Source organism: Nicotiana tomentosiformis, chromosome 3 (genome assembly GCF_000390325.3).
Source record: "Nicotiana tomentosiformis chromosome 3, ASM39032v3, whole genome shotgun sequence".
Taxonomy (NCBI): Eukaryota; Viridiplantae; Streptophyta; class Magnoliopsida; order Solanales; family Solanaceae; genus Nicotiana; species Nicotiana tomentosiformis.
Genome location: NC_090814.1, coordinates 110,931,963 through 111,004,051, shown reverse-complemented (window position 1 = coordinate 111,004,051; position 72,089 = coordinate 110,931,963). Strand labels below are relative to the sequence as shown.

The following is a 72,089-nucleotide window of genomic DNA, read 5'->3' as shown; positions in this document are numbered from 1 at the left end:
TTGAATTGGCGAAAGTTAGAAATTTGGCGATTTTGGTCAGCAGTAGAAAATTAGGTATCGGGGTCGGAATGGAATTTTGGAAGTTGGATTAGGTTCGTAGTGTCATTTTTGATGTGTGTGCAAAATTTGAGGTCATTCGGACATGGTTTGATAGGTTTCGGCTTCGTTGGCGAATTTTGGAAGTTTAGAAGTTCTTAGGCTTGAATCCGAGGTTGATTTGGTGTTATGGTATTGTTTTGGGTGTTCCGAAGGTTCGACTAAGTTCAGGTAGTGATATGTGACTTGTTGGAATTATGGGTTGAGGTCCCGAGGGGCTCGGGATGATTTCGGATGGGTATCGGGGAGTTTGGAAGTTGGAAAATGCAGCTGAAGCTGTTGCTACTGCTATTTTCGTCGCTGGTGCGCAAGGGGGTTCGCAGGTGTGGGCAGTGCTGGGATAGGCAGGATGCGCAGGTGCGAGAAGGATATCGCATCTGCGAGCCCGCAGGTGCGAGACCTGGGGCGCAGATGCGTAAGGAAGGAAGAAGGATGGCTTCGCAGATGCGGCGTGTCACGCGCAGGTGCGCAAGCGCAGGTGTGACAGGTTGGTCGCAGATGCAGAACCTGGGCTCATAAGTGAGTTCCGCACCTGCAATGGAGTTTTTCGCAGATGCGGTTGCGCAGAAGTGAGAAAGGGTCCACAGGTGCGGAACCCCTGGGGCAGAACCTATAAAAGTAACCCTTCGCGAATGTTTGCCCTTTTTCCACCATTGTTGAACGGTTTTTGAGCTTAGGGCAGTGTTTTCCAAGGGAGAAACAAGAGATATCACTGAGGTAAGTTACTTGGGTTTATTTACGCGTGTTTTTAATGATTTTCCGCTGATTAGCCATGAAATTAGTAGGGGTTTAGGGTGAAATTGAGGGAGTTAGGTTTTGAGTTTTGGAGAGTTTTAAGTAAGGATTTGAGGGACCAAACGGAGTCCAATTTTGATGAATTTTATATGGTTAGACTCGGGAGAGGACGAGGATTGTTATTCTGCCATTTTTGACTAGTTTCGAGATGTGGTCCTGGGGGTCTGGCTTTAGCCGATTTCGGAATTTTGGTCTATTTATGTAGTTTTTATTGTGTAATTCGATTCGTTAGCCTATGTTGATAGTAGTATTCTGATTTTGGTTAGATTCAGAGCTTTTGGAGACCGAGTCCAGAGACGAGGGCATCCCGGAGTAGGATTTTACGCTGTTAAGGTAAGTAACCGTTTTAACTCTGGCTTTGAGGGTATAAACCCGGAGATTTGACATCATGTGATTGTTTGGAAGTGATGCCCATGCTAGGTTAGGACGTGTGGGTGTGCACCGCGAGGTGATTCAGACTTGGTCCGTCCCATGAGGCTGTGAGACCTAATGGCTATTATTTGTGGTTATGTGTTTATTTATTGTTGAACTTGTTTGCCTTCATGTTAGAGATCAAACTTAGGCTTTATTCATACTCATATTATTTGCACTCAGTCATAGATATTATTGTACATGTTTACGTCAATCCCTATTATTTTGCTGATATGATGTGATACTTGACGTGGGCTGTATTTCCCTTATTTGTTTATGATGGTGAGGCTAGAGAGGTACATGACTGAGTGAGGCCGAGGGCCTGTTGTGAGTATTTGATTGAGACACGTGAGGTGTCTGTGCAGCATGTGAGTTGTCCGTGCGGATTCGGGTATTGATACCATAGCGCGTGAGTTGTCCGCGTAGAACGTGAGTTGACCGTGCGGATCCAGGGATTTGATATTATGGCACGTGAGTTATTCGTGCTTAGCGCTTGGGCTTTGGGATCCCCTCCGGAGTCTGTACATACCCCCAGTGAGCGCAGGTACGTATTGAGTGTTGAGTGCGATTGCCGAGAACCGAGTGCTGAGTGATGGAGTGACATTGCTGTGAGGATTCATTGCTTTTGTTGTTGCTGCATTTTACCCGTTAATTTCTTTGTAGCATTTATTGAGTTGATGGAATTTACCTGTTTATTTTTGTTTATTTTAAATTGTGATAAAGAAGTAATTTAATTATTTTACTTAGCTCATCACTACTACTCAGTTCCTTAGTTATTTCTTTTACTACTGAGTCGATTGTACTCACACTACACCCCTGCACTTTATGTGCAGATTCAGGTAAGTTAGAGCACGGCAATCGTTGAGTTCAGGCCGGCTATCGTTAGAGACTGCAAGGTAGCTGTTTGCGTCTGCAGGACCTTGTTACTCCTTTTATCATTTCTTATTTTGGACTGTATTGACAGTTAGACAGTTTTATTTCTTAGTTCATAGATTTAGACGCTCATGACTTAGTAACACCCCGATGTTTGGGGCTCGTTTTCATATTTTCTATAATTATATTTAGAGTTGATTTAGTTTATGAAAAATTCAAATGTTGAAAATATTTTATTAAATTCTTGTAATCGATTTAGTAGTAATATTTTGGGAAATAGGCTTGCTTTGTAACACGATAGGCGCCATCACGACCATGGTTAGATTTTTGGGTCGTGACAGCAAGTCTTCATATATGAGAGTTTTAAGTAGCCGTTGCAGATTGACCCTTGAATGATGCACAAAATATTCTAAGAGTTTTAACCCAAGGGGTGCCTCCGAATCCTGCTCAAGAGATGGGCTGGATTCATTTACGTCCTTCCTTTTCGTATTCATAATCAGGGGAGTGATTTGTGGCTTGACTTGATTGATCAATCTTCTGAATCTCCAGATTCCAAATCAATCCTTGAAGTAGGGACTGTCTTTCTATAGCGATTGCGCTTGATCTTGTTTCCTTTTTTATGGCCTTGACATCCTTTGATTTAGCATTGTCCTTGCTGCATTTGATCTTGTTTCCTTTATGATATCTTTAACATATTGACTACCTTTGATTTAGTACTGCTTTCCTAATTTCCTGCAATTAAATAGATACAGTTAGATTTATATTATTGTCATCATTGAAACTTAGGTATAACAAAGTCTATATATATAAAATGTCAAATTCGTTCAAGTAGTACGACGATGATTCATTCTGATAATATTTTTCACGTTAATGGAATAAAGACTTGCTCCTTGAGTCCTCTCTCAAACATGGACCAAGAGCAAATAGATTGACACATAAAACATTTCTATTTTGTAGTAGTTGTACACTGTTGTATGTTATGCAAAAAGATTCTGCTTCAAAAGCCCTGGGCTCAGTTTATCCTTTTCTTCATTTTCTTACAACTGTGGTATTCTGCAAATTTGCGTGCATTGGTACCTATTATCTTCTATCTGTAAAAGTATCAGATAAACTTAAAGTATAAATATCGTACATCGTTTTATTATAACATTCATTTAGAGCTTTTTTTCTTCATCTCTAGCAAGTATTTAACATGGGTGAATATTTCAGAAAAGGCTACTAACTAGAGTAAGGAGTGGCCACTGCTAGCAAAGGTGATTTCCTACGAACAGTGATGCCAGTGCCTTCAGTCATATCCAAATCCCCACCTTTTATCCCTTGTGGTAATGCAAAATTGAACTTGTGCACAAGCCTTGCTAATGCTAGCTCATTTACAATAATACCAAAAGCAATTCCTGGACAGCCCCTCCTGCCTGCACCAAAGGGAATCAACTCAAAGTTTAGTCCTTTGACATCAATATCACTACTTAAAAAAAATCTCTCTGGCCGGTACTTCTCTGGATTTTCCCACGACAATGGGTCTCTTCCGATTGCCCAAGCATTAACAATGACTTGAGTTTTAGCAGGGATATGATAGCCTAGTAATTTTACGTCTTCCAATGATTCTCGAGGGATTAGCAGTGGAACCGGTGGATGAAGTCTGAGAGTTTCTTTGATCACTGCTTTCAGATACTGCATATTTCCTAAGTCGTCCTCTGTTATCTCTGATTTCCCTTGGGCTAATTGTCGCACTTCATTCTGTAATTTTTCCATGGCACTCGGATGCGTCAAAAGCTCTGTCATTATCCACTCCAGAGTTGTATAAGTTGTATCCGTACCAGCAGCAAATGTATCCTATGCATTAAAAAGAAACACAGAGCAATTAAATAGCTGAAGCTCCATTTTACATCCAGAGTTTTCCAATATTTGAATTACAGTCACTATCCATGGGTGGATGAAGCAGTAAAACACTTGGTGCAGTTTCACCATTGCTTTTCTTCTTGAATTAATTAGTATTATTTCACATTCATTGATTTAATTTTTTTGAAGAATTAGCCCAAATAGCCGCCCACCCAACTACTTAAACTAAAAATAGCATGCGGAAGTATGATATATGCATAATTTATGTATTATATGTGTATAATCAATATATAATTTATGTATATGATAGAAAAACTAAACAATGAATATGACCGGCCATTTGTGTATAGAAAATATCAAAGACACACACCATAAGAAATACCTTAAGACACCAAATTTTTATTATGGGGACAATACTAATACAATTCAGGTTTGGAAGTACGAGAGGCTTACCAAGAGAATAGCTTTCAATGAATCCCTTTGAAGAGGATAGCCTGTTTCATCTCCATTCTGAATTTCCAACAAAACGTCCACGAAGTCTTTAGCTTCCCCCGAGCGGTATTCTCCTTTTCTGATATGTTCTTCAATCACACTCTCCAAAAATGTGTCCAACTCTTTTGCTGTTTTCTCCACTTCAGTGTCAAGACCACTAATTTTATTGAGCCATTCAAGCCATGGAATATATTCCCCAACGTTGAATGTACCTAAAAGGTTCACAAATCCATCTAAGGTGGCTTTAGCATTTATTCCACTTTCCCCTTCATTATATTTCCTCCCTAAGGCCACTCTGCTAATAATGTTATTAGTCAGAGAACAGAAAAGATCTCTCAAATCTATCACCGAACTCGAATATTCACACTCTTGTTTGATATTTTCAATCATGTTCGATATTTCTTCTTCTCTGACATAACGAAAAGATCGGACTCTTTTGTTGCTAAGAAGATGAAGCACAGTAACACTTCTTACTTGCCTCCAATATTCACCATAAGGACTGAAGGCTATATCTTTGGAGCCATAAAATAGTCTATCAGCAATGCTGGATTTAGGTCTGCTTGACCAGACGAGATCATGGGTTTTCATGATATTACGAGCAGCAGCAGCACAGGAAGCAACGACCACTGGCTTACTGCCAAAGTGAAGTAGCATTACTGGACCATGTTTTTCTGATAGTTTATGGAGAGAACGATGAGGATGTGACCCAAGTTGGTGCAAATTTCCTATTATTGGAAGCTTTCTTGGAGATAGTGGTAACTTATTTTGGGTGTTTGAAGTAATAAAGAACCGTTGATGGAGGAAGAAAATGAAAACAAGCAGAGAAATTATAAGAGTGTAAAAGGGGAGATCCATTTTTGTTTGAGCAAGGAGTATTAGAAGAATTCAAGAATTGGGTATAATATATTTGGAGACAAATGTATATAGAAAACAAACGTCATACCTAAAGCTGATTTTGTGTGTTGGCACATATTCGGAAAAGCTTCACCACACAAACTAAAGGAGACGTTCGACCGCAATTATCTGCATTGCATGACAAAAAGGAACCAAGATACTTGCCCTGCTTCTAGCTAGCAAATAATTACATTTTCTTTTTCTTTCTTTTTTGTTCTTTTCATCTTGGTTTCCATATATAATTCCTTTCTATGTGATAAGGAAAATGAAAAAATCCCAATGCGTTCATTTCATATTATATTTCTATAAATAGCTAAATTGAAGTCCACAAAAGTAATTAAAAATTGTATACGATAATGTTCTTTCATTGAGGCACATTGTTCTTCGTTTTCAACGATACATAAGGCCATAAGTTTTTGTTTGCTTTTTTCCATTTTAATTTATATTGATTTTTTTTCATCTTCTACTAAATTGACAAAATAATAATACAATTTCGCAACAAATTTTGGGGCAATCTCTCATTATAGTCAAGAGTGTAATAAGTGTATATTACTCCATATTACACACTAAGATAATAAATAGTCCTTCCCGATAGCGGCATCAAAAATTTATTGCGGTCAAACGCACATGCAAGTATACGCGATCGTCAAGTAATAGGTAATTAGAAGTCAGATGTTGAAACTTATATCCAACTATTAACTAAATTAGATTATCCTAATTATTTAGATAATGATCATACTATATTATAAGGATGAAGATCAAAATTTAAATGTGAAAGACCAAAATGACCCTATAATATTATTGAATTTTTATGCCCTTAAAATTTATATTAATAATACCTTCAATATTAATAAATAAAATAAGTAAACTACAAAAGTTATTTTATAATGTTAAATTTGCCTTGAGATTGTTAAAGAATTAATTAAGGTACATGTGTCTAAATTCTTCGCTTTATAAAGTTAAGCTATTTACGGTTCTTATATTTTATCTTCTCCTTTTATCTTTCTTAGCTTAAATATTCAGATTATTATGATTTCTAAGTGCAATTCTTTTCTTATAAATGCAATCATAATTTAAAGCGTCTTACCATCCATGTACAAAACGATATAAATTTTTCAGTTTTATACTAATTATATGGAATATACGTACAACGTGTGTGCCCAACGACTAGTTAAACTCAAAAGTGGTGATACTAAACTAATTAAACTAAAAAGAAAACACTAATAAACTCTAAACAAAAGTAGAATAGGTTTTTATGTTATCAATATGATGAAAACGATCTAGGATTATGAGCTATCTAACAATCCTATAGTATTCTTCACTTAAATTGACTAATTAATTTATCTGATTTATTAGTTGACATGGTTAATATTGCTCATAAGAATCTATCGAGTTCTTACTCGTTTATTCAAGCTAATCTAACGCCGATATGTCTATGGAGTTAGAATCAATAAGAATGCATTCATAATTTCCGAAATAACCAAGCAAGGCAATTAGCATATGTCTATCCTAACAGCGAATTTGTTCCCCGATGCCCAGATTCAAGAACCTGCTCCACTCAATCCTATCTAGAATTCCCGATGCCCAAATTCAAGAACCTGCTCTACTCAATCCTATCTAGAATTCTCACTTTCGAGTTCATAAACTAAAGGAGACGTTCGACCGCAATTATTTGCATTGCATGACAAAAAAGGAAAACGTAATCTAACTTTAACCACAAAATTTGTTTCGTACGATGTACGTTCACTAGATAGTTGATAAGCAACTAATATACTTGCCCTGCTTCTAGCTAGCAAATAATTACATTTTCTTTTTCTTTCTTTTTTGTTCTTTTCATCTTGGTTTTCATATATAATTCCTTTCTATGTGATACGGAAAATGAAAAAATCCAGCATAGTTATGAACATGTTGTTTGTGTTTTGAGTATTTTTGAAGTAAGGCATAAGTTAAGGGAAGTGTAAGTGATTGCATATGCTACAGTTTAATTGTTGCTATCAACCATGGTCATTGGTGTAGTGTGTCTCGAATGTGTAAATATGAAGTGCTCAAGGATAGTGTAAATTGTTGGTTGACTCGAGGATGAGCAACATTTAAGTGTGGGGTAGTGATATTTAGCTATAATTATATATATTTTTAGTGCGTTACCTACCTTATATTTTGGTGCTTTAATACTAAATTGTACTGTATTTAATTGAGTTTATTTTATGTGTAGGTATTTTATGATGAAAATTGTAAGCAAAGCAAATATTTTGAAAGTATATTATATGTATTTAAATGATTGCATGCAATTGTAGACACAAGAATTAAAGAATTGAAGGTTTGGAGATTACCTATTAGCACTCAAAAGCAACGAGCTTCGAGAGAAAAAGTTAGGCAACAATAAATTGGATAAGTAGGTGAAGCGAGACTTTCTGCTGGCGTTTGAGCTAGCGAGGCACGGTTTGACGCGAGAAGCTTCGCGCGTGACGCGTGATCCGAGTCTCAAGCCTATTTTGTCTTCTTTTTTTATTTTGAATTTGGTTATTTTGTCTAGACATTTTTCCTACACCTATAAATACTCTTTAAACACTATTTCTTAGAGAGATTGGACGAAGGGAGAGCACAGAGCCGCCGGGGAAGCTGGAATTCATCAAATTACATTTTTCTTCCATCAAACTTTGTAAACTTTACGTTTCTTTGAATGAATTATTGTTTTGCTACCATGTCTATGTGGAGCTAAACTTCGTATTCTTGGGTTGTGGTTGTCATGAATGTTGAAATTTATTAATTATATTACTGTTAATTCGAGTTATCATCTTTGGTTGTTTCTCTAATTCTGTGCATAATTGCTTAATTGTTTGACCAGCAGTTGAGTTCTATTTACTATTTATGCTATGCTTGGGAGAGTAAAAGTAGAGAGAGCTTGTTTCTGAACCCGTGGCACGGGGAAAGATTTCGCGGTTAGGTTAACAGTCTTACTTAGTTGAATACCGTATTATATTCGTTCTTGATAGATTCAAAACTAGGAATATAAGGTTGATATATTATGGATAGACAGATAGTATTGTGGGAACATGCTATTTATATAAACGATCCGGTCAACTAGCAATCATAGATAATGTGGATTAACATGTGTAATTACGAACCCAATAGGATTGGCAAACCGACCACAGCCCTGGAATCTTCTTCTCCTTTGATTAAAATCTAACCATAATCGCTTACTCCTAATTAATTTAGCTAATTACTTGTTTAATTTTCGCAATAGTAGTTTAGTAGAAAAATAATATTTTTTTATTATCTTGGACAGTAAATTGACTTTAGTTTGCTTAGTTAACGATTAATATAAGTCTCAGTGGGTTCGACATCCGACTTTCGAGTCACTTTATTATTTAATGGCCACGTATATTTGCGTGTACTTGAGAACCAACAAGTTTTTGACTAGTCCGAATTTAGGGAGTGTTACAACTTCATCCTTTATACTTTTAAGAGAATGCAACCCAGCCCTCTGCCAAGAACAAAAGAACACCAACATTTGAAAAATTCTGACCAACATGAAAAGAGAAAAAAACTAGCAAGAATAAAAAAATAAAAATTAAATAGCTTAATTAGCTTCAAGATTAGCTGAAGCCTAAACAGATGGTCAACGAATACACCACATGAATCAAGAAAAATACGAGACAGATCAATTATATTTATTTTTAAAAACAAATTAAGTATTCATGGGGCAGATTAGCAAGTTAGCGTCTACAGTGGGATCAATAATTCAACAAGTAGCTGTATATCTATTTTTTTTAACAGAACAGACGAAAAGTTTTCATCATCCAATGCCTCACGTAAAATATCAGATTTTTCTAAAGATTGCAAGAAATACTCATAACCTTAATAAAGATTTAACACATCCTTGACAGTTATGTATAAAATGAAATCTCCATGACTTAGAACTAATCTCAAACGTTGACACATATCTAGTTTTTCACGTGAAACTAGCCTTAATCCTTTTAGAAAGCCACAACCTCAATGTAAACGAAGCTCTTCCTTGTTTTATTTATCGAAAATGTTGGATTTTCAAGTGTGTAAACTAAGTTTGAAGAAATTTCCTATTTGTTTTTTAAGCTAATCGAGAATCAGAAATTAGTGCTACATACACCCTAAAACTATGTTATTTCATTGACTTAGAATTTGTAAAAGTGTGTTTCTTTTACGTGTGTGGAAGTTTGTCTATTTATTGCAGACGAAACTTTCAAAAGGATAGAGCACAACTGCACAGAGAGATGGTAATCGCGCCATAGGTGATAGGACTGTAGTTGGAAATTATCTCCATCAACTAGAAATTTTGATGTTTCTTCTTGATCCTTTATACTTTGTGAGAATGCATCCCAGCCCTCTTCCAAGAGCAAAAGAACATCAACATTTGTAAAGTTATAACAAGCACGAAAAGAAAAGAAAAACAAGCAAGAATCACTAAAATATTACTAGTGAATAACGTAGCTGAAGAAATGTTAAAGAATTCACCACGTAAATCAAGGAAAATACATGACAGATCCCAATTATAGAATTATTTAAAGAAACCAAAGTATACATGGTGCAAACTTGCAAGTTTGCGTCTAATTCAACTAGTAGCTATTAATTTCTGTAATAGTATGTGTAAACTAATTACTATCTCAAAATCAATTCGAGAAGAAAATGGTGGTGAGAGTACACCAAGTACTTTTTTGCATTCATCATCCTCCCATGGTTAGTACTAACTTACAAGGTCGTTTTTTTTTTAATTGGCTGTTTCTGGCTAATGCATAGGACGCGTTTGCTGCGGGTGCGGATTCAACATATACAGCTCTAGAGTGGACAATGACTGAGCTTTTGAGGCATCCAAGAGCCATGAAAACATTACAAAATGAAGTGCGAGGACTAGCCCAAGGGAAATCAGAGATAACAGAGGATGATTTAGGAAATATGCAGTACCTGAAAGCCGTGATCAAGGAGAGTCTCAGACTTCATCCACCGTTTCCACTACTAATCCCTCGAGAACCAACAGAAGACGTAAAATTACTAGGCTATCACATACCTGCTAAAACTCAAGTCATAATTAATGCTTGGGCAATCGGAAGAGATCCGTTGTCGTTAGGGATGGCAATGGGGCGGGTTTGTGAGTTTACGGTTGGGGGACGGGTTCAATTTTTAACTAAAAACATCACGCGGGGCGAGAATTTTATTTTTTGAACTAACAGACATAAAGGCTAAATATTATATTCTTGAGCGGTCTTAAATAGGAAACATCAATCAAAAACCAAAGACTGTTTTGCTAGCATAAGTTGGAACCAACGACAAACTTTTGGCATAGATTTTAAATTTGCAGATGAAAGTCATTCTAGAACCATTGTAAGTTATAAAAATAATTGTATACGGTAATGCCATTGAAAATACAAATACAGTAGTGAATTAATGACAGAACAATTACATATGAGACAACAATCAGGATTTCCTTCAGCTAATTTTTATTGGCAAAAAAATCACCAAAAAAGAGAGAATTTTTATTAAAAAAATTGTGGGGCGAGGCGGGTGGAGTGTGGAGCGGGTGGACGCAGTGCGGGGCGGGACGGGTTGAAATTGTACGGGTTCAGACAGAACCCGCCCCGCACCTGCACCCGCACCGCCTGCCATTACTAGTTGTCGTGGGATGATCCAGAGGAGTACCGACCAGAGAGGTTCTTGAATAGTAATATTGACGTCAACGGACTAAATTTTGAGTTGATTCCCTTCGGAGCAGGCAGAAGGGGCTGCCCAGGACGTTCCTTTGCTATTGCGGGGATTGAGTTAGCATTGGCAAAGCTTGTGCACAAGTTCAATTTTGCATTACCGGAAGGGTTAAGAGAGGAGGATTTGGATATGACTGAAAATACTAGCCTCACTGTCCGTAGGAAATCACCTTTGCTAGCCGTGGCAACTCCGTCCTCTAGTTAGGACTTCTTTTCTCCAATTTTTACAACTACCAGCTACTACGGTAATAATTTCAGAACCAGTAATAAATGTACTGTTCGACTTCCTTTTTGGGTGCTTTTACATCTGCTTTATTTTCTCATATGTAAGACTTATTAATCAGCCATCCTGCCTTTCCATATCCTACACCTTACTAGAATTTCTTAATGTAAATGGGTGTGTACTCTTGCACTAGATATCGAATGTTCACTGTAATTCTACACACTCATTTCTTCTATGTATGTGGTATCTCAAAGCAGTGACCATAGAGAGCCTATGATATGGCCAAAAAAAACATGTACGTACAAGCTAAGTCCTTATTAATGCTTGGGCACTTGGAAGAGACCCTGCTAGCTGTGGGAAAATTGGAGTAAAAACGAAATTTGTCACACCCAATTTACCCACTTCTTGTGTCGTGCGAGTGTCTGCTTCAACAATTATATTATATTTGTTATAAAATATAGTTCAAAGTAACAATATAGAACAAGGAAAAACAAGCTAAGAGATATAGAGAGAAAGAGAGGAGAGATTCTTATTTTTTCTTCAATTGTGTGTATTTTCCTATCTATTACAAGGCATTTATATAGGCATGAAAAGTGAAGAAAAATATGTCATTGAATATGTCATTAAGCATTTGAGAAGATCATGGAGGAAGAGTAAACATCCACCATAATTTGATTTTTCTTATAACACTCCCCCTTGGATGTCCATAGATAATATGCCTCATTAAAACCTTATTAGGAAAAAACCCTATGGGAAAAAAATCCAGTGAAGAAAAAAGAGTACACATGTTTAGAAATACGTCTTTTGGTTGCCTCGTTAAAACCTTGCAAGGAAAACCCAGTGGGAAAAAACCTTGTAAGGTAAAAAGAGTACAACGTGTATTAACTCCCCCTGATGAGAGCATCAATTCACATCCTTGAGCCTTCGCATCCCAATCTTGTATACTAGTTTCTTGAAGGTTAACGTCGGTAGAGATTTAGTGAACAAATTAGCCATATTATCACTTGAACATATCTATTGCACATTGATATCACCATTCTTTTAAAGATCATGCGTAAAAAGTAACGTTGGTGAAATGTGTTTTGTCTTATCCCCTTTTATAAATCCTCCCTTCAATTGGGCATGCTGCATTGTCTTCATATAAAAATGTGGGTAGTTTGTCACACTTTAAACTATATTTGTCTCGAATAAGGTGTATTATAGACCTCAACCATACACATTCTCGACTTGCTTCATGAATAGCAATTATCTCAGTATGATTAGATGAAGTAGCCACGATTGATTGCTTAGTCGATCGCCAAGATATGGCAGTGCCTCCATATGTAAACACATATCCTGTTTGAGATCGAGCATTGTGTGGGTCAGATAAATACCCATCATCGGCATAACCAACAAGATCGGACTGCAATCATTGCCATAAAATAATCTCATATTGGTAGTCCCTTTTAGATACTGCAATATGTGTTTGATTCCATTCCAATGTCTCCTTGTAGGAGCATAACTATATCTTGTTAAGACACTAACTGAAAAAGTTATGTTAGACCTTGTAATGTTAGAAAGATACATTAGTGCACCAATTGCTCTAAGATATGGTATTTCGGGACCAAGAAGCTCTTCATTATTTTCATGAGGTCGGAATGGATCTTTATTTATATCGAGTGATCTCACAACCATCAGAGTACTCAATGGATGTGCTTTATCTATATAGAATCGCTTTAAAATCTTTTTAGTGTATGCTGATTGATGGACGAAAATTCCATCTTTCATATACTCAATTTATAGACCAAGATAAAATTTTGTCTTTCCAAGATCTTTTATTTCAAATTCTTTCTTTAAATAGTATACTGCTTTAGGAAGCTCCCTAGGAGTTCCAATGATATTTAAATCATCAACGATTATAACAAATTTAGATCCAGATCTTTTTATAACGACACAAGGACAAATTGAATCATTCTTGTACCTTTCTTTTAACAGGTACTCACTCAGGCGATTATACCACATGCGCCATGATTTTTTCAATCCGTATAAGGATTTTTGAAGATTTATTTAATAAATTTCTTGGAAACCTTAATATGCTTCAGAACAATTTAAATCCTTCAATGATTTTCATTATACGCATATCACGTTTTTCTTGTATTGCCAGATTAAAACCTGAAATGGCGACATACACCACTAGAGAATATGTCTCTATATAATCAATGCCAGGATATGTACAAATTTTTTTGTGACACAAGTCGTCTTTTTGTCTATAGACTTGACTTTTTTTTCCGCACAAGAACACATTTATACCTCCACTGGCTTTATACTTTCAGGTGTTGGGACTATCCGTTCAACTTTATATTTTTCAGGTGAAATTAATTTTCATTGCGTATTTTTTATTTGGCCAATCATTTATCTGTCCAAATTTTATGACAGATTTGAGCTCAAGATCCTCGTCAATATTAATAATATTGAGCGCTACATTATATAAACAATATCGTCGACGATCATTTTAAATCGGTTCTACTATTACCCAATAAAGACATAATTTATTGAGATCTCTTTATCTTATTATTTTCAGGTACTTGAGCCTCTCCCATGAGGTCTTATGAAGTGTTATGTCGTGGCTCTCTTCTAGATCACTTGCCTCCTTATTATGACCATCTTGAACATTTGTTCATCTTCTTCTTCAAGGAGTTTTATCTTTGGAATCGAGTAGTCTATTATGCTGCATGCATGCCATAGACTCTATTCATTATGAACTTTATTTTATTTGGAGCATTAGCAGCTGAATATGATATTTAGCTTTGGATCAGCAAATACGCCTGGAAATATTTTGCAAATAAATTATTACTTGAACTTCAAGTTCATTTTTTCTCGTACGAGTATTTATATGTACTCATAATAATTCATTACATGCATTACTTCTTCAACTGCCCATTTTTTTCCTTATTGTTAAGATCACCAACACATATCCCTAGCCTTATTTGGGGACCCATCTTTGTGTATTGTAGTGGAACAATTAAATCATATAACACATTCATATTTCTAGATAAAAAATTATTTGGTTCCTGACCCTGAACCGATTGTGATAGGGAGAACTTATCATAACTTGGTTAGATGTGTACAAGTGTTGTTGTATATTAAATAATACATCACATATCAAATTTTATTTTGGCAGTTTTATTCTCATAACCAATGATTTAGATATAATTGGAAGCATACAATTTCTGCTAAACCGACTTGGATTTAAACTAGTATTATCAAGATAAATCATCATAATTTATATTCTGGAACTGTGCTCTAATAATTTGAGCAATCAATCTTGCAAAAGCCAAAGTGCAAGTTGATAACAAATGCACATGTGACCATAGAATAGATGCATCTATTAAAATCATATAATAGTAAACGGTCCACATGGCAGGTAACTGGGCCCATATATTTATCACTTTTTATTTGTTCCAGAAATTAATGGATTCAATCCCAACCTTAACTGGCATATCATGAGAATAAGCAGCACAAGAGAAATCTTGAAGAATCTTCTATTTCTTCAATATATGCCAATATAATTCTCAATTAATTTTTCGCATCATAATTGAACCGGGATGGTCAACCGGTCATGCCAACTAATATTTGTTTCAGTAAACCTCTAGTTTACTTGTGACATTATGATTCCATCACCATACTTATATTTTTATAGTATAAATAGAAAGAAAATCGGGTAACCTTTCATATTTACCCATTATGATTATAGAAATATGAAGATATTCAATATTCCTTTCATTTATAACCTCAATATGCCAACCACTTTGACTTATACATTTGAAACTCAAAAAGTTTCTTTTGAAACTTTACAATATCAATGTCGTGAATAATTTTATTCATCCGGATAGTAAAAAATTAATTTTTTCGGAGCTCTTAACAATTTTTATACTACAAGATCTTTTGTCACACCATTCATATGGTAAATGTCTCCTTCACGAAGAAAATTATATCATAATAAATTGTCATGGTAAAAATCATCATAAGCAAAATTATTTCTTGTTTTAATTTTGCCTTTAATAATCTTTTATAAGGCACAACAAAATATATATTATTTTGGCGTATCACATGTACGCGACCAATGACATATTCATGTAACCACACTATAATATTTATTCTCTTTATTTCACTCAAACCTTCCTTAGAGGTGAGTTGTGTGGTATTCATCTAATCATGCATTCCATGTCTTTATTCATTACTTTTATCACATATTGCCACATTCACCTTTAGGAATGGGTCTGCATTCTCAATGTTTATCACAAGCCACATTCTCTTCAAGGAATGTATCATAATCAGCGGCGTACTTTATTACTTTTTATATCAATTTGATGGTAAACATTGCCTTCACATTTTTAAGGACTATTTTGAGAACCCTTACTGTTCTCCTTTTATAATCATAGTGATGATTATTATTATTTTGATCTTTGGAACGCTCACGTTCATTGTTCAACCACTTGTCTTCATTTAGACGTATTATGTGCCGCTACCACATTCACTTCAAGAATGGAGCAAATCAAGTAGGACAATATTCATGCCTTTCATGAAAAATATATTATTTTTCTTTAGTTATCATTATATCATCAATATGGTATAGTGGGACTCAAACCCAATATCTTACCAATATAAAGGCATGTTAGACCATAATGAATTGGGACTTAAACCCAGCTCTTATCATCATGGAGCATCAGGACTTGATCCTGATGTCTTCTCCTCATGGTGCATTGCGACTTGAACTCATTGAAGTTGATATCATTAATAGCAAAGGACAAAAATAATTTCAAATACGAAGGAAATGCTTACCTCTTGAGTTAAACTCTTCATAATGTCATTTGGATATAATCCTCAACAATAGACTTTCGTTTACTCAAATCAGCTAAGTAATTAGTGTCAAGCAGATATATGAAAATACAAAAGAATATTAAAAATTCACATGTGGTCTTTGCTGCAATAAGCTTACTTCAAGATGAAAGTTATATGACCAGAACATTAAGAAAAAATTATGTATCAAACAGAATAATAGTACTACTAGTTATAGCAGAACCTTTAAGTCAATCAGGGAATCAAAACAATAGTGGACAAATCTATGTCTACTATCTACTACTATATGTTTTCCATATAGAAATGATTCAACATGTTAATTTGATAAAAACTACATCAATGAAAAATTTGGTTTAGTACATACTTCTTGTCCTAATATTACAAATATTATTATTATTATTATAATTATTATTATTATTATTATTATTATTATTATTATATTATATTTGACAGTAAACTAATATATAATTATTATACTAGGCATACTAAAATCGTATTATAAGGTAAAATTAACCATAAGCATACATAATAAAGTATAATTTTAATTTCGTAGATTATTTAGTATACCGCATGTCACCTATTATTTAGTTCATGAAAATTTAATAAGGTGACATCCTTAGCAGCCGCATAAATACTAATTTTCTAATAATCAGACAATTGCTTATTCTAAATAGTGGTACAAACTTATCCCATTTAAAGCTTGGACTTGTTGTTGTAGCAGAAAGACGTGTCTGTAACACTACATACCTTTCTGAATAAAATCTAGATAATTTTGACAATAGATCATCGAGATATACCTTACCAGAAGTGGAATTCAACCTTGAGGTTAGAGATTTCATGCTGATAACGTGTTATAAAATATAGCTCAAAGTAACAATATAGAACAAGAAAAAACAAGTTAAGAGATATAGAGAGAAAGAGAGGAGAGATTCTTATTTCTTCTTCAATTGTATGTATTTTCCTATCTATTACAAGGCCTTTATATAGGCATGAAAAGCGAAGAAAAATATATCATTAAATATGTCATTAAGCATAGAAATATGTCATTGAATATGTCATTAAGCATTTGAGAAAATCATGGAGAAAGAGTAGACATCCACCATAATTTGACTTTTCTTATAACAATATTATTTTTATTTTTTTAATTTATTTAATTTTTTCTTCTCTGCCAGCTTACTTAGTGTTGACAATTGTATACTAGCACGAAATTTGGCTGCTTCTTTGACGTCTCTTATGCATACAATTTTCCTACAGGAGCTTAAGACGACAACATATAGCTAGTCAGAAGTTTTCTCAGTAGAGGCCAAAAGGTTGGATTCTAATAATAATAATAATGATAATAAATATAGATAACGTTGATAAATCCTTGACTGAATCCAGGAAAATTTGAATATACTCCAAAAGTTTATTTCTATGTGCGCGCTCTAGCTGAATTATTAAAGCTCTCATTGAACTTACCACAAAAGTCTAGAAATAGCTGAATTATTCCTTAATGTACACTATTTTTAGTCTTCTTCTGAAATTCAGATTTGTATCTCCTTCTGTTCTTGTGTTTGAAACTAAGCACATAAACAATATGTTCAGCTCCTTGCAATGGCTAGAGTCATTGTCCTTCCATCCATTTTTGTCCTCTTTTTTAGCCCTTTCACTCATTTCCTTCCTTGTTTGGTGGCTCCTCATGACTAAAACTAAAACCAAAAATCTTCCCCCTTCTCCCCCAAAATTACCATTTATTGGTCACTTGCACAAACTAGGCTTGTATCCTCATCACTCTCTACACAAGTTAGCTCAACAATATGGACCCTTAATGTTTCTTAAACTGGGAAGTGTGAATACTCTTGTTGTTTCCTCAGCTGAGGCAGCTTCCGAAATAATGAAAACTCATGACCTTATTTTCTGTGACAAGCCTAAATCCAACATCAACAAGAAACTTCTTTACGACTTTAAGGATGTTTCTGTCGCGCCTTATGGCGAGTACTGGAGACAAATGAGAAGCATATGTGTCCTTCAGTTGCTTAGCAACAAAAGAGTTCAATCTTTTCGCGTTGTAAGGGAAGAAGAGGCTGCCCTGTTACTCAAGAAAATCAGGGAGTACTGTTCTCCAGAGGCAGTGAATTTGAGTGAATTGTTTATGACACTTACAAATGATATAGTGAGTAGAGCAGCTTTTGGGAGGAAATATAGTGGAGGGGAGAGTGGAGAGAAGTTTAGGAAGCTAATGAAGACATTTGTGGGAATATTAGGTGGATTTGATTTTGGGACATTTCTGCCTTCACTTGCATGGGTTGATAGAGTAAGTGGTTTAGAAGCAAAAGTGGAGAGAGTTGCAAAGGAGATGGATGAGTTTCTTGAGGGAGTAGTGGAAGAACATTTAGATAATCATAAAAGGGTGACTAACTTATTGGGTAGAAGAGTGGAGAATGAAGGCAGAGAGGATTTTGTTGATGTTTTGCTTGGGATTTACAAGCAAAACATGGCTGACTTTTCAATTGACAGAGATAGTATCAAAGCTCTCATTGTGGTAAGTTGTTTCTGCATTGAACTCTGTAATTATCTCACTAAAATTTTAAATTGCTAAAAAAGACATACTTTTATTTACTTAAATTACATCCGCATTCCTGTGTTTGGCCTGAGCCGGACACATGAAAATTAATATGTAAACACATGAATAGCTATGCAGGAAAAGAAAGAAATTGCAGAATTAGACATCAGATATTGTTGATTTGTTTTTGAACGGCATGAATGGGAAATGGAAGAAACACTTCTTGGAACACATTTTCATCTCATTCTTTTATTGTCTATAAATTTAGAGGCTTAACCTCATTTTTCATACATGGAAAATCTGAAAATTTCTCCCGTCTTTTCTACATTGTTGCATTGTTTTTCCCAATAAACATAAGTGTCAAGTGTGATTTGCTCCGTTTGTTAAGTCGATGAAGTTCTATGATTTGTAGTGCTACTATTACAACATAATTATTCTGTTATATCATATGAGGAATTAATTCAAAACCTTGGACAACAATAAGGGGATTAAGTATCTTAAAGACATACAAGCAACTTACGGACTCGGAATAATTTTTTGTTTTATTTATTGAACTAATGTTACTTTGTTTCTCTGAATTTCTGGTTTTGAACACAGCTTACCAACAGATATTCATATGCATGCATCGGCTAGTTAGTATTTTGCTTTAGTTCTCGATCTTTTCCCCCATACAAATGACATTAGCTCTCAGGTAGAGTATCAATTACTAATGATACGGCATGAATGTGGGTAGCAAGATTAATAACTCCAAATGTATTGTTTGTATCGTAGAGAGCATGCTAATTGCTTCCATTCTAATTAACGCAAATCATTCCTCACAATAAGTTGATGCTGGTACAATTAAATGTTATTATTTACTCCTATTCTATTATGTGTATAATATGATGTAGCTAGCTGCTAGCTAGTCGTAGATTTATATTATAGAGATACAACAACAACAACTCAGTGGAATTCCACAAGTGGGGTCTGGGAGGGTAATGTATATGCAGATCTTACCCCTACCCTGGAGGATAGAGAGGTTGTTTCCGAAAGACCCTCGGCTTGAGAGCAAAGAATAGGAACAAGTAAATAACAACAACAAGGCAAGAAAAATGATATCAATAATGTAAGGATCGGAGAAAAAATAAATTGAAGAAATCAATAGCAATAGCTTATATTATAGAGATATGAAGACGCCAAATATCACCATTTTATAGTAATTGAATGGCGAAGGAATTTATTTAGTTATGACCCGCTATAGCTCCTTTAAATATGTTGATAGAAACTAAGGATCCAGCAAATTATATAGAGAACCAAGTTCTCTTTTAGTTTCCATTGAAACGCACGCACATTGCAGTAAGTAAATGACACAATGAAATTTTACGTGGAAAACTCCCAACTCACGGGATTAAAAATCACGACCTACCCTTGTAGGATTTCAACTTCACTACTGAGCAACTTTAGATTACAACCTATTGTAACCTAAGAATTAAAACTCGTAATCCCTCACTAACTTATAACAACTCTATTACAAGCCCCTTTGTAATAACTCTATTACAAAGCTTACAACTCGACTAACTCTAGCCAAGACACAAACACAAGGTTTATGATTTTACAAAAGTTTCCTACACAATGCTTCTAACTAAGCTAAGTAGGAATCACAAGTAAAGTACTTTAACAAAGGTGCAACACAACTAAGGACATGTAATGACTCAATACAGGAAACTGGTCCTTTGTTATGTTGTTCTTTGTTCTTGATGCCCTTGAGAATCGCTCGATGGATTGATACACAGACTTGAGAGAATGCTCGATGGATTTTTCAATGTTCAAGTGATGTTTTGCCATTAATTTAATGTTAATATTACATAGGTGACATCACTTGAATGATGCAAGCATATTTGGTACAAGGGCATTCTCAATGAAGTTGACTGTTACAATGTTTTGCATTGTTGAGTGTGCAGGCAGCAACTTTACTGTTGTTGGGAGGTTGACTGGGACGGTCACCAAGGGAACTGGTATCCATCTGTTCCCCTTGTTGTTTCTTTGACTCTTAAGAGATGATTCGCCTCCCCAGCTTGAGACTTGTTATGCTCACGTACTTGAGGATGTGTATCAGGTTCCTTATCTGGTTCTTATCAGTAAATTTGTTAGATCATCAAAACATAACACGAATGCATATATCCTATCAATTTCCCCCTTTTTGATGATGACAAACTTATAATTGAAGTTCCCCCTAAGAACCAGAATTCCCCCTAAATCTGTTGTTCCATATCTTGTTCCCCCTCAACTTACTCTCCCCCCTTTTGAAATCATAAAAAGATTAGTAGCAAGCAATAAGAAAAAAGAAGTCTAGCTTGATTAACTCATGCCACATGTGTACACACAACATGACATAAAATAGAGCAAAAGAGAAAGACATACACAGCAAAAGGATGAAATTATCATAAAGCTTTGGAAATAAAACAGGGAGCAGTTTCATTGTTACCAAATCATCCACAAAATAAAAATAACAAAAGGTACCAGTCTTAAACATCTCTAAGCATAAGAAAAAAAGAACAAAGGACAGACACTAAGAACTTGACACTAGGAAGGGGACAGCTTTTAAGGAGCACTGGAATGGGGAGCACTGGAGGTAGAGGAAGAGGCAAGGGTTCAAAGAACGATGTCCATTCGAGCATTTGCGGACACCTGCTCGGTTAGCAACCTTTCCTTCAGGTCCTCAACCTGTTTCCTGAGAGCAGCATTTTCCTTTGTCAGACGGGCAACCTCTATGCTTTAGGAACTACTAGAACCAGATGCCTCCTGGGCCTGACTGAGCTGACCTTCGAGAATGACATTTTGTGCCTTCGGCTTCCTTATTTCTTCAGTGGAAACATTTTGAGCGTTGATCAGCTGAGAGATGGTGGAATTGTTGCCAACCCCTCCACTCCTATCAATGCACTCACACTCTTCAAGGGTGGTTTTGGAGAACGATTGCTTGCGAATTCCTACTTTAGCCTTTCCCAAGGGAACTTTAAAGAATTTAAATACTTTAGTGAGGAGGAACCCGTAAGGCAACCTATGATTTTCATCCTTGAACTCTACCACTTTCTTCATGTGCTCTATCATAAGACCAGGCAGGTTTATAGTGGTGTAGCCATCCAGTGCTTCCATGAGAACTAAGTCTGATCATGATGTAATGGAGCGTCTTTCAGTACGTGGGTGCAAAACTTTGTTCACCATTTCGAATAGCAGTTGGTATACTGGAAGGAGAGCTTTCTTGTATACCCGTTCCCCTTGTTGCACTGCCTTATCCTTTATGATGGCATTTCTGAATGGAGGACATCCCATCAGTAGGCACGCCCAAAATGGTTCCTAGTACAGTAATATCCATCACAAAATCAACATCATTCACCTTCAGGCAGATGTTATCATCCTCAACTGTGAAGAAGTCAACATAGAAACTACGCACTTCTGCCTCATATACCTTGGTACTGTCACTTGTGAACAAATGTGTCCACTGTTGGAATTCACAGATATCCACCAGTTGGTGCATTTCTGACATGTCAAGAATATCAGGGGCAAATGCACGGCCCCACAGCACCTTTTGGTTTCTCAAATTTTCCCTTCCAGCATCCTGGGTCGCACCAACCTTGGCCTTTTTGGAGGAACCAGGTTCCATACTGTCACCAGCCTTCCTTTTCACTGATTTTCTTGCACTTTTTCTTTTCTCGGCAGATTTCTCAGACACCTGTTCAACCAACTCTTCAGTCACTTTCTTCCCAGATTTGGAAACTACTTTCTCATCAGATTTGTCAACTACTTGCTCACCAGATTTTTCACCCTCAATATTGCTGAAACCCATCTCACTCAAAGATGACTCTTTCTTGGACTTTGGAATTGTAAGTTTCTTTGAGGACTTACGAACTAAGGAACTAGGTTCCTCATCCACTTCATCATCAATATCGACAGCTAGTGTTGGAGGCACTACTTTCTTATTTACAATCTTCCCATCCTTTACCAATCTCCTCTTCTTCTGTTTTTCTTTCCTTTTCCTAAGAATTAACTCAAGAGCTTCCTTCTTCTGCAACCTAGTGGTAGGTCTCTTAGGAGTTGACTCTTGGGGAGTTGCCTGTCTACTCATAACCCCGATGAAGCTCACAAGAGCCACATTATCATAGTCATCTTCACTATCCCTATTCTCCTCCTCAGATAAAGATCTCATTTTAGGGACAATAATGGACAATGGCTCCGCATAGAAATAAGGAGAGGGAGCAGGATCAGTACTAACCTGGGGTTCTTGTAGAGAACCAAGAGTTTTATCCAAAGTAGAAGAAGAGGGCTCCTCTTGGGTGGAGGGATCAGGTCCCTCAGTTGGTTCCCCAGTAGTATTGTCAAGTGCCAAAGTATTGACAGGCACCAGTTCCCTACTCTCTACATGTGTACCATTTTCTTCCCCCTAAGACCCATTGGCTTCAGACACACCCTCATAACCCCAATAAGACTTCCCTCATCAGTTATTGACAGAATATTTTCTATAGCCTCTTGTTCTGGTAACTCTAAGGTAAACTCAGAAAACATAGGAAGAGCATTACCTGTAGAATCGGCAGCATACAGATCAAGGCATGGGGTAGTCTTTACCGATTTATCACTGTTACAACCCACTCCTTGTATCCCAGAACTTTCTTCCACTGGTCGACTAGAAATTTCCTGATTTTCTTTTTTAGCCACTGTATCTGGTTCTACCATTTTTTTCGATGAGTCAGAAGGAGAGGACGCTGCCATAAATTTCTTGGGAGTCGAGGTTTTATGACTCCGATGAGAGCCACTACTCGACTGAGTTGGAGAGGAACCAATAGGTGGTTTTGCCTCTAGCTAAGGGTTTGGACTAGATGGTGTAGGGATTGTGGCCTCTAGCACTGGTGTTTCAATGGGTGAAGACACAGTGGGGACGATGCTTGGAATATTCTGAGTTTCCAGATTTTCAGACATGGTGGAGGGTAGTAAGAATTTGATGAAATAAGAGAGGGTTTGGTTTGAAAGAGAAATTTTTGGTTTTGATGTGAACAGTTATGATAGTGACCGTGAGAGAAGCTATTTAAGAGGGGTGAGGGACCGGTTAGGAACGGGTATCAATTTGGGTAGACGGGTCATTTCCTAATGGGTAGGACGCTTGAGTTCCAAAAGGAGAGAGAAAAGGAAAGACTAACATTTTAATGATGTTGCACCATTTTAGCCGTTAAAAAGATGTGGATGAGAGTACATAGAAACTACTAACCTGTGTTAAAGGAACTAGGTTCCCTCACAGATTTTGTAAATGTGAACTTCATCCTTTGACTAAAATGAGATATCATTGGCTACTTGTTTGCTCTGTAATCGTCATGTGTGTCTACCTGAAACGGTATAAAGATGAGTTAGACTTTTCCAGAAAATACTTTTTAGCCATTTTACCTGCACATTTCTTTCATGACCAATCATTGAGGGACCAGGTCCTTAGCTTGATTTTATCAACCCTAGTTCCAAGCGGTTCCTTTCAAAGTGCTCTCTACTCAGTGCTTTGGTGAAGATGTCTGCAATTTGATCTTCTGTGCTGTAAAATTTCATGCAAATGAGCCATTTTTCAACATTATCTCTGAGGAAGTGGTGTCGCACATCAATGTGCTTCGTTCTCTTATGTTGAACCGTATTCTTGGCCATGTTGAGAACATTTGTGTTATCACATAGTAAGGGCACACAGTCAAAAAATACACCATAATCTTCCAGCTGCTGCTTGATCTATAGCAATTGAGCACAGCAAGAGGCAGCCGCCACATATTCAGCTTTAGTAGTTGAAAGAGCCACTGAGTTTTGTTTTCTTGTACCCCATGAGATCAGACATGATCCCAGAAAATATGCCATACTAGAAGTGTTTTTCCTATCCACCAGATAACCAGCATCTTTCAATTCTTCCTTGATATTTTCTGGCTCAATTTGAGAGAGAAAAGCTGAGAAGGCAAGCACGTTTCTTGTTTTTGATTTGGTTTGAATTCCTGAGTCAAGAGGAGTGATCACATTTTCAAGAGGATGTGAACTTTTGTGTTTCCAGTTAAACACTTGAACCTCATTGTGGGAAGGTCCAGGTATTTCTGAATGTGATCCTTAGTTGTCGTGAGTTCTGCTTCTTACCTCAGCATGTGGGGTGCCTTGTACAGCAACAACAACTCTTTTTTCAGCTTCAGTTATTGTGATTGAGGAACTAGGTTCCTCCCCATCAGTTGGAGATATGACTGCACCATCATCATTTGATTCCTTGACGTGGCTCATCATGTCAGCTTTTCCATTTGCCATGTCAATGACTTCACCAGGGACAATTGATTGTTCTCCATTTTGATCAACCTTATCATATGAGTCCTTCCCACATGAATGGTGAGATTCATCAAAGATCACATGTATACTTTCCTCAACGCATTGAGTTCGTTTGTTGTATACTTTGTAGGCTTTGTTTTGTGATGAATAACCTAGAAAGATCTCTTCATCACTTTTGGCATCGAACTTTCCCAGTGCTTCCTTGCCATTATTGAGAACAAAGCATTTGCACCCAAATGTCCTTAGATATGTCAGCTTGGGCTTCCTCCCGTTCAGTAGTTCATATGGGGTTTTGTTCAGAAGGGACCTGATCATGCACATGTTCACCAAGTAGCATGCAGTGTTGATGGCTTCTGCCCAAACATTTATGCAATGCCACTGTCGATCAATATTGTTCTTGCCATATCTTCAAGGGTCCTATTCTTCCTCTCTACAACACCATTTTGTTGAGGTATTCTTGGAGCTGAAAAATTATGAGTGATGCCATTTTCAGCGCAGAATTCATCGAATTTGGCATTAGCAAATTATGTGCCATGATCGGACCTTATACTTAATACATTATGGCTCATCTTCACTTGGATCTTCTTCACAAATGCAACAAATACTTCAAAGGTTTCATCCTTGGATCTGAGAAACAGAGTCCATGTGAATCTGGAATAGTCATCCATAATAACAAAGATGTACTTATTTCCTCCTCTACTTGGCACTCTCATAGGTCCACATAGATCCATATGGAGGAGATCAAGTGGCCTTGAGGTACTAATTTCCTTTTTGGGCTTGAAAGAAGATCTGACTTGCTTTTCTTTTACACATGCATCACAGGCCTTGTGATTCTTGAAGCTTGAGTTGGGCAAGCCACGAACCAGGTCCTTCTTGACCAATTTATTAAGCAACATAAATCTTGCATGGCCCAGTCTTTTGTGCCATAGTTCAGCATCATCATCTACAACACTCAGAAAACTGAGATCCCCATTTTGCGGGGATTCAAAGTCAGCAACATAGATATTTTTTGTATCTTTTAGCCACCAAAACCACTTCATCAATCACAAGATTTGTGACCGTGCATATTTTTGACACAAATTCCACTTTTTTCCCCTTGTCACAGATTTTGGGAGACACTTAGCAAGCTGTACTTCAACCCGTTCACGTAGTACATATTTTTAATAAAGTGAGAAAGAGACTTTCCAATCCTTCCAACTCCCAGAATGTATCCCTTATTGCAGTTTCCAAAGGACGCACTCCCTCCTTGCAGGGCCTTGAGTGAAAGGAAATTATTTGTGCTTCCAGTCATGTGCTTCGAGCAGCCACTATCCATGTACCATTGTTGGCTGCTCCCTTTCACTGCTCCCTGCACAAGAAAATCAAGGGTTAGACTTAGGAACCCAAACAAGTTTGAGTCCCTTGTAATGAGGAAAGGGATGAATCAGGACTCTTCTGGTTCAAGCAGGCATCACATGTTTTTTTATACGAGGGACCAGGTTCTTTAGCAGTAGTTACCTTTTTAGCAAAAACTTTATTTTTCTGTTGAGACTGAAATCTGGCCTTACAGGTTTCCTTAAAGTGCCCAGTATTACCACAGTGAGTGCAGAGCCAGTTATCAGGTACAGTAACGCACTTGCTATGAGGGTTGTATGGAGTCTTTTCCCTTTGAAACCTTATTCCTTGCATGTTTACCCCATTGTTCTTATACATAGCAGTGATAGAATCAGAGGACCAGGTCCACTTGAGTGATTTTTCTAGATCACTCTTAACTCTTCCTAGATCTTCCTGAAGTTGCTTATTTTTCTCTAGTTCGGCACATAGACTGATTTTACTGATTTTACTGATTTTAACTCATCTTCAATCCTAAGATGTTCCTCACTTGCAACTTCCTTTCCCTTTCGAGTAATCTCATGACCACCTTCTCCTTTTTGTTCATCAATTGTTTCCTTTAGGTCCACAACTACCACTAATAGGTCATCTCTCTCATGCTCTATATTAGCTACCTTTTCAGTTAAGGCTTTTTTCTCTTTTTTAAGAAACTCAATGGTCTCTTTTAAATCAACCACAACAACCGTTAGGTCATCTCTCTCATGTTCTATGTTTGCAATTATTTTAGCTAGGGCATCTTTTTCTTTTTTTAAACTCTCAATGGTTTCTTTTAAATCGACCACACAAACTACTAGATCATCTCTCTCATGTTCTACTTCTCCTAGTTCCACAGTTAATGCATTTTTATTATTTATAAGACTGTGATAAGCATCAATTAAAATATTTTCCAAAGACATAAGTTGTTTTGGAGAGTAAGACTTCAGATTTCCTTGAACATCTAGAAAGTTTACCTCATCGTCAGATTGTGCCATCAAGGCAAAAATAGTGTTATATTCAGTTGCTTCACTCTCTACTGCCATCATGGAGTTGTTGCCTTTTTCATCATCTTTTCCAGATTCACTGTAATAGTCTCCCCATATAGCAAGAGCTTGTTTCACAACGTTGTCAGCAACATCTTTTCTTTTGAACCATTTGTCAGGAACCTGGATCCTCTTAGTTGATTAGTCTGTGTTATGTTTGTACTGATCTTGCTTGAGGAGAGGGAAATATTTGATGAAATATCCTGACTTCCCACACTTATAACATAGGTCATAGCCTCTTTTCTTGTCGGAGCTGCCCCGTTTTGGAATACCTTCATTTCTGCGAACTATTTTCTAAAACCTCTTTGTCAAGTAAGCCATATCAGCATCCTCACCACTTGATTCATTGTTGTCTGTCTTGAGTACCAGGTTTTTCTCCCTTTTGGGCTCTCTTCTATCATTGTCCTTCTTTTTCTTCATTTCATAAGTTTTCAGATTCCCAATGAGTTCATCAATGGTCAGCTTCTGTAGATCCTTTGCCTCGTGATAGTATTTACTTTGCTTTTCCGGGAACTAGGTAATACGCTAAGTATTTTCCTGATAGGTTTGTTCCTTGGAATAATTTCTCCTAGAGAATGGAGCTCATTGATGATAGAGGTGAAGCGAGTGTGCATGTCCTGAATGGACTCATCATCCTTCATCCTGGAGAGCTCATATTTTGTGATTAGCATATCAATTTTCGACTCCTTGACTTGAGTTGTCCCTTCATGAGCTGTTTGGAGAGCTTCCCAGATCTCCTTAGCGGATTGACATGCTGAAATCCTATTATATTCGTCTGGTCCAATATCACAGACGAGAAATTATTTTTGCTCAACAGTTCTTCTCTATGGCCTTGCGATCGGCATCGTTGAATTCCTTTCTTTTTTTGGGAACTGTTACTGCTGGGTCACCACTGGTCTTCATAGGGACGAAGGGTCCATCGCAGATAACATCCCAAAACTCTGAATCTTCAGCCATGATAAAATCATGCATCCTTGTCTTCCACCATCCATAGTATTGGCCGTTGAATCTTGGTGGTCTATAGTAGATTGACCTTCTTCAAAGTTTGGTGGAGCAGCCATGAGGATCCTTTCTAGGTGTTAGCCTGATAGAAAGAACCTGATCTGATACCAATTGATAGAAACTAAGGATCCACCAAACTATATAGAGAACCAGGTTCTCTATTAGTTTCCACTGAAACGCACGCACACTGCAGTAAGTAAATGATACAACGGAATTTTACATGAAAAACTCCCAGCTCACAGGATTAAAAACCACGACCTACCCTTGTAGGATTTCAATTTCACTGCTGAACAACTTTAGATTACAACCTATTGTAACCTAGGAATTAAAACTTTTAATCCCTCACTAACTTATAACAACTTTATTACAAACCCCTTTGTAATAACTCTATTACAAAGCTTACAACTCGACTAACTCTAGCCAAGACACAAACATAAGGTTTATGATTTTACAAAAGTTTTCTACACAATGCTTCTAACTAAGCTAAGTAGGAATCACAAGTAAAGTACTTTGACAAAGATGCAACACAACTAAGAACATGTAATGACTCAATACAGGAAACTGGTTCTTTGTTATGTTGTTCTTTGTTCTTGATGCCCTTGAGAATCGCTCGCTGGATTGATGCACAGACTTGAGAGAATGCTGGATGGATTATTCAATGTTCAAGTGATGTTTTGCCTTTGGTTTAATGTTAATATTACATAGGTGATATCACTTGAATGATGCGAGCATGTTTGGTATAAGGGCATTCCCAATGAAGTTGACTGTTGCACTATTTTACACCATTGCGTGTGCAGACAGCAACTTTGCAGCTATTAGGAGGTTGACTGGTACGGTCACCAAGGGAACTGATGTCCATATATTCCCCTTGTTGTTTTTTTGACTCTTAAGAGATGATTTACGTCCCCAGCTTGAGACTTGTTATACTCACGTACTTGAGGATTTGTATCAGATTCCTTATCTGGTTCTTATCAGTAAGTTTGTTAAATTATCAAAACATTACACGAATTTATATATCCTATTATATATTTTCGGAAAACATGTGGTAGCTGAAGACAGATGTACCTTCACTACAATGTTGTTAAAACTTAACCAATACTATGTTTTTGCTAACTTTATTTCAACTCTCTGATGGTTAATATCCATACTAATTTAATTTAAATATCAATAGAGAATAATATCTGCTGCCCTGAGATCTCAGATCTTCACCGACTTCCCATGATGACATAAACGATGTGATTTATGGCCAATAACACCATTAATTTGGTGGTATTATTGGTAATCAATCACATCACTTAATTATATATCTTTATAATCTGTCCTTGTCATTTTCTTCTTGTTTTGTAATTTAATTTATTAACCAAAACGACTGCTCTTTGTTAGGACATCTTTGCGGGAGGAACTGATACAACTTACACTCTGTTGGAATGGACGATGACAGAGCTTCTAAGTCATCCTAATGCCATGAACAAACTCCAGGATGAAGTGAGAGAAATAGGTAAAGGGAAGAAAGAATTAGTGTGTGGGGATTACTTAGACAAAATGCATTACTTAAAAGCAGTTATTAAAGAAACACTGCGCTTACATCCTCCGATTCCTCTGTTAGTTCCTCGACAAGCAAGACAAGATGTTAAAGTAATGGGCTATGATATTAAAGCTGGAACTATGGTTATAACTAATGGTTGGGCTATAGGGAGAGACCCTGCAATTTGGGATGATGCGGAGGAATTTAAGCCAGAGAGATTCTTGAATTCGTCGATAGACTTTAAAGGGCATGATTTTGGATTGATACCATTTGGAGCAGGAAGAAGGGGATGTCCTGGGATTTCATTTGCGATGGCTACTAATGAGCTTGTGTTAGCAAATGTTGTGAAGAATTTTAATTGGGAGTTGCCAAAGGGGCAAGATCTGGATATGACTGAATGCACTGGTTTAACCACTCACAGGAAAGTCCCTCTGCTTGCTGTTGCAACTCCTAATGTGATCCAAGAATGAGAAAAAAACAGGAATGTGGACGTAAAATCGTAAAAGGGTGTTACTCTTTATTTAACGACGGAAGTATACTATTAGTAGTAATTAAGATTATATTTGATTAGATGTTTGGAAGTTACTTGATAACAGCTATATTTTCGTTGTTCGCTTAAACCTGGACTTCGAGAATTTGAGTTAGTATCAAAACCAGATGGAGAATTAAGGAAGGAAGGTGAAAGAAAAATGATGGCAAATTACACATTCAAAATGTTGGAGCATATAATGCTTGAGAACTGATAGCACCGTGATTACACAACATAGTGAAAACATATGAACTGCCAAAGAAATGTGCACAAAATTTCAGTATTCCTACGGCGTGAATATCACCTGCGATCATATTTTGTAGTCTTTTGAGTGCTGCCTGAAATAATTGGAAAATTAATTCCTTTTGGCAAGAGAGTATTCATAAATGATTTTCATATCCTTTATAAGATCAAAGTTATATCAGGTATTTTGTCCTTCATGTATACTTAAAAAACAAATTAACAAAAAAGGTGTTCATATAGTACTTGTTATGAATAAAACATAATATGCTGGAAGTTTATACGCATGAGCTCTATTATCCTGCATATAATGCTGAAACTTTCTGTGTTTCAACAAAATAATGGCTATTTTTTTAATAATTTTACAAACGCTGGCTATTTTTTGATTATCAGTCCGAAAACTGGCTAATCCGTGCTATTTTTACCTCTTTTGCTCGTGTTGGCCGGGGTACACGAATGGGCCGTAGGACATCAAGTGAATGGCCTTTTGGGCTTTCAGGAAAGAGAGTTTGTTGGGCCAAGAAATCATGTCGGATACCATTTATATTTTGACCCTGTTAAGAAAAAATTTGAAAAAATAGTTCGAGGCTAGAATTTTGAAGCACCGGAAATTCTGCAGTATGCTTAAACATTCTGGCAGCATGTTTTAAATTTTGGCAGCATGCTTTAAAATATTGGCATCGTGCTTCAAATTTTGGCAGCATGCTTTAAAATTCTGACAGTGTGCTTCAAAAGTCTGGTAGTGTGCTTTAATTCTAGCGGGGGGCTATTTTTTAAAACTTTTTTTAACGTTGTCAAAATTTGAACAATGACGCTAAATTGTGCGAATCGCCCGCTCGGTCACGAGTAGAGATCTAGCTTTTAGTATTTCACACTTTAAAAAAAAAAAAACTTTCGTCTCATTTAAAAGTAAAAGATCGTGAAAAGAACGGTGAAATAACTCCACCAACAAAACTTTTTTATGCAATTATGTTTCTTTTTTTTTAATCTTTATTTTTTGAGCTCGAGCAAATTTGTTAAATAAAATTATACCACATTTAAGAACTTGTCATGATGTTATAAATTCACTGAAAGTTGATCATGGATAAGAGGAAGCGGAACTAAAATCCAAGGCTCAGGATTCCGCCTTGCAAGAATACCTTTTTGCTTAGTGATCATGTATTATAAGTGTATTATGTTTAGAGTAGAATACTCCTTTTCAGCTTATCATATCTATGTATACGGTCGAAATAGATTTCGGCCTTTGCACGTCTGATCGAGTTCGAAAGATAATCGATCGAAGTGAGACTTCGAGATGGGTTCCGAAGATGAAACAAACAAGCTTCGAACTCGAGAGGCCGATCAATGTCGAGTTCGATATTGTTATCGAGCTCGAATCCAAATCGAATTATAATGCAGAGTAAAGCTATCAAGCTTGTGATCGAGAGACCGACCAGCATTGGCCCCGAATCAATTCAAGGGTCCGAGTCAGAATCGAGCTTAAGCCAAAGATCGAGAGCTCGAGTTAGTATCAGGCTCAAGCCGAGATCAAGAGCTCGAGTCAGATCGGGCTCACATACAAAAGTCATTACAATCCCACTAGATGAGAGAATCTTGGTAGGAATTTGGGAAAAGCTATTCTATCATAGGTTCCCCACTATTTATTTTTAATTATATTCAAAGTAGGATCCCTCCACTATAAGAGGGATAGACTATTATTTCTGTAAGGATCCAACATCAAGGGCATACATACACTCTTATAGTCAGATATTACTATTGACAAAGAAATAGAGGAGAGATTATCCTCTTATGAGCTTTATACATTGATTCATTTTCCTAGTTCATACAATCGCTTTCTAATTCAATATTGGTTCGTATTTTATTCTTTACAGGTCAATATTCGATATATTTCTACTTATTTTCTGATTTGTGCCAAGTTGTACCACGTATCCTTAGAACTACGTATAAATTCAACTCTATCCATTTTTCTGGTAAACAGTTTGGCGCCCACCGTGGGGCTAAGGATAACAGTGGTTATTTGATACGAATCTGAAAAAATACGCCATTGTGTTTTGCGCTTGTTTTCAAAATATCTTGAATTTAGGATTAGCTACGATTAACCATCAATCAAATAGCTTCACCGATCGATAACGGGGTCGGTCTTCAAGACGAAAATAACAACTTGACACCCAGTACTGAGAGACCACTTGTAAACGACGTTGGAGTTCGAATCGGAGCGCCAATTGGTATCAATTCACATGTGGCCATTGAGGCGAACCTACATGCTGAACCCGAGAATAGCATCCATAGTGGCACTCGGTCTGCGGCTCGAGATACCCATAACATCGAGGAAAACGGCGTTAGCTTGCGTATGATTTTCGAATTGTTGGAAGCCCAACAAGCAGCAATAACTCAGTTGCATAGCCAAACCCAGCTACAAAGCAGGCCGGAGCCCAATCCACCCCGATAAATCACCCACAGAACGGAACCAGCCATAGTGAAGTCAAATGAGCAAGAATCGGGGACTACTCCCGAAATTGCTAAATTGCTCGAGGAACTCACAAAGCGAGTCAAAGCCAACGATAAAGAAGAAGAAACTTATAACTCTAGGGTCAATCAGATCCCAGGAGCTCCACCAATGATAAAAGGGTTGGATTCAAAATATTTCGTGCAAAAACCTTTTCCCTCGAGCGCAGCCTTGAAACGAATCCCTAAAAAAAATCCATATGCCCGAAATTTCTAAATATAACGGAACGACCGATCCCAACGAGCACGTCACTTCTTACACATATGCATCAAGGGCAATGATTTAGAAGACGATGAAATCGAATCTGTGTTGTTAAAAAAATTCGGAGAGACCCTTTCGAAGGGAGCAATGATTTGGTATCACAACCTACCACCAAATTCCATCGACTCGTTCGCCATGTTAGCAGATTCTTTTGTGAAAGCACATTCCGGCGCCATAAAAGTCACAACAAGGAAATCGAACCTCTTCAAGGTAAGACAAAAGGATAACGAGATGCTGAGGGAGTTCGTATCCCATTTTCAAATGGAACGAATGGACTTGCCAACAGTCACAGACGATTGGGCTGTTCAGGCTTTCATCAAGGTTTGAACGAGCAAAGTTCGACGGTTTCACGGCGATTAAAGCATAACCTGATCGAATACCTAGCCATCACGTGGGCCGACGTACATAATCAGTACCAATCAAAAATTAGGGTCGAAGATGATCAATTGGGGTCTGAACCCGTTGTTCGAAGGGATACTAATCGAGAACGAGGTCCGATCGGGGATCGATACCAACCGTACAACGGAAGCCACAGAGTCAGTGAATCGAGACATAACCTCAGACAAAATAACAAAAGAAGTGATCGAGGTCAAGGGTCCCGGGGGCTGATGAACAGAGGTAGGTTCGATAGGCCTGCAGGATCTAAGGAAGCACCTCGGTTATCGGAAAATAACTTCAGCATTGATGCATCCGCCATCGTATCGGCTATCAGATGCATCAAAGACACTAAATGGCCTCGACCCATGCAGACTGATCCTGCCTAGAGGAATCCCAATCAAATGTGTGAATATCATGGCACCCATGACCATAGAATGGAAGATTACAGGCAACTAAGAGAGGAAGTAGCCCGGTTATTTAACAAATGGCACCTTCGGGAATTTTTGAGCGATTGGGCGATGAACCATTTTAAAAACAGGGATTTCGGCAAGCAAAACGAACAAGAAGAACCACAACACGTCATTCACATGATCATCGGCGGCACCGATACCCCTCAGGGACTAGTGCTTAAACGCACTAAGACATCGATTGTGAGAGAAAAGTGATCTCGAACTCAAGATTACACACCCATAGAAACTTTGTCCTTCAATGATGAAGATGCAGAAGGAGTCATACAACCTTATAACGATGCACTGGTAATATCCGTACTCATGAATAAAACTAAAGTTAAGCGTGTGTTGATTGATCCAGGTAGCTCGGCCAACACTATCAGATTGAAGGTCGTAGAACAACTTGGCCTGCAGGACCAGATCGTACCCGCAACCCTAGTTCTAAACAGATTCAATATGGCATGTGAAACCACCAAAGGCGAGATAATTCAACCAATAAACGTGGTCGGAACCATCCAAGAAACGAAGTTCCACGTAATCGAAGGCGACATGAGATACAACTCCCTTTTCGGAAGGCTATGGATCCACAACATGAGAGCTGTACCTTCGACTTTACACCAGGTCCTCAAATTCCCAATATCGAGAGGAGTCAAAACAGTGTACGGAGAACAACCAGCCGTAAGAGAAATGTCCGTCGTCGAGGAAGCGAAACCGATATCCTCGCCTTTGCCAGTAAAGGGATCGAGCTTAGAAGGGGAACGAGATACCAAATAGCAATCACAGACATCGGCTTTGACCCAACTAGATAACCAGAAGATCAAAGAAGATGATGATCAGAGGATCCCTCGATCCTTCGTGATTCCCGATGACTCCGACGCCACCAAATCAACAATTGAGGAACTGGAGCAAGTCACACTAATCGAGCACTGGCCCGAACGAAAGGTATACCTGGGAACGGGGTTGAGCCCCGAACTCAGGAAGAAACTTATTCAATTTCTTATCGATAACATTGATTGCTTTTCCTGGTCCCATCTAGATATAACAGGGATCCCACCGGACATAATGACGCATCGGCTAAACTTGGACCCTAGGTTCAGATCGGTGAAGCAAAAGAAAAGACCCTAGTCCGAGGTAAAACACGCATTCATAAAAGATGAGGTAACCAAACTTCTCAAGATAGGGTCCATTCGGGAGTTGAAATATCCCGAATGGTTAGCCAATATAGTTGTAGTGCCTAAAAAAGGGAAAAAATTTAGAATGTGTGTGGACTATAAGGATTTGAACAAAGCATGCCCCAAAGATTCTTTTCCGCTGCCCAACATCGATCGCATGATCGATGCCACGGCCGGCCACGAGATCTTCACTTTTCTCGATGCCTATTCCGGGTATAATCAAATCTAGATGAACCCGGAGGACCAGAAAAAGACTTCATTTGTCACCAAATATGGAACACATTGTTATAATGTGATGCCCTTCGGGCTAAAAAATGCAGGGGCTACTTACTAACGCCTAGTAAATAAAATGTTCGAAGAACAAATAAGTAAATCAATGAAAGTTTATATTGATGCCATGCTAGGACCATCAATAAGCAAATAAGTCCTTGCACGCAGAGGACCATCTGACCCATTTGCAGGAAACGTTCGAGATTTTGAGGAAATACAACATGAAGCTCAACCCCGAAAAATGTGCTTTCGGGGTCGGTTCTGGCAAGTTCCTCGGCTTCATGGTGCCAAATCGGGAAATCGAGATTAACCCCGATAAAATCAAGGCCATCGAAGACATCACCATCGTGGACAGTGTGAAAGTTGTACAAAGGCTAACGAGATGGATTGCAGCCTTAGGCCAATTCATTTTGAGATCATCAAATCGAAGTCACAAATTTTTTTCTCGACTCAAAAAGAAGAACGATTTCGCTTGGACCCCGAAATGCCAATAGGCATTAAAGGAACTAAAGCAATATCTGTCGAGCCCAGCACTACTTCACACTCCAAAAATAGATGAAAAACTTTCCTTGTACTTGGCAGTATCAGAAATCGCAGTAAGCGGTGTCCTAGTTCGGGAAGAGCAAGGTACGCAATTTCTCATTTATTATATAAGTCGGACCTTAGGAGAAGCATAAACTAGATATTCGCACCTACAAAAATTGGCACTTGCACTGATAAGCGCCTCTTGAAAGTTACGACCGTACTTTCAATGTCACCCTATATGCGTATTAACGACTTACCTGCTTCGTAATATTTTGCACAAGCCCGAACTATCAGGCCGATTGGCCAAATGGGCCGTCGAACTCAGTGAGTACGATATCGAATATCAACCCCGCACGGCCATCAAGTCTCAAATTTTAGCAGACTTCGTGGCCGATTTCACACCAACCCTCGTACCCGAAGTCGAAAAAGAACTCCTGTTGAAAGCTGGTACGTCATCGGGGGTATGGACCCTATTTACGAACGGGTCTTCGAACGTGAAGGGGTCCGGGCTAGGCATAGTTTTAAACCCACCCACGGGTAATACTATTAGGCAATCTATTAAAACTACCAGGTTGACTAACAACGAGGCTGAGTATGAGGCCATGATTGCAGGTCTCGAGCTAGCTAAAAACTTGGGAGCGGAAGTCATTGAAGCCAAATGTGACTCTTTGTTGGTGGTAAGTCAAGTAAACAAAATAAACCTTCGAAGTTCGAGAAGATAGAATGAAAAGGTATTTTGACAAACTACATATCACTTTGCACCATTTCAAACAATGAACTTTACAGCATGTTCCACGAGAGCAAAACAGTGAGGCTGATGCACTTGCGAATTTGGGATCATCGGTCGAGGAAGGTGAATTGAGCTCGGGGACTGTCGTTCAACTTTCGAGATCCGTGATCGAAGAAGGTCACGCCGAGATAAATTCTACGAGCTTAACCTTGGATTGGAGAAATAAGTATATTGAATACTTAAAGAACGGAAAGCTCCCATCGGTTCCTAAAGATTCAAGGGCCCTACGGGCTAAAGCTGCTTGATTCACGTTGGCTTCATATGGAACGCTATACCGAAGGACATTCGATGGACCATTGGCAATATGCTTGGGTCCAGGAGATACCGATTACATCCTACGTGAGGTGCACGAGGGCACTTGTGGGAATCACTCCGCTGCCGATCCATTAGTCCGAAAAATAATCAGGGCAGGGTATTATTGGATCAATATGGGCAAAGATGCGAAGGAATTTGTTCGAAGATGTGACAAATATCAAAGGTTTTCACCAATGATCCATCAAATCGGAGAGCAACTTCACTCAGTTCTATCCCCATGGCCATTCATGAAATGGGGAATGGATATCGTTGGCCCTCTGCCATCGACCCAGGTAAAGATAAATTTATTTTATTTATGACTGACTATTTCTCTAAATGGGTTGAAGCACTGGCGTTCGAGAAAGTAAGAGAGAGAGAAGTTATAGACTTTATCTGGGATCATATCGTATGTCGATTCGGGATACCCGCCGAAATAGTATGTGACAATGGGAATCAATTTGTTCGTAGAAAAGTGACGAAATTCTTCAAAGATTACAAGATAAGAAGGATATTATCGACACCGTATCACCCCAATGGGAACGGACAGGCTGAATCAACGAATAAAACTATCATTCAAAACCTAAAAAAGAGGCTGAATGACACTAAAGGAAAGTGGAGAGAAATCCTACCCGAAGTCATTTGGGAATATCGAACAACGTCAAAATCTAGTACGTGGGCAACCCCATTCTCTTGAGTATATGTGTCCGAAGCATTGATACTAGTCGAAGTATTGATACTACTGCTAAGGTATGACCCTCCCATATTCATTTACATTTCAAAACTGACCCCTGCAGAAGTCCGATCAGGAGCTAAGATGGATCCTTCAATACGAAGCCTTAGATCTGAAAGAACGCGTTGTACTTTTTTTCCCTTAGACCGGTTTTATCCCAAATGGGTTTTTCGGTAAGGTTTTTAATGAGGCAGCCAATGATCGTGCTGCACTTACAACAGTATCCGAGGCCTCTTTACAATCGACCTCGAATACTGGGGGGCATTGGCCCTCAAATATATCAAGTTCTGATGCAAGAAAGTTATTTCGCAACAACGGGGTTCTAATAGGAAAAGTTGTAAGAGCCAAATGGTCAAAACGAACCATGCTCATGTAGTTGGCCCGAACCCAGATGCGAAACATGAATACATGTATAGTGACTTGCAAAGAAAGTTCTCCTCTTTACCAACATCTTATATCCAAGAAAAATTCCTCTATTTGGAGATTTATTACGCAAACAAAATTAAGATAAACTCGACGACTAAGCCTACGGGCTACTTTTATTTCGAGTTCGAGCAAGCACTCACTCGACCATTATGCCTACGGGCTACATTGCTTCGAGTTCGATTCATTCACTCGACGACTAAGCCTACGGGCTACTTTTATTTTGAGTTCGAGCAAGCACTCACTCGATCATAACGCCTACGGGCCATATTACATCGAGTTCGAATGATTCACTCGACTACTAAGCCTACGGGCTACTTTTATTTCGAGTTCGAGCAAGCACTCACTCGACCATTACGCCTACGGGATACATTACTTCGAGTTCAAATCATTCACTCGACGACTAAGCCTATGGGCTACTTTCATTTCGAGTTCGAGCAAACAACTCACTCGACCATTATGCCTATGGGCTACATTGCTTCGAGTTTGAATCATTCACTCGACGACTAAGCCTATGGGCTAGTTTTATTTCAAGTTCAAGCAAGCACTCACTCGACCATTACGCCTACAGGCTACATTACTTCGAGTTCGAATCATTCACTCGACTACTAAGCCTACGGGCTACTTTTATTTCGAGTTCGAGCAAGCACTCACTCGACCATTATGCCTACGGGCTACATTGCTTCGAGTTCGAATCATTCACTCGACGACTAAGCCTATGGGCTACTTTTATTTTGAGTTCGAGCAAGCACTCACTCGACCATTACACCTACGGGCTACATTACTTCGAGTTTGAATCATTCACTCGACTATTAAGCCTACTGGCTACTTTTATTTCGAGTTCGAGCAAGCATTCACTCGACCATTATGCCTACGGGCCACATTACTTCGAGTTTGAATCATTCACTCGACTACTAAGCATACGGGCTACTTTTATTTTAAGTTCGAACAAGCACTCACTCGACCATTACGTCTACAGGCTATATTTATTCAAGCTCGAATCATTGACTCAACTAATAAGCCTAAGGGCTACATCACTTCAAGTTTGAATAAGCGCTCGCTCGAGGCTACGGAGTCCAAATTTGATTAAGTTGTTTAAATCCTTGTGAAAACATTCATAAGGCATGAATAAAGTCTTTACAAAACAGAAGCAAGTCGGCAAAATCGTCTATATACAAAATTGTCTACATGATTGATTACAACATAAACATTAAGGACTAAGCTTCTTGGTCATCCTCAGGAGCGGTCTCTTCTCTATCGGGCTCCCCCTGTTCTCCCCCCTTCTCAGATCCGCTCTTACTCCAATAATCATCATCATCATCATTGTCATCATCATCGTCATCGGAAACCAGGGCTTCAGCATCGGCTTCGAGTTCTTTGGCCCTTTTTATCTCTTCAGCGAGGTCAAAACCACGAGCATGGATCTCTTCGAGGGTTTCCCTCCGAGATCGGCACTTAGCAAGTTCAGCGACCCAATGTGCTCGAGTATTGGTGGTCTCGGCTACCTATCTTGCTTGGACCTGGGCAGCTTTAGCATCGGCCCGATAGACAGCCATGAGTGCATCTGTATCGGCCTTTGCCTTTTCGGCATCATATTCGGCCTTGGCAAGTACAAAGGCTAACCGAGCCTCGAGCTCCTCTATTCTTCTTGCTTGAACCAGGCCTTTTTCCTTCATTCTCTGAAGTTGGGTTTCGGCAGATGATAACTGGGCTCGAGCAGTTTCTTTCTCTGTAGCAAAGCGGTCCATACCTTCTTTCCACTGCAAAGACTCCGCTTTTATCACGTCGAACTTCTCACGAAGCTTCCCGATCATCTCAACTTTTTTGCTGCAACTGTGAGACCGAAAAATTAGCCATCATTCTGGTATCAAGCCCATAGGCTTTTAAAAGTATCATTACCTGCTCGGACAAATCGGTCTGATCTCGGTAAGCCTTGGCCAACTCAGCTCAGAGGTCTTTTATTTCCTCTTCCCTTTTGCCCTAAGAGAAGTTTTATGGAGTTCGTCTCATCAGTAACCCGTTGAAGGTCAGCCTCGTATCGACGCAGCCCGTTTTGGGGCCGAGAACATGATTCTCGATGAACTGTCCCTGCCTACAAGAAAAACAAAAAACAAAGTTAACGAAAAGTAAACATAAAGGTAGCACCGACAAAATAATTTTAAGGCTTACCAGATTCAAAGCCTGCTGCACCCCGTAAAAAAGATCTAATTCATCACTAGTACCGGTAACGTCCTCGATACCGGTAAACAGGTTACGAAAGGGATCCTCTCCATCGTGAGGCCTGTCTAGATCGAGGGACCCCAAAGCTTGGGCTTCCCGAATCACCCCTGCAGAAAAAGCGGGAAAGGTGGGCGAATCTTCGATTGTTGCTGCCCCAAATGAATCACTTGGAGCATTCTCTTCGTGTCGAAAGGATTCAAGGGCCCCCCTTCAGACATATACCCCATCTGTTGGCTCTGATGGGATGCATCTTCGATCTTCGATAATTCGAGGATTCCACACAAATCTTTCTTCTCTATATCCTCAGTTTGAGGCGGAGCCTCATGAAGCATCATCGATCAAGCTGCCGATGGGTCATCAGTGGTTATCTTCATTCGAGCCGCCAGCGCGAACCCATCGTTTTCTTCTTCTTCATCATCTTCATCCCTTAGACGCAGAACAGATTCCACGGTTAAAGAAATGGCATTCTTGTTCGGCTTACGAGCCGTCCTCTTCTTCGGTTTTAGATCTTCGGGAACGGAGGCTCTTTTCCTTTTATTTTCCTTTACCGGCTTTGGGGCAAAGGTCAAAGTTTCTTTCTCGTTGGACAATGGCCTCAAAATCGCATCTTTACCCAAACCTGCATATGGGAAATTTTATTAAAATATTTGGAAACCATCTTGTTCGAATTATCAAAAAGTATGAGAAAGGGGCTTACTATGATTTTTGGCTCTCACCGACCCTTTGACAAATCACGCCATGAGCGCTCGGCATATGTAGAGGTCGAAACAAGAGCTTGTACCAAGTTCTTGAGATCGGGAACTGCTCCAGGCATCCAGGGAACCGCTACATCACAAAAAGAAGAGTGTCGATGAGAAAAAAATGAAAGAATAAAATAGAAGTAACAACAGGATTACACTTACATTTCATATTCCACTCCTCGGGAAAGGGCATCTTTTCGGTCGGAATCAGGCCCGAAGTCCTCACTCGAACGAACATGCCCATCCAGCCCTGATACCTGTCCTCATCAATGCTCGAGAACAGAGCCTTGGTAGCCCGATGCTGAAGTTTTATTAACCCTCCTCGAAAAAGTCGAGGACGGTACAATCAGATAAGATGGTCAAGAGTGAACGACATCCCTTCGATTTTGCTCACAAAGTATCGGATCAGGATAACGATCCGCCAAAAAGAAGGATGGACCTGTCCTAGGGTTATTTGGTATTGATGACAGAAGTCAATAATAACGGAATCGAGGGGACCTAACGTGAAAGGGTAAGTATACACATTCAAAAACTCTTTCACGTAAATGGTGATATCTTCATCAGAAGTAGGAATTATTTTTTTTTTAAATCCCAATTGCAATCTTTCTTTAGCTGTTTGAGGTGCTTCTCAGTTATCGAACATATGTACCTCGATACTGTCTCACATCGGCCAGGGACCGATGAGCCTTTATCGACCTTAAAATCAGAAGTAAGAACACACGCCCCGGGAATGCACTCCCCAGGCCATGGTTCTGCCGATGTCTCATCGGCCGCACACTGTGAAGATGAAGCCTTCTCTTTCTGAGGAATGGTTTGTGATGTTTTTTCCATTTTCGAATTCAAAGGTGAGGAATAGAAAAAAGTGACAAAGATTTGGTAGAATTGAAGAGGGGCCTTTACAAAGAGAAATCATAGATTTGCGGGTAAGTCAGAGAATACAAAAAGGGACTTGGAAAATTAGGAGGATTGAAGATGTAAAAGTGGTAAATGATAAAAGGAAGGGTTATTTATAGGTTTAAGTGATGGCGGTTTAGTATCAGCGGTGGCCGACCACCGTCTGACATGCATTAAATGCCTTGAAAGACTAAATCGACAGAACATCTATCACATGCGTCATGATCAAGCCCGATGGAAACGTCAGGTTATAATCCGATCGAGCCGTTGAAAAGTCATATCGTTTCTCACCACATTCTTCCTGAGAAACGAGGGGACTATCTGTATACAGTCGAAATAGATTTCGGCCTTCGCACGTCTGATCGAGTTCGAAAGATAATAGATCGAAGTGAGACTTCGAGATGGGTTCCGAAGAGAGAACAAACAAGCTTCGAACCCGAGGGGCCGATCAATGTCGAGTTCGATATTGTTATCGAGCTCGAATCCAAATCGAATTATGATGCAGAGTAAATCTATCAAGCTTATGATCCAGAGACTGACCAGCATTGGCCCCGAATCAATTCAAGGGTCCGAGTCAGAATCGAGCTTAAGCCAAAGATCGAGAGCTCGAGTTAGAATCAGGCTCAAGCCGAGATCAAGAGCTCGAGTCAGATCGATCTCACAGACAAAAGTCATTGCAATCTCACTAGATGAGAGAATCTTGGCAGGAATTTGGGAAAAGCTATTCTATCATAGGTTCCCCACTATGTATTTTTAATTATATTTAAAGTAGGATCCCTCCACTATAAGAGGGATAGGCTATTATTTCTGTAAGGATCTAATATCAAGGGCATACATACACTCTTATAGTCAGATATTACTATTGACAGAGAAATATAGGAGAGATTATCCTCTTGTGAGCTTTATACATTGATTCATTTTGCTAGTTCATACAATCGCTTTCTAATTCAATATTGGTTCGTATTTCATTCTTTTCGGGTCACTATTCGATATATTTCTACTTACTTTCTGATTTGTACCAAGTTGTACCACATATCCTTAGAACTACATATAAATTCAACTCTATCCATTTTTCGGGTAAACAATCTAACATCTCAAATTGTTATAAGTGAGACAAGGTCACTCATTACTTATGTAAAAACATTACTGTATGTTAAACGCCACAACTTTTTCTATCATATTGTACAAAATTGGGCATTTCCAATTCTTATTCAGGGTATGACAAGGTTCGATTTTTTGTCCCCTCCATGTATTTAATTTTTTTGATATTTATATATAACTTATTTAGGGACAAAAACTCCTTTAATTTGTATTTAAGGAAGCTTAATGACTATGGAGTACAATCTGAAAAAGATAGTAGTAGTACTAATAAAGTGTCCTGTATTGGGTAAAATATGTTATGACACGTGGCCGTCCGAGAAAGGGACACGTGGAACCCAAAACAGGGGATGACCGAAGACTGAAGACAACTGTTTCGTTTGTCACCGAGAAGAATAATGCTCATAAAGATGTAATAAATGCTCTTCTTACCCGGTAGAATTCAACAGAGAATATTCATAGCATTAAGAGCAATTACCCGTTACAAGAAATTTGGCATTTATGTTCACCGTTACATCTTCATCAATGCCCCTCATAATTGACATTAAAGAAGGGCACGACCCTAGGACCTTTTTCATAGTTATAAATAGTGAGCTCAGTTGTCATTGTAAAGGAGACGAATTTTCTGGCAAACTTACACTATATTTATACAAAGCTCAATCCAATCTTGTCTTCTGATTTCTCAATTCTTTTGTGGTTGTGCCCGAAAACCTTGTTCCCGAAATTGTTGCTTCTGTTGTTTCGTCTATATCTTAAGGCTAAGTATTGCGTAACTCTTCAATTATTTATTTATTTCATGATCAAATTAATTCACTTATCTAGAAACCACGTATAAATTCATCTGTACCGTTTTACGGATAAACATGATCGCCGGATGCAAATTTAAAAATACTTAATAATTAGCACTTCAAATATTCAACAATTGATCGGATCACATAACGCTATTTTGCAGGCTAGATTCTCTAGGCTTTTTGCTTTCTAACAAAGTTGACACTAACTGGAATACTTTTTACAAATAATTCGTTCGCATATCAATCAGAATGCATCAATGATTTGTCATCTTATAAGGGAAAAAAAGAGAATATCCCAGACGAATCAAAAATAGAAGGTTTCAGCACTTTGGTAGTAGTAGTAGTAAAGATTAAAATAATAATAATAATAATAATAATAATAAAGGAAGGAAATGTCACATTGTATGAGGAGAAAAATGGAATTATCTAAATTAAGAACATTTGAAAACTGTTGCGTTTTGGACATAGAATAATAAAACTGATTGCCTAGTGATCACTCAACTTTGTGATAATTGACCATCAAAGTCATTTAAGAGTATCTTTTATTTATCTTTAAAAAGTCACTTTACTTTACCTAGTTAACTTCAATGGTCATCTTTGCAATATTTCTATTTTTCGATAACATTTAATGACGTGTCAATTTAATTTTAATAAAAAATAATTAAAAGACTAATTTAGAATTTAAAAAAGTAGAAGGTATAGTACTTATAAGTTGAATATGTATTATTCAAGGTAATGTAAGTATTACGAGTATATTACATCCAAAAAGTTTTTCATATTCCTATATTACATCTAAAAAGTTGAATGTGTAACCATTGAAGTTAACTAGGCAAAGTAAATCGAATTTTGAAAGACCAAAAAATAAAAAAAGACTTTGATGGCTGATCATCCAGGCAATCAACTCTATAATAATAATAATAATAATAATAATAATAATAATAATAATAATAATAAGAAGAAGAAGAAGAAGTCACTGTTTGACAAGCAGTGAAGCAAAGTGAATTTAAAGGTGACAAGTGCATATTCTGATATGGTTCAATTATTTGATCTGAAAAGTAAGATTTGACTAAATTCAAGAAATTGACATGTTAAAGGTTTAATTTATACTCAGATAAATTGCCAACTCAAAAAAAATAATCCAAAATGAAAATGACCCCTCAACTCTAGTATCCTGCTGTGTTCTTTCCGAATTATGAGTTGGAGTCTTTGGCGTATTGAAACAGAATTCAATTCCTTATACAATAAGCTTAAAGTCATTATCATGTACTATAATATTTGGGGATTTTCCTTGTATGTATGCATTAAAACTTGATTATCATTCAATTTGTCGCTTTAATAATTATGGAAAATAGAAAAATGCGGAAATGTTGACAAAGTATAAATAGACCAAATCAACAGATCTGGTAGAATTCTGAGATATCCTGTTCCCATTTGTAGTAGCCTAGTAGGACTGTAAACTTCTTGGAAATAAATCAATAATTTGTCCACATGTAAATTGGAGACTTTATTCAGTATTAACTAAAACAATTTTTTATGTTTTAAATACTTTTATTTAAGTGTTAATGATACTTTTACTTTTATATTCCAAATTACATTACACATCAAAATAGTACTTAAATTTTGAATAAGTTATATATGTACAGTAATATTTACGTGAGAAATAAAAATAGTGACAGAACATTGTCTTAGTGATATAGAATTTTGTATGTAGAACCAACTGTTGTTTTAGCCGCGCCAAATCTTAAGTCGTGATTATGTTTTCTAATGTGAACCCAAAATACACCATACGAATATACATTCATAAAGGGAGAAAACGTATGTGCATTGCCAATATTAATTATTCGAGCTATCTATCAAGCACTAGTGTTATGAATTATTATAGTAAGTATTTGAGAATTGCAAACAAGAAAAAACAATAAAATTCATCCTTACCCTACCAAGCACTAGTGTTATGATAAGTATTTGACCCCACGTTTATATTTACACTAAATTAAATAATTTAATTCTAATTATTCAAGATTTGAATGCACTAAGGGGTCGTTTGGTAGGATGCAATACAGAAAATAATGCATGCATTAGCTTTTGAAATTACTAATCTCTTGTTTGGTAAATCTTTTCAACCTATGTATTATTAATGCAAGTATAAGTTATACAACCTATTTGGTATTATCCTATGTATAACTAATACATAGCAAAGCATGGTATTAGCAATACCAAAACTATTAATGCATGCATTAGCATGGTTAAAGATAAAATTGTCCTTAAAGTCCCTTAAAGCTAAAGAATATGGAGGGCATTTTTGTAAACAACTAATTTTCTTAAAAATTATACAATGCATTTTGATTTTTATTACACCCGTAACGACCCGACTTTTCGTTTTAAGAAGTTACGCCTCGTTCATCAACTTAAGGTCTAGAATAATTTCGTAATATGTATTATGACCCGCGTGAGTGGTCGAGTTTGGTTCTCGGAAGATTCGAAATTTAATTTAAAGAACAATTCTCATTTTTGAAGTTTAAATAGAAAGAGTTGATCGGAGAGCTGACTTTTGAGCAAACGGCTCCGGAATGGAACTTTGATAATGTCAATAGCTTCGTATGGTGATTTCTGACTTAGACGTGTGTCCGAATTTGGATTTGAAAGTCCGTAGAACAATTCGACGCATTTTGGTGAAAGTTGGAAAATAGAAGATTTTTGAAAAAGTCCGACCGAAGGTTGAATTTTTTATAACAAGGTCGGATTTTGATTCCGAAAATTAGAATAGCTCCATTACGTCATTTATGACTTGTGTGCAAAATTTGAAGTCATTCCGGATTGATTTGATACGTTTCGACGCAAAATATAGAAGTTGGAAGATTTGAAAATACATAATTCGATTCGATGCACGATTCGTAATTTCGGCGCTGTTTGACGTGGTTTGAAACCTCGACTAAATTTGTATTGTATTTTGGGACATGTTGATATATTTGGTTAAAGTCCCGAGGGTCTCAGGTAGATTTCGGAAGGTTAACGGAGCAATTTGGGCTTGAAGGAAACTACTGAAAAATGGCAACAGCTAGTGGAATCGCTTCTGCGATGCCATGGCCGCAGAAGCGAGGCATTCACCGCAGAAGCGAAGATGGAAGGGCATGGCAGTAGTCGTAGGTGCAAAGAAATTCACGCACTTGCGGAAGCGCAGAAGCGACTGCTTTCGCAAATGCACAGGTTGCATCGCACCTGCGAATGCGCAGAAGCGGAGAGGGGTCCGCAGTTGCGATGGGGTTGTTGCCCGTGGTCTGTCACAAAAGCGAGAAGGGTCTCGCAAAAGCGGCTTCGCAGAAGCGCAAATTTTGTCCGCAGAAGCGAAAACTGGGCAGAAACATAAGGATTGAACTTGGTCATTTTTCCATTTTCGTTTTAGATTTTTGGAGCTCGATTTTGGGCGATTTTGGAGGGATTTTTCACAAGCTTGGTTGGGGTAAGTGTTCTATATCCTAATGTGATTATATTTTATGAATCTATGGTTATATTCATCATTTATTTCGGATTTAAATGGAAGAAATCAAGATTTTTGTAAAATCTTCCAAAAACGAAAATTCAAGATTTAGAGGATGATTTGTTATTGGAATTCGATAAAATTGGTATGGTTGAACTCGTATCGGAATGAGTGTTCGAATTTCATGAAAATTATGTCGAGTTCTGAGAGGCGGGCCATGCGTTGACTTTTGTTGACTTTTTGGAATAAATTTTAAAGTCGACGTATTATTATCCGGAATTATTTTCGATGAATTTTAATAAAGTTGTACAATTAATTTGGATAGATTTGAGCTGTCCGGAGGTTAATTCAAGCAAGAAGGCGATTTTGGAATATCGGCATAACTTCAAAAAAGAAAGTATCTTGCCTAACCTTGAGTGGGGGAATTACCCCTTAGGCATTGAGTCTTATGTGAAAATTGTGTAATTGAAAGTCATGTACGCGAGGTGACGAGTACGTACTCGGGCTTATATGTACAAAATTTATTCGTTTAAAGTTTTAGGCATTTTTTTGTATTAAATTGGATAATTGTTAGCATTTAGTAAATCCTTGAATTATCACGCCTCATTCCTTATTTGTCGACTTTGTATTTTATATAATAATTTGGTGTTATTGTCACTTGAATTTTATGTGAATTCCGTATATTTGTTGATTTGATATTTTTCTTGGAATTAAATTCATGATGGAATCCTTATCTGCAAATATTTATTAAATAAGTTTAAATTGAGGAGTTAATATAATTATCAAGAATTTGGATTAATGAAGGCGTTGCCCTATGCTGAGAATTTTTTACCTCTGTTAATTGTTTTGAGGTTTTATATACGTTGTGTGGAGCCTTGGGCTATTTATGGAGAGATTTATTGATTCTGCTACATATTTGGAATTTGGTTGTGGTCAGAGGCAAATTATGATATAAATTGTTGTATTATGTTGTGGTTTAAACACTCTCCTTGATGTTATTTATGCTTCCTACCTTGCTTGTTAATAATATGCATGTGCTTGGTAAGGAAGAGTGTAAAGCATGAAGGGTGATGTTATGCCATTTGAGAGTGTAAAGCATGAAGGGTGATGCCGTGCGATTTAAATTATATTATCATGTGAGGGAGAGCGTCAATCACGAAGGGTGATGTCGTGCCATTTGAGAGTGTAAAGCACGAAGGGTGATGTCGTGCCATTGAGAGTGTAAAAGCACGAAGGGTGATGCCATGCTCTTTCATTTATATTATCATGTGAGGATGAGAGTAAAATCACGAAGGATGATGTCGTGCCATTATTTTTATATTATCATATATTCATGGCACGAAGGGTGTTTCCGTACAGGCGAGGACGAGAGACATACATTATATTGTGATATCGTTTTGTTATATATATATATATATATATATATATATATATATATATATATATATATATATATTCATACTTTTATCTTCAGATGTTATTGTGTGATCACGCCCAACTATGCCTCGTAAAAAGGACTAAGCAGTCGCAACAAATATAATCCGATTCAAGTCCGGAGTCGAATCCCACAGGGAACTAACCTATTTACTACAACTTTTAACAATGCTAATGATAAGCTCAAACAATTTCCGGATGCAAGATTTTTAATAGAGCATAAGTGGAATTTATTTATCTAATGAAAAATGATAACAAAATTAGCAATAATCAAGAATAAGGTTGAATTCAAAGATTAAAAGGATCTAGAGCTATTGATTTCCCCAATTGCTGGACTAATTCCTGACACGTTAGCTATAATCTCGCCGTAATACTCTATGAGGATTATGAGTTCCGGGCTACCGTAATTATCTCTCGATCAATTACGATAATTTATTAGAAGCATTCTCTCGAACTACTCTAGTTAATAATTTATGCAACTCGGAATTATCCCACCAAAGCTTCGTTATCTCTAACCCTGCTTTTAAATTCAAGTAATAATCTCTTAACTTATCCGAAAGTGGTATTGTTCAATAACAATCTAACCAAGTGTTCTTTCTCAAGCAACACAAGGTAACTAGACACGATTAATCAATGGCCCTTTCAATTAATCAAAACACAACACATAGTTGAACAATTATAGAATAAGAACGGCTCAATTATATCTAAACATAGTCAAAACTTCATCCAACAATTGGTTCCATCAACACTAGATGATGGCTTTAGCTACTCATACTAATGGATAAAAATTCACTATAACAATTCATAATCAACAATGGAACTAAGAAGAAGAAGATGAAAACTCTTAGAAAATTCTCCGTCTTCTCTCTCTTGTTCTTGCCTCCAAAATCTCCTAAAAAAAGCTCTTCCTCTCTTCTGGGCGAATTAGGCTTCATATAGGTTTAGGTTAGTTGCCTTAGAAATTAAATAATTTCCCCCTGAGTTGTTGGCCTCCGTCCGCCAGTCCGCGGCCGTGGATTCGACCGTGGATTTCAGCCAGTGTTCTGCCTCCAGTGTGCGGTCCAATTCGCGGTCAACTCCGTTGCCGCACACTTGGAAGGGACCTCCCCGCTTGCTTTTCTCGCTCCTTTTCGACTAGGCTAACCTTCGATTGGCCTTCCACACTCCATATTGACTCTAAAACACTCTTTCGCTTCCTCCTAGCTCGAAGTGGCTCCTGCAAAGCATAAAATTCTTAATTAGAGCATTTTGTTATCTTTTAGCATTCAAATATCAATAAAGTGCGGCTAAATTAGAGTATAAATAGTGTCTAAATTGATAAATATAGCCTACTATCAACACCCCATACTTAAACCATTGCTCGTCCCCGAGCAATCAAACAACACTCTACATAGGCCTAACTTCACTGAGCGACTTCCCTAACTCGTCACACCAAGAATATTTCACATAGTTTGAGTATACATTAGTATAACATCTACACCTCAAGAGTAGACTCCCGTGAGCCACGCAATATTCCTAACCGCCTTACTTACTCTATTCAGAAGTCTAGACTTACCTCTCCTTCGTGAATCAAGTTCCTGCTCACTACAAAAGAGACTCATTCCACAATCAATAAAATTCACGCACATTGAGGAACTTCAAAATAAACAGAATTCACTCACCCTCAGAAATGATATTCTTGTGCCACAGAAAATGCTCCATAGGCTTGCCCGTAGTATACTACTCTACTAATTGAGCTTGTTCAATCTAGGATCAAGTAGGACTTTATTTGGCTGTAATGTAGGCTGCAGGTCGGATAGGATATATTTGGATATAATAGTGACTACACCTCCCCAAGCACTTTAATACATATATTTTATAATCAAGCCCACACTTAAGTTAAATCAATATTTTCACCTTCAACACCACGTAAATTACCCCACACTTCTTTGAGCATAATCACCTTAAAAGCCACCACAGAATATTACTAATCAACATGATACACTATTAACACATGATATATTTTTTTTAATAAGGTGCACCTTTCTCCTGATTTCCCTAGTTCCACTCAAAAGCCCCACCAACTACCCCACACTTTATCCTTTATAGATTCATAGTAATTCAAGTGCTTACGAGAGGTAAAGGGTTCAAAAAGATGGTCAATTCAAACAAGGGATAAGGCTTGTAATGTGTTTGCCAAGGAAACAGGATTACAGGCTCAACGGGGTTAACTACGATACATAAAAAATAGGTGGGTGGAATATGTATATATATGGTTCAATAAAGAAATGCCTATATCACTTCCCAGACTAAATAAGACTACTATTTCGCTTTGCAGACACACAAGGCAAGTTCTAGGGATCAAATGTCGTGCACAGAACACCACAAGCCTCACATATACATGGCATATGACTCACTCCAGATCGGATCATCAAACACTTAGATTAGAGTACTTAAGCTAAATTAAGAACATACAGTTTAAGGCATTCTTACAAGAGTCAACAAATGAGCCTAAGCGCCACACTAAGTACCCGCTATATTCAAGGCATTACAAAGTTAAGAGATCCTATTCTAATCCTGCCCATAGCCCATAAGTTCCTAACTAAAAAATAAAAACTAACTACACCCGGTTCAAATGAAACCCTTGGAAAAGAACCGTGGTTTAAAAAAAAACTAAGGGGGAATTGATACACTACTACAAAAGAAAATCCACGCTCACCGCACCATTTTTTTTTTACTTTTAACAAAAAAAAAATTCTTTCGACTTTAGTCCCTCAAGAAACCCGTCGAATGATATCTATCGTCGGGACAAGTCGAAAATTATTTATGTAAATAAACTACATAACTATTCTACATACAACATACAACAAAGTATCCCCCACCCCACACTTAAAAAGATGGCATGTCACCATGTCATACAAAATAAAGTAATGCGAGGTAAAGGAACTTCCCTGGTGGATCAGTCTTGATCGGAGATAGTGCCAGGGTCGAGGTGACATGCCCTCCTAGCGCACGTAGCCAGCCCATGATTTTCTTCTCTGACTTCGCATTTTGGGTGGCCAAGGCATCAACGCTAGCCCCCAATTCCGTGATGGAAGTGCGCAGCCCTGCCATATCCTGTTCTAAGGATGTCATCCGTGTACTCCGTCTGACCTGGGGTTGTCCTTCAGCCACTACAGCTTGTTCCTGGGGGCGAGGCAGGTTCAACCTCCTCCTACCCTTCATCGCCCTCCTCCGGTGCACTAGAATCGTCACTATGAGTTGCCCCAGGTGCCACCGGGTCTTTCTCGATGGTCACTTTGTCTGCCCGGAACTTTGCTTCTTTCTTCACCATGCCATCCGCATTTGGGTTCTCAGGCATCCTTGCTGCCTGGCACAATCTAGTGACCAGAGAGGGGAAAAAGAACCCATACCTCTTATGTGGTGAACGGACGAACATCTCAGACTGAATAACCTGGGCCACATCAAAATCGTGGCCATTCATGAAGCACCAGATCAAGGAAGCTCTCGGACCATTTACCTCCGTGGTGTTGTGGGACGGCAGCAAGCGACTGTTGATGATGTACAACTAGAACTTTCCTTCAAAAGTGAGTGAGGCAGAGTGTAGCTTCGATCCCGGCACAACCCACACTACCTCTTTGTCTGGTGCACAGATAGTTCTGAAAAACCTGTTCCATGTGATGGGTTCTCGCTTGTAAGTATCATAGAAATCCTCCTCCCCATTGAATACATGCAATCAATACACTCTCCTGATGGCTTCTATCGAGGCATCCACCCTCGTGTGTCGCACAGTGCATATTCTATCCTCATGTTCGGGGCAATTGGCATAGAACTCCCGGACAAGCATTAAGTTACCCTCCTCCGGCTCTTCGAAAAATTTGTCCAACCTGCGCCTGATCAACTCCCAATACATATTATGGCACTCATCCTAGAGGGACGCCCTGTCAATACCCCTCTCCGGTACAGGTTTTTTAGTGGCCTTTAAATTAAAACGGTCTTGGGCAGCTCTGGAGACAAACCTGGTACGATCAAACTGAGTTGCACTGGCCGGTGCCTGTGCCCGGGATGAACCTCCATGACCACTTGATGAGGCTCCGATGGTGCGTCTCTTCTTTGAAGGTGTCATGGTACCTACATAACAAACACTACTATAAGTAATCGGCGAAATATGGGAACCAATGGCGGTTACTCAGACTCCACTCGCACAATTGGTCACAATTTACATTCAAACTCATTGTGGCAATTCAACAAACACTTAAGGTGCATATACCCCCCAAGTTACCCAAAGCCCCAATTAAACTTCCATTCCTCACAAACTCAACAATGTCTTCCCCCAATTCAACAAAATCTATTAGCCTTACATGCCACATATATACTACAATCCTAAACCAAGACAAGAGTACCCATGATTCTACTATCCTACACATACAATAGCAAAGGAAAAGAATGGGAAAAATAAAAAATAAAAAAAAATAAAATACTAAGAAAGAGTAATAGAATCATGTTACTTACTTGGAGATCTTAGGAGGAACGGAGATTGGGGATTGGTTGAGTGGAGAATAGGAGAAAGTAGAAAAAGCTTGTTGATGAGAGAAATTTTGAGGGAGAGGGAGAAGGGTGTGTGTGTTTTAGGGGAAGGGGGAAGGGTTTTAGATTTTGTTAAGGGGGAGGGAAAGAAGAGGTGGGGGAATGGGCGGTTAGGGAGGGGGGGTTAAGTAAAAAAGAAAAAAAAATTAATACCAAATTCTGAACCTGGTGCCGCCTAATCTGCGGTCGCGGATGAGGAACAGTGAGGAGGACAAAATCCGCGGTCAAGTCCTTGGGTACGGATGGGGAGGCAGTGGTCTGTGCAAAATCCGCGGCCTACTCCGCGGTCCAATCCGCGGCCGCGGATATCGATCTCCAGTAAATTTTTGTCTTTTTCGCACTTTACCTATCTTCGGGTTAATTTCGTCCCCCGAATCATTCCGATGCGCATAATTTTATCCCTGCACATTAGTAGCTCGGTAAATGCCATTCAAAATCAATTACAAATACAAGAGTAAAGAAAAATAATGGGTTGCCTTACAAAAAGCACCTGAGTTAACGTCGCGGCACAACGATTTACAACAAACCATGGGTTGCCTCCCAGGAAGCGCCTGATTTAACGTCGCGGCACGATGCAGGCTTTCATTATTACTCTTCGCTCGTGTATTGGGGCTCTTCCAAAGATATCACCACTCTATCCCCCTTTTCTTCGACCATTCCAAGGTAATGTTTCAACCTTTGCCCATTCACCGTGAACTTATTTGTCCCATCTTCGAATTTAATTTCTACAGCTCCACTTGAGAACAGTTGCACCAATTTCTACAGGGTCCTAACCATCGGGACTTCAACTTACCCGGAAACAATCTCAATCTTGAGTTGTATAACAACACTAGATCTTGGGGTTTGAAGTTCCGATCTAGAATGTGCTTATCATGCATCATTTTCATCCTTTCTTTGTACAATCTTGCATTCTCAAATGCATGGAACCTGAATTCCTCGAGTTCATCTAACTCAGTGACTCTGCTGGTGCCTGCGGTCTCCATATCCAAATTCAACTGCTGCAGTGCCTAAAAGGCTTTATGTTCGAGCTTTACCGGAAGATGGCATGCTTTTCCAAACACCAACTTCTATAGTGACATAACAATTGGAGTTGTAAATGCTGTGCGGTACGCCCATAATGCATTTTCCAACTTCTTTGCCCAATCAGTCCTTGTCGCATTTACTGTCTTGGTCAGGACACTTTTGATTTCCCTGTTGGACACTTCAACTTGCCCGCTCGTCTGTGGGTGGTACGGTGTGGCTACCTTATGGCGAACTCCATACTTTTCCAACAGCCGTGCGAATGCTCTATTACAAAAATGGGTTCCACCATCACTAATTATAGCTCTCGGGGTGCCAAAACGTGTGAAGATGTTTTTCTTTAGGAAGCCTGTCACCACTTTTGCATCATTGGTTGGTAGAGCCACCGCTTCGACCCATTTGGAGACATAGTCAATTGCTACCAATATGTATTTGTTACCATACGAGCTGACGAAAGGCCCCATAAAGTCAATCCCCCACATGTCAAAAACCTCCACCTCTTGAATTGTGGTCATCGGCATCTCGTGACGTCGAGATATGTTGCCTGTCCTTTGGCACTCATCGCAACTTTTTACCCAAGCATAGGCATACTTTAACAGAGTTGGCCAATACAACCCCGGTTCTAACACTTTTGTTGCTGTCTGGATTCCTTCAAAGTGTCTACCATATGGTGAAGCATGGCAAGCCTGCAAAACATAAGGTTGATCTTTCTCTGGAATACACCTCCGGATCATGTTATCTACACATATTCTAAAAAGTAGAGGTTCATCCCAATAATAAGATCGACAATCGCGAAAGAACTTTTTGTTTTGAATTGAAGAAAGTTCATAAGGTACAATATTGCTTGCTAAATAGTTAGCAATATCAGCATACCATGGCGACTCCTCCGTTGTCACAGTGAGTAACTGTTTAACCGGGAATGTCTCTATTATATCTTCAACCTCCATCTTCTTTTTAGCTCCTTCCAACCTTGAGAGGTGGTCTGCCACTTGATTGTCCGTCCCTATTCTGTCATCCTCCTCTTGCAGTATCACATCCACGACCTCCACTAGCGAGCAATTTGCAAATTCGCTGGGTCTTCTCATGGATTGTTGAACGTTGAATATTATTTCTTCATTGTTCAACCTCATTTTCAACTCTCCAGTCTCACAATCAATCAATGCTCTCCCAGTGGCTAAGAACGGCCTTCCCAGAATGATGGGTATATCTTCATCCACTTGACAGTCTAGATTAACGAAGTCTGCAGGGAATACAAACTTCCCCACTTGAACAAGCACATCATCAAGAATTTTTGTCGGTCTTTTGACTGTGCGATCAGCCAGTTGCAACAACATTGAGGTCGGTCTAGCTCTTCCAATGCCCAGTTTTGTATAGATTGCCAAGGTAATCAAGTTTGTACAGGCCCCAAAGTCACACAATGCTTTAGAAAAAGCATAACTCCCAATAGTGCATGGAATAGTGAAACTACCTGGTTCAGACACTTTTTGAGCCATAGGTCTTGTCACTACAGTGCTGCAGGTCTACGTCAGAGTTACAGTGGACAGGTCCTGGAAGTCAAATTTTCGCGACATCAGATCCTTCATCATTTTTGCATACCCTGGAATTTCCCTCAAAGCATCCATCAGTGGATATTCAATTGAATTTGTCGAAGCATTTCCATGAATTTCCTGTATTAATAATCTTTCTTTTGATTTTCCAATCTCTGAGAGAATGGTGCAGGAGTCAACCTCTGCCCACTGCTTGGTGTCTTTTCTTTGTTGGAAGCTTTTTCTACCACCTGTTCTGAGAGTTGTTCACCTTCCTTCTCCTTACCCTTGTCAAAATGTGCTTGTTCAATTATAACCTCGGTGAGCTTTGCTGACTCATCTGCCTCTAATATAACTGGAGTAGTTGGCATAGTCTCTCTTCTAGATTGAGCAACTTCTTGCTCTCTGTCTAAATCTCTTCCATTCCTGAGACTCAATGCCATTAGCTGATTTGGGTTATGTTCCTTTGGGTTAATATTTGTATCTGCAGGCAATGTTCCTTGTGGGAGATTGTTCAAGGCCATAGACAGCTGTCCCAATTGAGTTTCAATGCCTTTGATTGCCGAATCATGTGGTGCTAACTTTTCTTGTATCTTATCATTTGTCCCAATAAGTTGTTGTAGCATGCCCCTGATTTCTTTCATGTTGTTGTCCTGCTGTTGATGAGGTGGTTGGTAGGCCAACTGTTGCTGGTGCTGCTGATTATAGCCATGTTGCCTTTGATAAGGCACGACTTGGCCTTGTGGTCGTGCGCTTCCTGGATTGGGGTTGTGTTGTGGCTGGTTTGGTCTGTACTACTGGTTTGGTGCTGGTCCCCATTGCTGCCCACCTTGCCTCTGACCTCCGAAATTGTTGACATAATTCATGTCCCTCTCTGAAGCCATGGTTGTCATTCTCTCTACTCCACGAGCATACATATGACTGGTTTATGCAAGGAGTGCACAAGCCTCCATTTGTTGTATCAATAATGTGCACTTGCTTTGTACCCATCTCATCAATTTTCTTTGTCAGTAAGCTCATCTGGATCATGAGAGTGGCTATGTTCTCTACATTGGAATTATTTGGGTCAAGAGCAACAGAATGCACTATTGGTGTAAGTGTCATACCTCTAGTCATCCAACCTGAATTTTGAGCCATCTTGTCGAGAAGAATCTTGCACTCTGTGAACGTTTTGCTCAAAAATGCACCCCCAGCTGAAGCATCTACATTGGCCTTCAAACTGTCTGCCAAACCCATGTAGAATCTCTGTCCTAGCATCTGATCTGGAATGCCATGGTGTGGACAGTTCACTAGGATACCCTTAAACCTCTCACAGGTTTCTTGCAAGGTCTCAGCCGGTTTCTGCCTGAACTGCAATATCTCATCAATTTGCCTTGCAGTCTTGTTGGGAGGAAAAAACTTGTTTAAGAACTGCTTGACTAATTCTTCCCAAGCAGCAATGGAGTTTATTGGGAGTGAATTCAGCCAAGTTTGAGCCTCTCTAGTCACCAAGAATGAGAACAATAGTAGTTTAATTGCTTCAGGAGTCACATTCGGTTGTCTTTAAGTCACACAAATTGATAGGAAGTTCTTCAGATGTTGTTGTGGGTCTTTGATGTATGAACCGGAGAACAGTCCCTTATTCTGTAACAAGTGCAGCATATTGTTGGTAATCTGAAATGTCTCCGCTTGTATCTGAGGAACAGCAATGACGGTGGCCAGGTTATCAGCAGTTGGTTGTGCCCAATCATAAAGAGCAGCTTCTGGCATAAGAGGTGCCACCATTCTATTGTTTGGGTCAACACGATTATTCCGATTGTTTACGTTGACTTCATCCACGTTGTCCATTTCACTTTCGAGTTGGTTTTTTTGTTTTAACCGTTTGTTCTTCTTGTTGGCACGATTCAATACCCTGAATGCTTTCTCGGGGTCTGAGAGTCCTTCAAAAAGTTCACCAGTCCTCAAAAAGCTTTTAGGCATACACCTGAGTCACAGAAGAGTTCAAACGTAAGAATTACAATGGAAATATTTTAACACCGTAGGAAGTTGATCTAAACTAAGAATCCTAGCAATTCTTCTAAGTTGTAATAAATAACACCGTTAGTTCCCCAGCAATGGCGCCAAAATTTGATCACGCCCAACTATACCTTGTAAAAAGGACTAAGCGACCGCAACAAATATAATCTGATTCAAGTCCGGAGTCGAATCCCACAGGGAACTAACCTATTTACTACAACTTTTAACAATGCTAATGATAAGCTCAAACAATTTCCGGATGCAAGATTTTTAATAGAGCATAAGTGGAATTTATTTATCTAATGAAAAATGACAATAAAATTAGCAATAATCAAGAATAAGGTTGAATTCAAAGATTAAAAGGATCTAGGGCTATTGATTTTCCCAATTGCTGGACTAATTCCTGACACGTTAGCTATAATCTCGCCGTAATACTCTATGAGAATTATGAGTTCCGGGCTACCGTAATTATCTCTCGATCAATTACGATAATTTATTAGAAGTATTCTCTCGAACTACTCTAGTTAATAATTTATGCAACTCGGAATTATCCCACCAAAGCTTCGTTATCTCTAACCCTGCTTTTAAATTCAAGTAATTAATTTTTTAACTTACCCGAAAGTGGTGTTGTTCAACAACAATCTAAGTAAGTGTTCTTTCTCAAGTAACACAAGGTAACTAGACACGATTAATCAAGGGCCCTTTCAATTAATCAAAACACAACACATAGTTGAACAATCATAGAATAAGAACGGCTCAATTATATCTAAACATAGTCAAAACTTCATCCAACAATTGGTTCCATCAACTCTAGATGATGGCTTTAGCTACTCATACTAATGGATAAAAATTCACTATAACAATTCATAATCAACAATGGAACTAAGAAGAAGAAGATGAAAACTCTTAGGAAATTCTCCGTCTTCTCTCTCTTGTTCTTGCCTCCAAAATCTCCTAAAAAAAGCTCTTCCTTTCTTCTGGGCGTATTAGGCTTCATATAGGTTTAGGTTAGTTGCCTTAGAAATTACATAATTTTCCCCTAAGTTGTTGGCCTCCGTCCGCCAGTCCGCGGCTGCGGATTCAACTGCGGATTTCAGCCAGTGTTCTGCCTCCAGTGTGCGGTCCAATTCGCGGTCAACTCCGTTGCCGCACACCTGGAGGGGACCTCCCCGCTTGCTTTTCTCGCTCCTTTTCGACTAGGCTAACCTTCGATCGGCCTTCCACACTCCATATTGACTCCAAAACACTCTTTCGCTTCCTCCTAGCTCGGAGTGGCTTCTGCAAAGCATAAAATTCCTAATTAGAGCATTTTGTTATCTTTTAGTATTCAAATATCAATAAAGTGCTGCTAAATTAGAGTATAAATAGTGTCTAAATTGCGTAAATATAGCCTACTATCATTGTGCACTTATGTTTTCTATGTGACTTGTAGTTGTTGTTGCTTATTGTGTGTCTCCCACTTTATTTCTTTTATTGTTATTGACTTTTCTCATATATATATATATATATATATATATATATATATATATATATATATATATATATTGGGTGAGAATGAGACAAATGCACGAAGGTATTGCCGTGCCATTTGATTGTGATATGTTAGATATATTTCTCACACTAGGGAAGTTAAATGAGGTGTCACATGGTGATTTTTATTTGAAAGAATTATATTTGAAAGATATTTACTTGCAAGAATTATATTTGAAAGATATTTACTTGAAACAATTATATTTGAAAGATATTTACTTGAAAGAATTATATTCGAAAGATATTTATTTGAAAGAATTATAATGGAAAGATATTTATTTGGAGGAAGTATATTCGAAATATATTTATTGGAAATGATTATATTCTAGAGACTTTTATTGAAAAACTTATAGATAAAAGATGTATATTTTGAAGGACTTGATTAATTGGTTGTACATGTCTTTATTATTCGTTTGAGCAATATTTAGTGTGTTCCTGTTGCCTTGCTGTTTAAATCACTAGTTGATTGGTGTTGCTATCACTGCTATTTATTTTCTATTATTTTTGTATGTTATATTGCACAGGTTATTTAACGAGTGAGTGTCTTGACTGTACCTCGTCACTATTCCACTGAGGTTAGTCTTGATACTGACTAGGTACCGACTGTGGTGTACTCATACTATACTTCTGCATATTTTTGTGTAGAGCCAGGTATTGGAGATATTGGATTCGGACATAGATTAGAGTATGATCGCAAGGATTCAAGGTAGGATTGCTTGGTCGTCGCAGTCCCTTGGAGTCTTTCCATTTTATTGTACTGTTAATTTCTTATTCGAACATTATTGTATATTAGATCCTCGAGATAATTCCATGTATTCAGTTAGAATTCGTGACTTAGTATTACCAGTCTTGTGAGATTGTATCAAATTATATGTTTAAAAAAAAATGGCTTGAATTATGATTATAATCGGCTTACTTAGTCTTAGAGACTAAGTGCCATCACGACGCTTGTGGTGGGATTTTGGGTCGTGACAACACCACACCAAACAGTAGATAAGAAATAATCATTGCATTATTAATGTTTGCGTTAGTAACTCATGCATTACTAATACACTTATTCAGCACTATTCTTATACACCCTACCAAACGACCCCTAAGTATTTATGCCTAACTTCTAGCAAAGGCGGATATAATTTTTGGTGCAATGTGTGAATTTTTATGTATATGAGTCCATAATTTAAAAATATAAGAATCTTAAATATTGAATTTACAGAACTTGAATCTTGGATCCACATCTAATTACTAGTACTCTTTATGTTAGGATGTAGCTAAGGTTCTGCTTACGGTTTGACAGTTTTTTAACCTAAGCTTTATATTCACTTTATATATATACATAATTTATTCAAAACTAAGAGGGGTTGCTCTGATGATAAGCGACCTCCACTTTCAACCAAGAGGTTGTGAGTTCGAGTCACCCTAAGAGCAAGCTGGAAGAATGCGTTGGAAACAACGTCCATTAATGAGATTATATTGGGTTGTTGTTGTTCTATTCAAAACTAAATAAACTTGTCTTTTCTAAAATTCAAAATTCATAAACTCAAATCTTTAACTTCCTTTAATAGAAGTACAGTGGAATCCTAACTCCGTAAATAAAGGAATATTTTTGTAATTGCAGAATAATTAATTGTCATATAGTTTGATTGTGATTCCTGTTATTCCTCTAACAATATTGTGAAAAAGGTAAAAATATTACCAAAATTGGATAGGACCTTCTTTTTCCTCCTAATTTGAGTAGGACTTGGATACAGTATATACAAGGTATAAAAAGACCAAATCCAAGTGATCTGTTGGGAATTCGGAGTTATCCCATTTAAGAGAGAAACAGAAAAGTATAACACTATAACTAGAGAAACTTCAGAGAAACAACCTGTGTACAAGTAAACGAGAGACGTGCGCTACGAAACAAAACAAAAAGAAAAACAAGCGTTGGTCCACTACTCCTAAAAGCTTAAACAGCAAAAGCTTCTTCATTGTCCAACCCACCTTTTCTGCCCCGCTTCTTCTACCCGGAATTCAGCACACAGACTCAGGAATCTCAAGTAATGCAGCAAAAACCAAGCGGCACTTGAACAGGTGCCACATACACTCTTAATTATTTTTCTTTTTTTTTGTTTGCGTTAATTTCTTGCTAAAATTGGGACGACCCTTTTGTTGTTAATTGATATGAGTCTTTCCGTTTTTATATACGTTTGTAATGTTAATTGGTTCTATATAATTATGGGTGAGCTGAATATGTCTCAAAACAGTCTGTTATTGGGTTTTTGTAGTTGTTCTGATTATACATTTTGACTTCCTGAATGTTAGCAAAAAGGTGTTGATTAAAGATTGGACTCAAATTGAAGTCTTTGACAGATATTACAAATTACAGGCACGTTGTTACTTGAAATTCAAGTGTTTCTTGGCTTAATTTTGGTAATCTTGGATTTATATTTTATAATTTGGCAATATTATTTAATATCTTATTACATTATTCAACTTTGTTTCATCTTATAACCTGCAATTAACCAGTCAGGAGTGGGGGTAGAGAGAAGTTTTCCCTTCCCTTTTGCCGCTTTAACAAATTTTCTTGGGGTTTTCTATTTCCTCTTCAATTTTTTCTTCTTTCTTTTTGACGGGTAGAGGGTTCGGGAAGGGGTTTATAGGATGGGTAATATATAAACATTTGTTCTAGTTTTGACTACCGATTCAATAAAAGAAACCTGATGTCGAAAACGAATTTTAGTTATCAACTTTTGAAAGATATAAGTTTTATTGAACTTATATTCATACATGACTAGTCCTGTGACAGTTACTCAAATATCAGTTTTTCTTGGTTGATCTTAATGATTGGTTGGTGAACATCCTGGCTGGGCCGAACTAGAAACATATACCGATGCAATCACACAACAATGAGCCAGACAGGCTTGGCCCCGAAGAGCTTTGATGTTTACAACAGTCTAGTGTTGCACTGTTTAATACCAATATCATCTTTTGCTCCCTTATGATTAATTTCAGCTATTAATCCTCCTGCTTCTTCACTTGCAAACTTCAGCACATTCTTCTGTTGACCATTTTAGTAGTGGTTACCAGGTTGAACCTAGATAAGCCTTTGGTGTTCTTTTCAACCTACTACTGTTGGATAAAATTTTACCTATCTCATCAAACTTTTTTCGTGGTTTATGTGAAATGCAACTTGTTAGGAGTGTGTTTGGTCTAACTGTAAGTCTTAGCCTTTAAGTTTGGTCACTTTTCATTTTTAATATCTTGTTGCCAATAAATGTGTTAAAAGTTCGTTGTTAAAAGAATTGATTTGGTCTATAGATCTCATGGGTGGCAAGAGTTCAAAAAGATCAACAACTGGTCGATATGCATCATTTGGGTCCAGTTCATATTCAGGTTATCAAGGCTATCCGCAGTCACCATATACTCAACCAAGCTACAATTATCCCCCGCCGCCTCCTTGTCAAACATATGGTGGTCCACCTCCTGAGTCAAGGAAAAGGCTTGAGAGGAAATATTCTAAGATAGATGATGACTACCACAGCATAGAGCAGGTAAAGTGAAACACTTTCAATTTATAAATGAGTAGAAGGATAACACTTCAGCAAGTTTATGATACTTTGGAATATCGACCATAATCTCCTCAACCTGTTTTATTTGTTAACAATAGTCCATAATGCTTCTGGTCATGCTGAAAGTGAGCATTTGTTCTTCACGTTCCGCATCAAGATATTTATGCTGTCATCTGTGGACGTTACAAATGCAGTAATGAACTTTGAATATGGCATCAGTTTTATGTTAATTCATGCTGAAATATGCGGTAGTATGCAATAGTATACCTGTATGTTTTTCTGCCACTCGCATCTAAATTCTGTTCGCAGCTGCTTTGTAAGATTACAATATGCATATGTAAAAGATAAGTCATTACAAGCTTTGGTTGTACTGGATACCATGGTCAGATCTAACTAGTTGATTCGAGTTATTTTTTATGTCAATATGTTCGATCCTCGTAGTTATTCTGCTCCCTTCTTGGAAAAAGAGTCTAAATGTCTTCCTGTATCCTACTTTTATCTTTGGTGAAGCAACTTGTTGTCTAACTTTGCACATATATATGTTTTTGCACCAAAAAAGTAATCTTATTGAGCATGTCAATTGTTGCTTGTCAACTATAGGCTGCTAATGCACCTTATCCTAAATAAAATGGTTGGTGAATTATTTTGTCAATCAAACTCTTGATATGGTGCCACATTTAAGTTTATTGGCAAGTGAACATGAATTAACTTTGTCACTAGAATTGAGAATTATTGCTGATGTGGTTTTTCCATGACTCTTTTGGACCAAATCTTCTAGTTGTGTCATGTTGAATGTTTTGACTCAGGAAGTTTGAATTTTTTTATTTATCGAACCTATTTACTTTTTCATCTTATGGAACTTATGAGGTAGGTATTTTATCCGGTTATTTATATTGCTTGACTGACTTTCTTTTCTAGGTTACTGATGCCCTTGCACGTGCCGGGCTAGAGTCTTCGAACTTAATTGTTGGCATTGATTTTACCAAGAGCAATGAGTGGACTGGTAATACTTCAATTTGTGATAGGATACTTATATTTGACCTTTTTAAAAAAAATGAGAATACTTATATTTGACTTACAACACTTTCCATCTAATCTGCTCCTGAACTAGGTGCAAGGTCATTCCACCGGAAAAGTTTGCATCACATTGGGGATCAGCAAAATCCATATGAACAAGCAATATCCATCATTGGAAGAACACTATCAAAATTTGATGAGGACAACCTGATTCCTTGTTTTGGATTTGGAGATGGTACTTCTCTAAACACCTAATTTCTGATTGGACCTTTTTAAATCACAGAGGTCTTATATGATTGTGTCATTGGCAGCCTCAACACATGACCAAGAAGTCTTTGGTTTCTATCCGGATGACAAATATTGTAATGGATTCGAGGAAGTACTGAGTAGATATAGAGAGTTGGTTCCTCAATTACGGCTTGCAGGTGTAGCTTGAGTCTTCTTTTTTGTATTTGCTTTTTTTCTGATTGCCTGCAGTGGGTATACTTCTGCATTTCTTCTTCTGCTTCGTGACACTTTCATCTTTACAGGACCAACATCATTTGCTCCTATTATTGAAATGGCAATCACTATTGTTGAGCAGAGTGGCGGCCAGTACCACGTTTTATTGATAATAGCGGATGGACAGGTAGATATGCTGCTTCGCTATAACACAAAAATATGGAATATTTATCAGCTGATTCATTGTGTATTTTCTAGTTTCTAGTGCTTTAATACTACTTATATGAATGTTTCATGCTTGTGCAGTCTATTTGTTTACAAATCAGTTGAGTAGTTGCATTCTACAAAGAAAACAGATGAATGAGATTTTGAAAATGGTTTAAAATTTGATCTTGGGTAATCATAAACGAAAGTGTATAACAGTGGAGAGCTTTAGTTAAAAAGAAGTCTTCAGATTTGTACCAGAAAAGAATATGTGTGTGTGTATGCTTGCCCGCGTGCGCATTGTGAGTGGTATGCGCAACCAGTGATTGACTGTTCAAAGGATAAGCAAAGCCTGGAAGTAGATATCAAAGGTATCCACCTTCCACCCTTAACATTGTGCATGTCACCTCCCAAGCAGTGGATTGGGTTGGAGGCTATGCCAAACCGAAGTAGATAATTCCACGACCTAAATGAAAGTTTAAATAACAGTAAAGCTGTTTGGTGGTTGTGGTAATCTTTAGGACCATCACGCTGTAAAATGTCCAGCTTTCAAAATTGTGTTCAGATTCTCTTCCAATTGCACCCTTTTAATTCTCACATATTTTAGAGATCTTGAAAATGGAAGTCCCAAGTTTTTATGCCAAATATCCGCCTTTAAAGGAGCATATCATGGTTCTTGAAAGAATTTAAGACAGTGGTTTACTTTGAGATGTGTGAGCTTTTGTGCCTTCTCCATTTTGTATGGGCGTGTATCTTATTGTTTCAATTTTAGAGCAGTAGAAGAGAGATTGGTAGTGACATACACTGTCTATATTTCAGCTAGCGCAGTCCTATGTAGAGATACATGAAAGAGGAGAAACAATCCATAAAGCTTTGACTGCCACAAAATTTTGGTGGAAGAACTTTTTCTGTGTTTTGCCGATAATATGACCTATCATGAGACTGAAGGCTTTATCGCTGTTGGCAATAAAAATGAATCTGTCAGTACTCATGATTATAAGCAACACAAAATATGACCAGACCAATCCCCTTAACATGTGAATGTTGCATTTAACAAGTTCCAGCTAAAATGGTTTATTGACGGCTTATCTAAATTGAAATGAGACTATTACAGGTTACAAGAAGTGTAGATACTGAGCGCGGGCAATTTAGCCCTCAAGAGAAGAGAACAGTTGAAGCAATTGTGAAAGCAAGGTGACTTTTTCAGTTCTGTTAAAATTCTTTCACTAGCATTTTACAAATCTTTCTTGAATTTTTTTTATGTTTATTTGCAGTGAATATCCCTTGTCTATTATTTTAGTTGGGGTTGGAGATGGGCCATGGGACATGATGAGGGAATTTGATGACAATATCCCTGCTCGAGCCTTTGACAATTTCCAGGCAAGTAACTGCCACGCTGCTTCTTTTCCTGTCCTTGATGGTGGTATTGATTTGTTCTCCCTTATTGCCTTAAGTTTCTGGTTTGCTCATCAACTTTTTGTTATTTTCAGTTTGTTAATTTTACAGATATCATGTCAAAAACTGTGGACCGGTCCCGGAAAGAAGCAGAGTTTGCCTTAGCAGCATTGATGGAAATACCTTCTCAGTACAAAGCAACTCTGGAGCTGAACATTCTGGGGTACAAATTGAATGCCCATTTGTTAATCTGCTACTAGTGGACACTGAAATTTTATAGTACTCAAAAATCCGTCTGAAAAGTTGATAGTGGAATTTATTTTCAGTTGATTTTCTACTTCACTCTTCAGTGGTCATTTTGTTTCTTATTTGGTTTGCCTTTTTTGAGCAGTGCTCGTAGAGGAAATGAAATTGACAGGATTCCTCTCCCCCCTCCGCACTATGGTGCAGCTTCTTTTGGCACATCAAAACCTTCACAAAGCAATAGTTACCGTCCGAGTGCGCCTACTAGCACTAGCAGACACAATTCGGCTGTTGGATCAAGTCATCCTGCAAGTTCTGCAGATAATCATGTAAGCAGCATTTTTTCTGTTTGATTGAGTTTTACTGGTTGGATGCTTGTTCTTTTTCATCTTCAGCTCTTGATAACCACTTAAACCATGAAGGGCTCATACTGAACCAATTTTGTCAAATATCAATTTACATTGTTTACCTTTTCAAATGGATTTTGATTCTGTTCTTTTTTCCTTTTTTGATGTTTTATTTCCATATTTTGACATAATTCAGAGTATTTTATTCTAACAATTTGTTTCACCTCTCATGATTTGACAGCTTTGTCCCATCTGCATAACCAATCCAAAGGACATGGCATTTGGTTGTGGACACCAGGTAAACTTGTACAGATTCTCAATTTCGTTCTCAGGTAGCAGTAGTAAAACTACATATATTGACAGAATCTCGTTTATTTGCAGACATGTTGTGAATGTGGGCAAGATCTGCAGTTGTGCCCGATCTGTCGGGACAGCATTCAAACTAGGATAAGACTTTACTGAATCACTTCTTATGGCGGAAGAATAATTTGCTGCTATTCTGAAAGCATCTGATTCTTATGTTTACTGGGAGCAGTTTCTTAAATTATATTCTTGCTGATGGATCTCAGTTTGTCAGCAGTATCTAATGTCTTTTTGTAATTAGAGATGTTACATTTCAGTATTTTGCCCTGTACATAGAATTTCTGGTTTCTATTTAAGGCTACTCATTGTTCATTGAAACTGGTACTCAATGTGCAAAGATAATTTCTGCTTTCACCTGTGTTCAATGACAAACTCAATGACTTATCGGTTGCATTGCTTGAGGAATAGTTTCACACAAATTTAGACGAATTGCTTCTAGATTGAGTAGAAAAGGGATATATGGAAGTTATCTCTTCTCTGTGCATCATTATGTCCATCATTTCTTATGTGAGATTCGACGGTTATCAAGTTTCTAAGCCTCTTTTTTTCTGTATATTTTCCTATATAAGTCATCTTGGAAGTCACAATTTTAAATTGAGGTATAAACTTTCTGGCAGAATGGATGAGTCTTGACTCTCGAGTGTGTAAACGAATGTTTGGTGCTCCCTCTCTTAGTGGATGAACACTGACACACAAAAGGTTCGTGTGGCAAGAACTACCTAACCATTTTGATAGACTACGATTAGTTGAATATTTGACTTCGATTAGTAGGATATTAGTATTTGATTGCTCATTTGCATGACTTTCTGCGTAATTCCCTATATAAACACTTCCTTCAAAACCATAATAATGCATTCAACACAAATTTCTCTTGAGCTTTTTCTCTCATGGAGCAGCACTCGCAGATTCTAGTCTACTGCTGCGTCACTGCAGCTCTTTTACTGCACTGTCTTATTTCGTGTAGAGCAAAAGATGTGTTGCCCCTCTCTGCAGGAAAAGGGACATGGAAGCTACTGCTGAACAACACGGGAGTAGTCGGTGTGCATATGGTTTTAACACATTGGAACACTGTGATACTATTTGATCGGAGTGGGTCGGGCCAATCAGGACTGCAGCTACGTCATCTGTTCAATGGAACAAGATGCGAGGGCACTCGCGATGACTTGGCAGACTCAACTTGCTATGCTCATTCTGTTGAGTGCAGCATTTCTAACAACAATGTTAGGCATTTGAATCTCATCTCTGATACTTTTTCCTCTTCTGGTTCCATCTTGTTCAATCAGGTGGCTTTGGAGGTGCTTCGCGATGAATTCACTACTTTGAGCCTTGTGAAAGTGGTGTTACTTGTGATTGGAGGGTGGGGAAGAAACACTTGTCTGAAAACCGTTGGTTTGCTTCTAGCCAAATTCTCCCCGCGGATGACAGGATCATTGTTGTTGGAGGGAGAAGGTCCTTTACGTATGAGTTTGTACCAAAGATATCGACAAATGAAAAGGCTTTTGATCTTCCTTTCTTGCATCAAATTTATAATGGAAATGAAGGTGGAAACAATCTTTATCCTATTGTTCACCTTTCTTCTGATGGCAATTTGTTCATTTTTGCCAACATGGATTCCATTCTTTTCAACTACAAGCAAAACAAAGTTGTAAAGAAATTCCCAAAGATTCATGGGTTGGGGTCAAGGAGTTATCCAAGCACAAGTTCATCAGTTATTCTTCCACTGGATCACAAAGATGGGTTCTGCAAAGTGGAGGTAATGTGATATGCGGAGGGGCAGCTTCAGCGGCGAATGCAGCTGCTTGACAAGGCAGATTCTTGACAGGTCTAAGCAGTTGCGGAAGAATGGTGATCACTGGACATAAGCATCAGTGGAAGATGGACTCTTGGCAGAAGGTTTTCTGTTCTGAAATCCACTAGAATCGCGAGAATGTATCGTTCATCAGCAGTACTTCTACCTGATGGAAGTGTACTAGTTGCTGGAAGCAATCCAAATAATCAATACATTTACAAAAATGTAAGTCACCCTACTGAACTCCGGTTACAGGCATTCGTCCCGGATTATATGGACAGGAAATATAGTCATCAAAGGCCTCATATTGTGTCCATTGATAGCAATGGCAAGGAAGGAATTGCCTATGGTGACGAATTTATGGTTCGTTTTTCGCTGGGGAGCAAGCCTAGTAAATATTTACTAGCTTTTAGTACATATGCGCCTCCGTTTACAACTCATTCCTTATCAATGAATCAAAGGTAGTTGAGACTAAGGTGCAAACATATGGTAAGGGATGAGAATGGATGGTGGAATGCTACTGTGGAAGCTCCTCCCTCTGCTAATGTTGCACCCTCTGGATTTTATTTGCTTAGTGTTGTTAATGAGGGAATTCCTAGCATTTCTGAGTGGGTTAAGTTTACGAAAGCTGCTTCAACTTGAATTAATCATCTGGTTTCCCCCTACAGTGTACTACCTCAGAGAAATGGAAAAGGACAAAGGGAAGTTATAATCCTATGGAAAATGATATATACAGGCAACCAAAGAAAACAGAAAAAAATAAACTAAGGTTTCTAATGCTGATACACCATTCAGAAATTTATTTTTGTTTTGGTTAGGAATGATTTATTCTAGTCAGTTCATGCTAATTGATCATATTACCTTCTTATTAGTCATTACTAGTTTTATTATTCATCAATGAAATATATTACTCTTCTTTGCAAGTATTATTCATGAACTTGTAAGAAATCTCCAATAGCTCCAACTACAATTATTTTAGAAATATTTATTTACTTTTCAAAAAAAAAATTATTCAGAAATATTTAAAGTGGGTTTTAACTTTAAAGGTTGACACTAGTTTGAGAAGGTGAGATTCGAAATGATATCAATCTATATATATAAAGTTGGGACAATAGGAGATGAGTTGGCCCTATTTATCTAATTTTTACTTTTTTTTTGGGCTTTTATCCCTTTTTTCATATTTGTGTGCTATTTTCTTTATACAATATAATATCCGCCTATTAATGAAAGAAACGGTCCCAACAATGAATGTTACGGACCGTTACAACCTTCTCTATTCCACAATTATGGTCCATTACTACTATATGATAATGATAATATATGTTAAGAATGATAAACTAAAGATGTAGATCCATAAAGATGATAATTTGATAATGAAGAAACTCGAAGAGCAAATGAAGATCAATGAGAGGTGTTTACTTTTTTCTTCTTCAAGAGTTTTTGTTTGAATTTACGAAATAATGATAAGTTTAGTTTGCGATACCATTATTTATCTATTACTTTGATGACTCTGTGGTTGGCCAGCTTTGAAGTCTGGCAGATATGGATATTATGTTCCAAGCTCTCAAGGTAAATTTTTTGCTCTTTGTCTTTCTTTCACTTTTTATTTTGTAGTTATACGTTATATTAAGGTTTTTTCGATTTAAAATTGAAGGAAAATATTTTATTATTAATCTCGGAAAACTATCTACAACTATCATAAATCTCCACACAATAAAATAAGCTATTAATATCCATATTTATAATAATACGAAATCTATTTCAACTAGAAACAGGAAAGCATATTCCAATATTAATTCTAACTACAAATCATATTTAGATATGAAATAAACTAGCAAATACCAAATCCTAAATAATTAAGGTTTCCTACTACAACTTTGAATTAGTTTTCCAACATTCTCCCATAATTCAAAGTTGTATACTTCTGACTTTTTTGTTGTTGTTGTTGTTGTTGTTGTTGTTGTTGTATTGGAGAATTTTTCTCCAACTTTCACTTTTGTTGAAGCACATGTCTCCAACGCTCGTTGATGTACTTTGCCACCAACTACCAATTTTGTTGAAGCACCTGTCTTCAACACCCGTTGATGTACTTTGTCACCAACATCCAATTTAATTTGTTGAAGCACCTGTCTTCAACTCTCGTTGATGCACTTTGTCACCAACACCCAATTTTTGTTGAAGCACCTGTATTCAACTCCCGTTTATGCACTTTGTCACCAACACCCAATTTTGTAGAAGCACCTGTCTCCAACTCACATTGATGCATTTTGTCACCAATCGTTGATGCACTTTGTCATCAACACCCAATTTTGTTGAAGCACCTGTCTCCAACTCATGTTGATGCACTTTGTACCAACACCCAATTCTGTTGAAGCACCTGTCTCCAACTCCCATTGATGCACTTTGTCATCAACACCCGATTTTGTTGAAGCACCTGTCTTCAACTCCCATTGATGTACTTTGTTACCAACCGTTGATGCACTTTGTCATCAACACCCAATTTTGTTGAAGCACTTGCCTTCAGCACTCGTTCATGCACTTTGTCACCAACATTCAAATTTGTTGAAGCACGTAATCAACTTCCAACTTTTTAAACCTCTCTCCAACTTTTAGAGAAGAGTTTCTTCCTCTTGTGCCATATTTGTTTGCACCTCTTTAAACTTTCTTTTTTTCTTGAATCTGTTTTGAAAATTTTCATCGAATAGTTTAATTCTATTGACAACTATCTATAATTTTGCCAACATATTTTTGGCCAGACGAGCGGCACGCATTGCCTAGTGCCGCCCGCCCACAGCAGAAGCTATTTGATTCTCTCACAAGATCGTAGAAGCTCTGTTACCAATTTGAAAGAAAATATTTTATTATTAATTTCTGAAAGCTCTCTACAACTATCACAAATCTCCACGCAATAAAATAAGCTATTAATA

At 37.9% G+C, this 72,089-nt stretch overlaps 3 protein-coding genes, 1 non-coding gene and 1 pseudogene across 8 annotated transcripts; 4 read left to right on the top strand and 1 right to left on the bottom strand.

Annotated features, from left to right (window-relative positions):
• Window positions 1-2,522: 2,522 nt before the first annotated feature.
• LOC104103576 (cytochrome P450 71A3-like) lies at window positions 2,523-5,634 on the bottom strand. Of its 4 annotated transcripts, XR_011414911.1 has the most exons (4): window positions 4,468-5,633; window positions 3,668-4,008; window positions 3,483-3,587; window positions 2,523-2,907 (listed from the first exon to the last, which is right to left on the bottom strand). XR_011414911.1 is itself a non-coding variant. In XM_070197436.1 (3 exons), the coding sequence occupies exons 1-3, from the start codon at window positions 5,359-5,361 to the stop codon at window positions 2,900-2,902; spliced, it is 1,428 nt and encodes a 475-aa protein (XP_070053537.1). In that variant the 5' UTR covers window positions 5,362-5,634; the 3' UTR covers window positions 2,523-2,899. The 4 variants fall into 4 exon arrangements, 3 of the variants coding, with proteins under 3 accessions (XP_070053537.1, XP_070053536.1, XP_070053538.1); XM_070197436.1 differs by having other exon boundaries at window positions 3,483-4,008; window positions 4,468-5,634; XM_070197435.1 differs by having other exon boundaries at window positions 3,399-4,008.
• Window positions 5,635-17,649: 12,015 nt separating this feature from the next.
• LOC104102207 (cytochrome P450 736A117-like) lies at window positions 17,650-31,008 on the top strand. Its single transcript, XM_009609858.3, has 2 exons — window positions 17,650-18,715; window positions 29,815-31,008. Exons 1-2 carry the CDS (start codon window positions 17,687-17,689, stop codon window positions 30,424-30,426), a joined length of 1,641 nt encoding a protein of 546 aa, XP_009608153.1. The 5' UTR covers window positions 17,650-17,686; the 3' UTR covers window positions 30,427-31,008.
• Window positions 31,009-57,554: 26,546 nt separating this feature from the next.
• LOC117278223 (small nucleolar RNA R71) lies at window positions 57,555-57,661 on the top strand. The gene has a single exon (XR_004508555.1). It is a non-coding gene; the product is annotated as a small nucleolar RNA R71 (small nucleolar RNA).
• A 4,083-nt stretch (window positions 57,662-61,744) lies between these two features.
• On the top strand, window positions 61,745-67,727 carry LOC104102206 (E3 ubiquitin-protein ligase RGLG2-like). 2 transcript variants are annotated; one of them, XM_009609857.4, is made up of 13 exons: window positions 61,747-61,885; window positions 62,117-62,180; window positions 63,113-63,345; window positions 64,282-64,366; window positions 64,475-64,615; window positions 64,692-64,805; window positions 64,911-65,008; window positions 66,140-66,219; window positions 66,300-66,405; window positions 66,516-66,643; window positions 66,812-66,992; window positions 67,252-67,308; window positions 67,392-67,727. In XM_009609857.4, the coding sequence occupies exons 3-13, from the start codon at window positions 63,118-63,120 to the stop codon at window positions 67,470-67,472; spliced, it is 1,299 nt and encodes a 432-aa protein (XP_009608152.1). In that variant the 5' UTR covers window positions 61,747-61,885; window positions 62,117-62,180; window positions 63,113-63,117; the 3' UTR covers window positions 67,473-67,727. The 2 variants fall into 2 exon arrangements, with proteins under 2 accessions (XP_009608151.1, XP_009608152.1); XM_009609856.4 differs by lacking the exon at window positions 62,117-62,180 and having other exon boundaries at window positions 61,745-61,885.
• Window positions 67,728-68,127: 400 nt separating this feature from the next.
• LOC104102205 (aldehyde oxidase GLOX-like) lies at window positions 68,128-69,932 on the top strand (annotated as a pseudogene).
• The last annotated feature ends 2,157 nt before the right edge of the window (window positions 69,933-72,089 follow it).

Excerpts from the sequence above, each read along its gene's own strand:
- LOC104103576 (XM_070197435.1), bottom strand. The coding sequence starts at position 5,361 with ATGGATCTCCCCTTTTACACTCTTATAATTTCTCTGCTTGTTTTCATT. Across the intron at positions 4,009-4,467 it reads CATTGAAAGCTATTCTCTTG|GATACATTTGCTGCTGGTAC; the intron begins GTAAGCCTCTCG and ends TTTAATGCATAG.
- LOC104102207 (XM_009609858.3), top strand. The coding sequence starts at position 17,687 with ATGTACACTATTTTTAGTCTTCTTCTGAAATTCAGATTTGTATCTCCT. Across the intron at positions 18,716-29,814 it reads GTATCAAAGCTCTCATTGTG|GACATCTTTGCGGGAGGAAC; the intron begins GTAAGTTGTTTC and ends GCTCTTTGTTAG.
- LOC104102206 (XM_009609856.4), top strand. The coding sequence starts at position 63,118 with ATGGGTGGCAAGAGTTCAAAAAGATCAACAACTGGTCGATATGCATCA. Across the intron at positions 66,406-66,515 it reads GAGCCTTTGACAATTTCCAG|TTTGTTAATTTTACAGATAT; the intron begins GCAAGTAACTGC and ends TGTTATTTTCAG. Across the intron at positions 66,993-67,251 it reads CAAGTTCTGCAGATAATCAT|CTTTGTCCCATCTGCATAAC; the intron begins GTAAGCAGCATT and ends ATGATTTGACAG.